General features: G+C 37.2%; 6 protein-coding genes and 1 long non-coding RNA gene across 19 annotated transcripts in view; 6 read left to right on the top strand and 1 right to left on the bottom strand.

Moving 5' to 3' along the window:
* The window catches only part of LOC122076666 (double-stranded RNA-binding protein 3-like), a 2050-nt gene extending 976 nt beyond the window's left edge, over nucleotides 1-1074 (top strand). For all 5 annotated transcript variants that reach the window (XM_042642089.1, XM_042642088.1, XM_042642090.1 and 2 more), the window contains one exon: nucleotides 82-1074. In XM_042642089.1, the coding sequence (XP_042498023.1) occupies nucleotides 82-923 (842 nt within the window). In that variant the 3' untranslated portion in view covers nucleotides 924-1074. The remainder of the gene's footprint in view (nucleotides 1-81) is intronic.
* Nucleotides 1075-14206: 13132 nt separating this feature from the next.
* On the top strand, nucleotides 14207-18260 carry LOC122077269 (glycerophosphodiester phosphodiesterase GDPD1, chloroplastic-like). Of its 2 annotated transcripts, none has more exons than XM_042643158.1 (8): nucleotides 14207-14405; nucleotides 14481-14662; nucleotides 15990-16049; nucleotides 16149-16229; nucleotides 16335-16535; nucleotides 16662-16757; nucleotides 16870-17066; nucleotides 17700-17937. In XM_042643158.1, the coding sequence occupies exons 1-8, from the start codon at nucleotides 14306-14308 to the stop codon at nucleotides 17797-17799; spliced, it is 1017 nt and encodes a 338-aa protein (XP_042499092.1). In that variant the 5' UTR covers nucleotides 14207-14305; the 3' UTR covers nucleotides 17800-17937. The 2 variants fall into 2 exon arrangements, with proteins under 2 accessions (XP_042499092.1, XP_042499091.1); XM_042643157.1 differs by having other exon boundaries at nucleotides 14209-14405; nucleotides 17689-18260.
* Nucleotides 18261-27505: 9245 nt separating this feature from the next.
* Nucleotides 27506-29315, top strand: LOC122077334 (NAC domain-containing protein 83-like). The gene is made up of 3 exons (XM_042643256.1): nucleotides 27506-28130; nucleotides 28456-28739; nucleotides 28907-29315. Exons 1-3 carry the CDS (start codon nucleotides 27950-27952, stop codon nucleotides 29228-29230), a joined length of 789 nt encoding a protein of 262 aa, XP_042499190.1. The 5' UTR covers nucleotides 27506-27949; the 3' UTR covers nucleotides 29231-29315.
* Nucleotides 27966-36593, bottom strand: LOC122077335. Of its 3 annotated transcripts, XR_006139766.1 has the most exons (6): nucleotides 36231-36593; nucleotides 35747-35890; nucleotides 32413-32697; nucleotides 32154-32267; nucleotides 29420-29584; nucleotides 27974-28101 (listed from the first exon to the last, which is right to left on the bottom strand). It is a non-coding gene; the product is annotated as an uncharacterized LOC122077335 (long non-coding RNA). The 3 variants fall into 3 exon arrangements; XR_006139767.1 differs by lacking the exon at nucleotides 29420-29584 and having other exon boundaries at nucleotides 27966-28101; nucleotides 36231-36580; XR_006139768.1 differs by lacking the exons at nucleotides 27974-28101; nucleotides 29420-29584 and adding an exon at nucleotides 31571-31794 and having other exon boundaries at nucleotides 36231-36583.
* A 3560-nt stretch (nucleotides 36594-40153) lies between these two features.
* LOC122077392 lies at nucleotides 40154-43673 on the top strand. Of its 3 annotated transcripts, none has more exons than XR_006139784.1 (3): nucleotides 40154-40988; nucleotides 42357-42839; nucleotides 43347-43474. XR_006139784.1 is itself a non-coding variant. In XM_042643334.1 (3 exons), exons 1-3 carry the CDS (start codon nucleotides 40391-40393, stop codon nucleotides 43500-43502), a joined length of 825 nt encoding a protein of 274 aa, XP_042499268.1. In that variant the 5' UTR covers nucleotides 40154-40390; the 3' UTR covers nucleotides 43503-43673. The 3 variants fall into 3 exon arrangements, 2 of the variants coding, with proteins under 2 accessions (XP_042499268.1, XP_042499269.1); XM_042643334.1 differs by having other exon boundaries at nucleotides 42357-42427; nucleotides 43347-43673; XM_042643335.1 differs by having other exon boundaries at nucleotides 42357-42479; nucleotides 43347-43564.
* Nucleotides 43674-46771: 3098 nt separating this feature from the next.
* Nucleotides 46772-58402, top strand: LOC122077149 (pyruvate dehydrogenase E1 component subunit beta-1, mitochondrial). Of its 3 annotated transcripts, none has more exons than XM_042642976.1 (15): nucleotides 46772-46940; nucleotides 47475-47552; nucleotides 47760-47834; nucleotides 49341-49421; nucleotides 50067-50093; nucleotides 50206-50268; nucleotides 50445-50531; nucleotides 51441-51566; nucleotides 54342-54475; nucleotides 55168-55240; nucleotides 55346-55411; nucleotides 56331-56369; nucleotides 56488-56612; nucleotides 56701-56815; nucleotides 57784-58402. In XM_042642976.1, exons 2-15 carry the CDS (start codon nucleotides 47502-47504, stop codon nucleotides 57850-57852), a joined length of 1131 nt encoding a protein of 376 aa, XP_042498910.1. In that variant the 5' UTR covers nucleotides 46772-46940; nucleotides 47475-47501; the 3' UTR covers nucleotides 57853-58402. The 3 variants fall into 3 exon arrangements, with proteins under 3 accessions (XP_042498910.1, XP_042498911.1, XP_042498912.1); XM_042642977.1 differs by lacking the exon at nucleotides 46772-46940 and adding an exon at nucleotides 47020-47163; XM_042642978.1 differs by lacking the exon at nucleotides 46772-46940 and adding an exon at nucleotides 47053-47157.
* Nucleotides 58403-61873: 3471 nt separating this feature from the next.
* The window catches only part of LOC122076814 (uncharacterized protein At2g33490-like), an 18676-nt gene continuing 10736 nt past the window's right edge, over nucleotides 61874-69813 (top strand). Inside the window, exons 1-10 of one of the 2 annotated variants that reach the window (XM_042642385.1) lie at nucleotides 61874-62337; nucleotides 63309-63381; nucleotides 65652-65726; nucleotides 66286-66347; nucleotides 66472-66540; nucleotides 66996-67024; nucleotides 67103-67310; nucleotides 67409-67639; nucleotides 68290-68343; nucleotides 68635-69673. In XM_042642385.1, coding sequence (XP_042498319.1) covers nucleotides 62224-62337; nucleotides 63309-63381; nucleotides 65652-65726; nucleotides 66286-66347; nucleotides 66472-66540; nucleotides 66996-67024; nucleotides 67103-67310; nucleotides 67409-67639; nucleotides 68290-68343; nucleotides 68635-69673 — 1954 coding nt within the window. In that variant the 5' untranslated portion in view covers nucleotides 61874-62223. Of the gene's footprint in view, nucleotides 62338-63308; nucleotides 63382-65651; nucleotides 65765-66285; nucleotides 66348-66471; nucleotides 66541-66995; nucleotides 67025-67102; nucleotides 67311-67408; nucleotides 67640-68289; nucleotides 68344-68634; nucleotides 69674-69813 lie in introns of those variants that run through there. The other variant, XM_042642386.1, reaches the window with a different exon arrangement.

The following is a 69813-nucleotide window of genomic DNA, read 5'->3' as shown; positions in this document are numbered from 1 at the left end:
CTTAAAAAAAAAATATTAATCTTCTCTCGTCTACTCTGCTTTGTTCTGTAGATTTTAATTTGACGTCTCTCTTCTGTCTAGTGCCAAGCTTGGGTTCTTCATCTCATACACACAAAGACAGTGAGAGCAGTGAAGAACATGAGCAGGTAGTTGTCACGAAGGTTTTATCAAATTTCAGGCCCAAGGATGAAAACAAGTCTGCGAGACACAAGGACCAAAGCCAGTTGAGAGGAAGAGTGGTCCCGTGTTACAGGGATAACAATAATGGCTCCAGCTCTTCCTACCATAACACTTTACAGTATCAACAATGGAGATCAATGGATCTACTATCTGATTTTTCCTCAATCTATTCGACGACCCAAAGGCAGAACCAGAATCAGAATTGTTACTCTTCACTTTTCTCTTCTCCCACAGCCTCAAAGATCTTACAGTCAAATTCTACCACAGAGAACAAGGCATTACCCTTCCCATCAAACAGAGCCATCCCACCTCCGCTGGAAGAACATCAAAAGGATGAAGAAGAGTGGCTCAATGGGAAATCAGAGAGCACAGAGAAACCCATTGAGAAGGGTCTCAGGCAAAGTCCCAGTTATCAGCGGCCATACCCATTGACACGTTACTGTGGGCACCGAACCCAGATGAGAACCTCCACCTTCCGCCCTGTTTCCGCTTCAATTGCAGCGGCGCCGACTAGAACTGCAACCAGGGCATTCCCAGCTCAGGGATTGGCTCCTGCAGTACACATTCGAACAGTGATCCCAGTGTGCGCAGCTCCTCCTGAGAGGCCTCCATCATCGAATCCTTCAACACCACAGAATAAAGAAGCCTCACAATCACACCAATCTTCGGCCGCAGTCTCTGCACAAACAGTAGAAAAAGAGTTTTTATCGGCGAGCTTAGAGCTGAACAGATTACAGCTATGAACATGAATGATAATATACTACTATATCTTATCGTTTATTTGCTTCCTATGGTCAATCGTAATATTCAAATCTTTGCTTGATGAATTTTAATGATTCCTTCCTTTTGAATCCATGATTCTCTTTCATGGGTTTTGGAATAGGTTTTGTTGAATTTTACCCTCAAATGTACTTTTACAAGTTTGGGGAAGGTGGGGGGGGGGGGGGGTAGGGGCATATACTAATACCAGAGTCCATTGATGATGATGAATGAGGAAACAGAAAAAAGAGGGGACATTAATGGAGATCGGAGAAGAAAGGTGAGGGAATCAAGGAATGGGTTGGGGCATTGAATGAGGGGCTCCAAACAACTACAGTGATGAACGCGAGCATTAAGTAACGGTCAGAAAATTAATGGTTCTTGTCTTCTCCATTAATGCTCCTGTAGGAAGACCAGGGAAGCGATGAGACAAGGATGATTACTGTAATCTTTAATTTGCTTCCGTACTGTTTAAAATCTTATTCTTGAGCACTTGTTCTTCACATGTCACCAACATTGCATTGGCTCGTCAAACACTCAAAACCTTTGCCCTATTCTAAGGGTAATGGACTAATGGTGGTGGAAATGGGGAAGCTATTGCTCTCATGTTACAATTTAAGCTTTGATATAATGATAAGTCTTTTCAAATTATTTTGAAAAAAACATTTTGTCTGTAATTTAAAAAAAAAATCAGAAAATAAAATAAATGACAATCGAAAATGGTATCAATTTCTAAATTGTAAATATACTTATAAAGATATCATTATTTACACAATTCCATATAATTTCTCATTAAAATGGTTAATTAAGAGGTTTTAATTTTTTTTTTCCAATGCTCTTTATCTTATAATCCACATGGCATTCCCCAGACACAATCTCCCAAATGTTATAAAGGCTTCTTCTGCTGATAATAAACCAAGAAACACATAAAAGCCACAAAAATTACCAAATATCTGAACTGATATAATTTGACAAACTGAAAAGAAAAAAAAGTGTCAACCCATGGTCTGAAAACGCTGCATGATGATGGAGTTCATGTCCATATACCGCTTTGCACAGTTGGAAAGACAGGCTGACTCACTAGAGCTAAACTTGCTACCTGGACTTCCAGTGATGCACTTGTCCCAACATACACTTGTATGCTTTGCCACGATCTGATTAAGCATAGTTTTTTGTTTTTTCAAACTATAAATACACCATTAAAGTCTCTTGTTAAATAAAGTAATAATAAAATAAAATCTATTGGCCAGCTTTAAAAGAATAATAATAATAATATATAAAGTTCAACCAGAGCAGTAAATGTAAACCCCTCGAAAAAAATTAGCCTTCAAGATAGCATGAAGCTAGGCTGAATATAAAGTTTCATTACCTTGGGTAATCCTTTATTAAGGGTTAACAATCTAACACAACAATTGCATTACGTAATTGATGAACTATGGTACCTAAAAAGTCCATGCTCACTATGAAGTCTCGAGTTTGAACATCTTTTTGTTATCTATTTTCCCTCCTTACTTATATGAAAATAATTGTTCTTTGTCCCATATCTAAAGCTAATTTTTCTCTTTTGTATAGCCATCTCCTAATAAAGCAGACATTTTTGTGTTTTTTCATCATTTTGGGTTATCCCTACAATGCAAAAGCAACACTACTGAGCTGAGTTTGTTTCAACAAAATATATTTTCAAGAACATGTTTAAAAGTAAAAGCAATTGAATTAGTCTAAAACAACAGCAAAATATTTTCTGAAACACAAGACAAAGATTTTGGAAAAATGACCTACAATTTAAATTTCTGGAGTTGCACAATGTAACCTGTTCTCTGGTGTTACATGACAACCAATTTCTCTGAACTTATAAAAAAACCCAGTTCTAAATTGTTTACTGGAGCTGAACCATTAAAAAATGTTTTTTTAAAAATTAAATTGAGGGAAGGAAAACAGGGGATTTCGACAACATTAAACACAATCAATATTTTTTATAACTGGGATATGACAACCAATTTCACAGGTTACCCATCTCTTTCCATTGCCTCGTCAACAAGCCATTGACTGACCACCCACCCAATTAAAAGCAAGCCAGTGACAATTATTCGTGAATTTTGGAGTTCAAGAACCTAGTTTTGAATTCCACAGGAGATCAATATAAAATAATGAAAGATCATCTTGAAACTGGTCAAAGTAATAGAAACTAATTCTAATAAACTAAACATAGCCCTTAAGCGTGGTTCTTTCACCTGGATTATTTAAATAATTCATGTCTCCGATGGAAAAGACACCATTATAATAAGGGTAATTTACAGCGCCACTCCCTGAAGAATGCCAGTATTATAGAAACACCCCATTTCTTTCACCAAATTAGACTTAGACCCCTTACGCTCAGTCTTTGTTAAGTGATATTATGAAATGACATTTTAGCCCTTATGAGTAAAACACCCTTATCACTCTCTCCTTTTCTCCTTCTTCATCCACCATGAATTTCTTCTATAGAACCTTCAACTTTCCCTATCGAGGATTTTAATCTCCTACTTGCTCTTCAAGCCTCCCCAAGTCGGGGTTTCATCAACTAAGATAACTGAATAGAAAGAGATTTGCTTATTTTATGTTTGCTTATTAGTTGGGCTTCATTTTAAATTCTTTAAGAATTATTTGTTCGTTTTCTGTGATTGGTTTCATGTTCAGTTCAAGTAGTGTTCTCTAAAAATCTTTTCCGTGGAAGGTTTTGGGGTTTTTGGGCCCATGGAATTCTCTTGATTCGTACTCAATCGTATTCTCTTGGAAGCTTTTATTTGGGGGAACGATTTATCTGGTCCAAAAGAATTGATTTCTCTCGTTTTCTAACTGTGATTTCTCAAATTCAATGGATATAGAAGTTCCTTTCCACTCTAATTTTCAATTATTAGATATTTAATGGGCTACTAGAGATTTTATATGCCTAATCTTCTGCTGCTGTCATTGGAAACTGCACGAACCTGCACCAGTTTCGAATCAATAACAACAAGCTCACTGTTACGTGCAAGTGGGGGGGGGGTCACATGCATGATCCATGCAAAAGGGTATGAGACCTAGTCATGTGGGCTGATACAGGGGAGAGTTGGTAGTGCATTTTGAATGTTTATTTGAATTGGTCAGCCATTTGGTTCTTTAAATGGACTAATATCGAATGAATAAGATATTAAATTATTATCCCTAAAATCTACGTTGTGTAGGGAGGTCAGGCTTCCTCTGTTAAGCCATTAGTGTTTAATTTTCTCCCATTATTCCCACGTCCCAATTGAGCACCATAGGTGGGAAGAATCGTACTACGTTGTACATACCAGCTTGGTATCAAAGCCTGGGAATGGGGTAGAGGGTGGAACAGTTAGAGAAGGAGATGAGCTCCATCAATGAAGGGCAACAACAAATTCTGAATAAACTGGGAGGCCACAAAGCATTGATGACAAGAATCAACAAGATGTTTGAGCGCATGAACTCACACCTGCCAACCTATGGAGGTGGTGAAGTTGGGGAATCCTCATGAGCTCCTACTCAAAACCTGGGACAACAAACATACCCGGTGAACAATTCTAATGGGAGATCCACATCCGTTCAACCTTCATTTCACCCAAGGTTTGTCAAACTCGATTTTCCTCGTTACAAGGGGGAGGAGGACACAACTAGCTAGACATGCCGTGTGGAGCAGTTCTTCGAGTTCCATCAAACATCGGAAGAGGAAATGGTGGCATTGGCATCATTCCACTTGGAAGGAGAAGCACAATTATGGTATCAGTTATACAAACAAAGTGGGGGCGCTTTGACCTGGATGAATTTCTGTGAAGGCTTACATGCTTGGTTCGGGCCAACACCATTCTAGGATTTCTTCGGGGAGTTGACCAAATTGCAGCAGACAGGGTCGGTTTGGGATTACCAGACAAAGTTCGAAAAGATATTGTTGAAGGTGGGGCAGCTCTCCCCCAACCGACAAATCAACTGCTTCGTGAGCGGGTTGCGTGACAATATTAAAGCTGATGTACTAGCCACCCAGCCCAACACTCTCACAGGGGCCATTGGGTTAGTTCGGCTGTATGAAGCTAAGAATTTGTCACAGAGATGGTTCTTACCACCCACGGAGCCACGGAGGGCGATCTCTACCCGTAAAGAACCGTTGACCACAGGAGCCATTTTACCCATCAAAAGAATGAAGGCCGGCGAGCCAAGGGATTCTGCTACAATTGTAATGAGTGATTCGTTCTAGGCCGTTGATGTAAGAAATTGTTCTTAATCAAGGGATGTGATGCTGAAGAAGAGGAAGAACCAAGGTTTGATGAGGAGGCCGATGCAATAGAAGAGGGTGATCGGATGCCTAAAATCTCGCTCCATGCAATTTATGGGGTAAAGACTCTAGAGACCATGAGGGTCGCAGGGAGATTGGGACACATGGCAGTCACAATTTTGGTGGACTCACGGTGTACCCATAATTTTTTAAGTTTAAAAATAGCTAAAAAAAGGGGACTCGTGCCAACTAGTGAACAACCATTTGAAGTCATGGTTGCATATGGGGAGAGACTTGCTTGTCCAGGTATGTGTACTAATGTTGAGTTAGTTGTACAAGGAGTTTCAATTGTTGCGGATTCTTCCTCTTGGTTTTGGGCAGTTATGAAGTGGTGCTTGGAACTCATTGGTTGAGAACATTGGGTCCTATTACATGGGATTTCGCCAACCTTATCATGAAGTATGAGGTAGCAGGGAAGATCGTTGAGCTCAAAGGAGTAAAAGTTGGAATGGATAAGGTTGTAAGTGATCCTACACGAGATGCTAGGCGTAGTAAGCCAGGACTCTTGCTTCAGTTGTGTCCTATCCGACCTACCACCATCCACGCAGAAGGGGGAACCACGTCTCCACACATGGAACGAATCTTACTCAAATTTAGTGATGTGTTTGTTGAACCAAAAGGACTGCCACCTAAGCGGTTACAAGATCACCTAATTCCTCTCAAAGAGGGTGCTCAGCCAATCTGTGCAAAAGCCTATCGTCACCCTTGCTTTCAAAAAAGGGAGATCGAACGGCTGGTGAATGCAACGCTATTCATTGGTATCATACGACCCAACAATAATCCTTATTCTTCTCCAGTAATATTGGTTAAGAAGCACGATAATTCATGGCGGATGTGCATGGACTATCGGGCTTTAAACAAAATTACAGTTAAGGACAAATTTTTTATTCCGATTATTGATGAATTATTAGACGAACACCATGGAGCTCGATTTTTCACAAAGCTAGACTTACGATCGAGATATCATCAGATCATAGGGGTGCTTGAAGATACTGAGAAAATAACATTTAGAACTCACCATGGCCATTATGAGTTCCTGGTCATGCCATTTGGTTTAACCAATGCACCGTCATCTTTCTAGGCACTGATGAATCATATATTCAGAGAACATCTGAGAAAATTTATTTTGGTTTTCTTTGACGACGTTCTAATTTATAGTACCACCTGGGAGGAGCACATCGAGCACCTGGAGCTAACCTTGCAACTACTAAGGGTGCATAACTTATTCGTGAAGCGGGAAAAATGCCAATTTGGGCAAGCCAGTGTTCATTATTTAGGTCACATCATCTCTGCCAATGGAGTTTCTGTTGAACCAGAGAAAATTTCAGCTATGATGGGCTGGCCGAAGCCCAAGTTGTTGAAAGCTATGCGTGGGTTCCTTGGCTTGACTGGTTATTACCAAAAATTTATCCAAAATTACAGGAAAATAGCTAGTCCACTCACGGGAATGCTTAAGAAGAACAATTTCAGTTGGACTCTAGCTGCGGAGGAGGCTTTTGCGTGGCTTAAGGTAGCAATGACACGTGCCCCAGTCTTAGCACTACCGGACTTCTCGTCAAACTTAGTTATTGAGTGCGATGCAAGTGGTTTGAGAATTGGGGCTATTCTCCTACAAAGTAGGCCGATTGCTTTCCTTAGTCATGTGTTAACAAGAAAAAACTTGTTAATGTCCATGTATGAAAAGGAAATTTTGGCATTAGTAGTTGTGGTTCAAAAGTGGCATCCTTATCTCATTGGGCAACAATTTACAGTGAGGACCGATCAAAGGAGTTTGAAATATTTATGGGAACAGAAGATAACGACTCTTGCGCAACAAAAGTGGTTATTTAAATTAATGCATTACGATTTCATTATTGAATATAAAAAAGGGAAGGAAAATATCGTGGCTGATGCACTATCTAGGAGAGAGGAAAAAGGAGAAGAAATAGGAGAGTTAGCTGCCTTATCTATGCCTCAGCCAAATTGGGTAGAGGCTATCAAGGAGGAGATGGGGTCCAACGTGGAACTACAACATCTTTTCCAAAAACTTATGGAGGGAGAGGCTATTGGACCGTGGAAAGAAAAGGATGGAGTTTTATTTTTTAAGGATCGGGATTACCTTCCTAAAACTTCTCCTTTTATTTCGACCATTGTGGACCAATTCCATAATAGCACGCACGAATGGTTTCAAAAAACTTACCACCGAATAAGGGTTGTTTTTTATTGGCAGGGAATGCGGAAGTCAATATTGGAGAAAATCACTCAATGTGACACGTGTCAGCGCCACAAAGTGGAGTTGCAGTATTCAGCTGGGTTGTTACAGCCTCTCCTAATTCCTGAACGTATTTGGGAGGATATTTCGATGGACTTTGTTGAAGGACTCCCTATTTCAGAGGGAAAATCGGTGGTATTGGTGGTAGTGGATCGACTCTCAAAATATGCCCATTTTTTGCCTCTTTCTCACCCGTACACCTCAGCAGGCGTGGCCCAATTATTTTTCGATCAAGTGTTCAGAATGAACGGAATGTCGAGATCTATAGTCTACAACTGTGATCCGATCTTTACCAATAATTTTTGGAAAGAGCTCTTCCAACTTAATAGGACTCAGTTCAACCTCAGTTCAGTCTACCATCCACAAACTGACGATCAAAGTGAAATAGTTATCGGACGATGGAGATGTATTTAAGGTGTTTCGCCAGTTCTCACCCTAAGGAGTGGGGAAAGTGGTTGTTGTGGGCTGAATACTGCTACAATACTAGCTGGCATTCAGCTATTAGAACCTCTCTATTCAAGGTGGTATATAGTCGATCACCGCCATCATTGCTCACATACATGCCTGGTACTGCTAAGGTAGAAGCGGTAGAGACGCAATTGCTGGAAAGGGATGCAAGACTCAAGAAGCTACGCCTCACTCTCTTAGAAGCGCATTACAGGATGAAGTGTACCTATGATCCTCACCATCAGGAAAGGGAGTTTAAAGTCGGAGATCTAGTATATGTCAAGTTACATCCCTATCGACAAACATCTCTGGCTTTGAGGAAGAAACAGAAGTTGGCTCCGCGATTCTTTGGTCCCTATGAAGTTCTTCAGCAAATTGGAAAGGTAGCTTATAAGTTATCTTTACCAGAACACTCACGTATTCATCCCATTTTTCATATGTCTCTTCTTAAGAGGCATTTGGGAATGCGACATCAGGTGCAAGAGGAATTACTGATGGTGCAATAAGACAATACTCTCCACCCATTTCCTTAAGTTATATTAGATTCTCGCATTCACAAGCATCGGCCTTAGGTACTGGTGCATTGGCAAGGTCTGTCTCCGTCAGAAGCAACTTGGGAAAACAAGGAAGCATTGAAGCTGCAATTCCTTGAATTTGGTCTTGAGGACAAGACCAAACCCAAGGGGGAAGGAATATGTTACGTGTAAGTAGGGGTGTCACATGCATGATCCATGCAAAAGGGTATGAGACCTAGTCGTGGGCTATTGGAGGGAATCTCTCACCTAACGACTAGAATCGGTTATCATTTTATGTGAGTAGTTGTTACATAGGTTGTTATTTTATGTGTTTTTTCATTTGGTGGGAAGTTATAATGTGGGCGGATATAGGGGAGAGTTGGTGGTGCATTTTGAATGTTTATTTGAATTGGTCAGCCATTTGGTTCTTTAAATGGACTGATACCGAATGAATAAGATATTGAATTATTATCCCTAAAATCTACCCTATGTAGGGAGGTCAAGCTTCCTCTGTTAAGCCATTAGTGTTTAATTTCTCCCATTATTCACACATCCCAATTGAGCACCATAGGTGGGAAGAATCGTATTACATTGTACGTACCACTCATTAGGGCTCCAGTGCCAAAATCTGAACCAATTCCAGGTATTTGACCGAAGAAACCATTGTCTCCGAGGTCCAACAATTGTAAATGAGTTGCAGGCTTTTCGAGAGCGTTTCCGAATGAGATAGAGATACTTCCAAGCACCTCCCCCGCCATTGTCGATCTAGTTTCCAAACCTATTCAATTGAGTCTCCTCCGCTGCTCCAACCATCTTCGCGAAAACCACAATAACACCAGTGGAGTCAACAAGCCCCATCTTAGCGAGCCAATGCAAGAGAGGAAGGAATGGATCTTCGCTCACTCGCTTGCTCTCTCTGTTGCTCAACCGCTTCCCGACTCTCGATCTATTGGTTGATGGTTGTAAGGGTATTATAGGTACTTAGTATTTAATAAGGGTATTTTGGTATTTAAAATAAAATATAGTTGTTGACATCAACATATAAGGTATATTCCTTAACAGTGACTGACGGTACGGGTCTGAGTCTAATTTTGGTGAAAGAGATGGGGTATTCCTATAATACTGACATTCTCCAAGGGGTGACATTGTAAATTACCCTTAAAACAACTGAAAATAGTTAAATAAAAAAAACTATAAACCACACTAGGGTGGAAGAGGGAAAAAGAAAGTGTTTCAGAGATCTTACATGGAGAAGCTTTTGCAACTCTTCTTTGTTTATAGATGAATGATCCATTAGATTGATTCTTGGTTCTATTCCGATATCACCAATTACCTAGAACCCTAAAACCTTTGATATACCTTGAACTGTTGCCACTAGGTAGAGCTGTTCGAATGACTTCGCCACACAGACTAGTATTCTGATTCAATTAGGGTGTCCACCAATAGAGAAGCGCTTCTTAAACCCTAATTTAAACCATCAAATTGGAATCGATCTCATCATACTTGTATGAGTGGTATCACAATTCACACACACTTGGCCTTTTTTTCTTAGGGGAAAAAAATTGATTCCACCAAAACCAATTGACTATTGTACAATTGTTTTATAAATAAATTAGGGTAAACATCACTCCCCTCCCCCTGAACTAAGGCGAAATATCAACTTGATCCACCACATTTCTAAAAATATCACTCCCCTCCCCTACATGAAAAAGATGCTCTCTAACAGCCCCAACCGCTAGATTTGGCTGTTAAGTCAAGTTAATTTTTTTTATAATCCCTAAAATACCCCCTTTCCCCCTTTCTTTGAAAAATTGTCAAGGTTTGAGTTCATGTTTCCATATTCCACCAAAGCTTATAGTCCATGCTTTTACTCAATCGTAGTTATGTTTGAAATTTCTTCTCCCAATCCCAATCTCACAAACTCAATCTCAATCTCCCCTACTTCTTCTTCTTCTTCCATGATACAATTAACAGAGAGAACCCAATAAAGCAATCAAATTTTCTATATCAGTTATCCATCATCCTTAGCTATTTCCCTTTCTTTGCAAAGAAAAGGGAAAGCCCTTTTCAGGAATTGTTCATTCTGTGATCGGTCATCATCATATTGATCATCCAAATCCAATTGCCTAGCTTCTGTCTCTGTTCCGACAGTAAGTGAATAGACAATGGAGTATGATGTTGGAAGAACAAGGGAACGACGGTGGTGTCTCCGGTGATGGACATCGGAAGACCTACCTTCGTTCCATTTCATGGTCTCCCTCTTGTTCTAACCCTAGTTCTAGTTCCAACCCGAAACAACCCAGCAAGGCTAGGTCCTGCCTCCCTCCCCTGCAACCCCTTTCCATCACTTGTCGCCCCGTGGAAGAGTGGCCCAATCCCAGCTCCAACGACCTCGGCCAATGGCCCCATCCACCTACACCTAGCGCCAACTGTGGTCGTCCGTCATCCTCGTCTGCAGCATCGTCCCCCAGACACCTTGATTGTGATTTCCTGCTATGCAAGGACAATTTTTTAGAGAAAGGGGGAAAGGGAGAAAGAAGGAAAGGGGGCATTTTAGAGATTATAAAAAAAATTAACTTGACTTAACAGCCAAATCTAACGGTTGGGGCTATTAGGTAGCATCTTTTTCTTGTAAGGGAGGGGAGTGATGTTTACCCAATAAATTAAGAAAATGAGGGGTGTGTTTGGTAGTCAAGAGAAGAAGAGAAAAGAAAAGAAAAAATATTAAAAAAAAAAAAATTACAATTTTTTTTTGGTTTAAGAAATTCTCTTTTGTGCATGATATGCCTCCAATTAAGAAAAGATTCTTTTTTTGAATTTCAAAATTTGTCTTGGGAATTGTGAAGTTTTCTTTTATTCCTAAAAGAATAATTTTGCCAAAAACACATGAGAACAAATCTTTTCTTTTCTTATCTTCTAATGGTTGTGAACATCCATACTTTTTTCTATTTTCTTCTCATTTCTTTATTTTTTCTATTCTTTTCTTCTTTTTTCTTTTCTTTTCTTCTCATCAACTTCTTGTTCATCCACCGTGAAGGAAGAATACCCTTGTTATAAATATCCATACCCTTATTGAGGAAAATTTTATAGAAATTGAAATGAGCCTCTAATGCAAAAAATAAAAAATAAATAAATAAAAAATAAATAGGAATGAAAAAAATAACTCAAAAAATTACAATGCAAAAGTATATGTTATGTTGTTTGATGAGATACTTACGTCCAAGGTGAAATAAGAATCTTTCACTAGCAATGGAGAATAAGGTTATATGTTCATTACTTCATGTTTCTCTATTTATAAAGAATTCCCACTAACTGTAATACTTTTCATTATTATTAATTTAAAGAAAAAAACAAAGAAATGCAATTTTAATTAAAATCCACATAATACAAGACTTCAACCATCAACAAGGTATTTTTATCTATGAACAATAGAGTGTGGGAGTGGGAGTTGACGATGAACCCAAATTTCAATCACAAAGTCCTGTAACTTGCCTTTAGGGTTGCATGGATATTTCAATAATGTAAAACAAATCTCACTACCTATAGATAATCTTATCAAGTCACATAAATCCTTATATTGTACAACTGTTTGTATATTATTTCCTTTTTACGTGCTTATGGATGTTCCATTCTACACCTGGTTTAGATTCCCATTTATAAAATAACAGAGAAGTAAAGCAACGGACAAAAACCCAGGATTCCGAATAAAAGCAAACCCATGCAATTGCGAACTTGGCTGTGTTTGTTTGCACGGAAAGAAAAGAAAACACATAGTGGTTCACTGGTTCATATTCATGGATTTCCATCGGATGGTTTAAGTGAGACAGGCAGCATCCAATTATTTTCTTTACTGGTATGAGAATGTGAGGTACATCATACATGCATCAGTTTATCAAAATAGAGGATTTCCATAGGTGGGTGAGCAGTGAGCACAACGTTGTGGATCCCACATTTATTTTATAGGGTATAGTAATGTAAATAATTAAATAAAAAAAACAATTAGATAGTAAAAAATATAGCACAATTCAGACATTAACTAAAGTTTAAATTTACCTTATCAGGAAAAAAAAAAGTCTAAATTTAGATAATTGAATTTGTTGGGAGTGCCTTACACGGTCATACTTCATATCCTTCTAAGCATTTGAATTAGTTATTATGGACGAGTCGTCCACTCTATATTTGATCCATGATAACATATTTTTAAGCTAAAAGCATTATTATACCATCTCTCTCTCTCTACTAAATATTTGATCCATGATAATATATTTTAAGCTAAAAGCATTATTATACCATCTCTCTAGCTGTTTTATTATTTAATTAATTATTTACCTATTGTTCTCAACCATTTTAAAACTCGAATTGAATTTTATTCGGATTTGATGATGATGGGTTGGGAAGGAAAGGTGGCCAAGAGTGCGGTCATGAAAGACAATAAAGGATATAGTGGAAAAGAAGCCCATAATGCCACTGTGTAAATACTTATTATATTTTATCATATCTCAAATTTGGATTAATTTTATGTTTATCTGGATGTATATATACCTCTCTTCACCCTTTTAATGGTAAGAAATGAGACAAATATTTTCAGGTGAACATATTTACAGAGGATCCAAACCTTTGTTAGTTTATTCGCGTTTAAAACGTGTTTAAAACGCCGTCTTGTTTTTTTTCCGTTTTAAACGCCGTTTGCCGAATTTTTCACAGAAAGTCGGTAAAAAATGGGAACGGGACTATTTGAAGTTTTAAACGCATTTTAAATGCGTATCCGTTTTTTTTATAGTAAAAAAAACGGATATTAAAAATGGATACGTGTTTAAAACGCGTTTAAAACTTCAAATGAATATTATTTATATTTGTTTTGATTGTTATCTAGGTATTTAGAGAATTATTATGCCAATTTATGTCTATATGTTGTCTTTTTTTGACACCGTATTATTTAAATATAAACGTTTAAAACACGTATTATCCGTTTTTTATTTTTTCCAGTTTTTACCGTATTTGATCGTATTTTTGACCGTCCCGTTCACGTTTTGATCCGTTTAAAACATGCCCGTACCAAACAATGTTTTTTTGCCGTTCCCATTTTAACTAACAGACATCCAAACTCCAAACCATTTCTCACAATGACACTCTCTGTCTTCCATGACTATATAAGCGATAGGCAAAAAATTCTACGATGTCAGCGTAGGAAACCTCTCAGTTCTCGCCTTCTCATAATAAGTAGTAAGTGGTAACATATCTTGTCGTCATGAGTGACTCAGGACTCAGGAGAACGATTAGGCTTCACCGCTAAATTCCAGGCGTGCTCGGTAATGGATGACGTGTAACATATATCTAGATTAGATTCTAGAGTATTACCAAAAAACATATCTAACATAACATAATATATATATATATATATATATAGGGACCAGACAGGAGCAGCAGGAGGCATGAGGTCGCGTACCCGCGTACGCCCAAACGACCAGATATAACGGACGTTGAGGGAGAGAACAATGACGGAAAATCGTGACGGCTATCCCAAGGGTCAAGTCAACCCAACGCACAATCTGCTTCCCATTCTAATTTCCTCTTCCCGTCGTCTTTCTTCCTCTTCTTCTTCCCATGGGTATGGTAACTCCACAAAAACAGCTTTCACCATAGACAGTGACGGGTCTAACATCAATTAATTATAAAAAATTGGAATATCCCGTGGCATAATCCAATGATCAGAATATTATTCCACCAATAACACCGTTTCCCTTCCGTTAATTCCCTAATGAATGCCTCCTTAAATATTACTCCTCTCTACCTTCAGAGCTCAATCAAACAAATCTTTCACTCTCTAGATCTTCTCCTATTTTTGTAATGGCTCTTCTTAAAGCAGTTAATGTCTCCGACGTGCCCTGTCTCTATCAGTTGCCGGAAAATGCCACCACTGCGCTTAATTCCGCTCGCTTCTCTAAAGGTTAGTTCACAAGCGTCATAGCTAGTTCATCTAACATTTATTTATTTTTTGTTAATTTGGGTAAACTATTTGCAGGTAATGATGGAGCACGAGCTTCGTTGAAATGGCCAAAGTTTATGGTAATAGGGCACAGAGGGAGTGGTATGAACATCTTGCAATTGCCTGACCGGAGGTTGAAAGCCATTAAAGAGAACTCAATTCTATCCTTCAATACTGCAGGAAATTTCGGAGTAGATTTCGTTGAATTCGACGTTCAGGTCAGATTTCTTTTTGGGCCTCGCCTCGATCGATCCATCTCTGTTTCTCCTTTTCAAATTCAGAAATATTCTTTATTCAATTTCCTCGATTCCGCCTTATAATATCTCTGTGTCTGTAACGAAACACTACTTCTCACCACGTGGTTTGGCCTTTGGCGAGTCTCGCCGCTAAGTTGAACTGAACCGCCGTGGTTTCTGAAGATAGTGACGACTCTTTTTATCCTCTTTCGCTTTCTTCCAGGTGTTCTGATTATTGCCAAACTTTCAATCTGAGTCGTCCATATTGTTGACCATCTTCTGGATTCCACATCTAATTCTTTACCGAAAAACATCCACATCTACCGTATAGGAATTTTGTTCCTCACGCCTTTATTTTCTCCATGGACAATGATGATTTGGCATTTAGACAACATGTCTATTAAATCTAGGCATGGACCTAGCAACCCATGGCAATTATAGTGGGTCTATAGAAATTAGGGGAGCCAGCCCGACGACCCAACCATAGCATTACAAGATCTGGATTGGACTTTCAGCCTGTGGGTTAGGGAAGGTTGAGATTTTTAAGCCCAAGGTTGACTGGGCTAAGGATAAAACTGAGGCCTCGTCTGAAGCCCAACTCCAATCTTCTTCTTCTTCTTCCGGTTTTTTTTTTTTTTCTGTTTAATTTTCAACGGCCTAGTGACCATTACATAGTAGACCCACATAGGGGTCAAGAATAGGCCCATGAAGGTGTCAATAATGACCTAAGGCCACATTTCTTGAAAATGAAGGAAATTGGTGTAAACCAAGCACCGATGTATTTGAGAGGAGTTGATCAAGTGACCAACCCTAAGGCAAGTACTTCATTGAGCATTGCAAACTGCTAAGCCAAGGCCTAGGTGTGCCGGCCAACCCTAGTCATGTTTATATAAAGATGTAGGGGAAAGGAACATTGCCTAGTCACGTGTAGCCTTCGTCCAAATACAACCTCTTTGAAATAACCCAGGGTTAGGTTAGGGTTTTAAGGAATCCAGACCCAATCCTACCCTATTGGTATTAGAATTTTGAGATGAAAAGTCCTATAAAATAAAGGAAAAAGTTTTCCTAAACCAATTGGTTAATGATGGGATGTAACCAAATGTGACCCCATCACTCCCCCCACTTAATCTCCCCCACCCCTATTAATGTACATCCCGATGCCCAATCTATTCATCCTGGGTTTAGGAAAACTTGATCCTAAAATAAAAGTATGGGAAGTGAGATTCTTCTTCCCAAAAAAAAAAAATTTTATTGAGTGGAGCAAAGAACCTTATTTGAGGCTTTTAAACAAAAATGTAATATTTTGTAGGTGACAAAAGATGACTGCCCGGTCATTTTCCACGACGACAAAATCCTCACATTAGAAAATGTAAGTTGATTGATGTACACTAAACCACTTTTCCTATGTTGTATTCTCTTACTTGCATTTTCTTCTTTGATTTAATTCATTTTGCCATTTGATTTTCAGGGTGAGATATCCGAGAGAAGAATCACAGAGCTAAGTTTGGCCGAATTCCTTTCTTATGGACCCCAAAGAGAGCCTGGAAATGTAATTGATTTTGTGTCGTTTCTTTTATTCTCCTTACTGGGTTTTCTTCAAACGAATCCGATGAACATACATTGGCCTCTAATTCTTATATTATTGCACATTCAGGATGGGAAACCTTTGTTAAGAAAGGGTTATGATGGGAAAATTTACAACTGGAAAGTTGAAGAAGATGACCCCTCATGTACACTGCAAGAGGCATTTCAGAAGGTAAACCCTTCTATTGGTTTCAATATCGAGCTTAAGTTTGATGACTTAATAGTCTATCCAGATGAAGTACTCATCCATACCCTTCAAGCAATCTTAAAGGTATTCTATTCTAACCCACTGGACTTTTCTTAGATCAATTAATCACTTACTTTTTTGCCCTTTTGAATATAATTGATCACTGGGTTCCCTTTATTTTATCTTATTTGCTCTCAATTGGGTTTTTAGGTGGTCTTTGAACACGCCAAGGAGAGACCCATTGTCTTTTCAACCTTTCAGCCAGATGCGGCACGGTTAACCAGTATGTTGCAGAGCATCTATCCAGTAAGATCGAACTGCCTTTCATTTATGTGAGAGAATGGAAATTAGGAATTCTATATATTGTAATTAAAACAGAGAGATTGAGTTATAATGGTCATTGGTAATACAAAACCAGGTGTTCTTCCTTACAAATGGAGGATCTGTAACTTACAAGGATGTGAGAAGGAATTCCTTGGACGAGGCTGTAAAGCTTTGCTTAGTATGTGGCTTGCAAGGGATTGTGTCAGAAGTTAAAGCCGTCTTCAAAAATCCAGGCGCCATAAACAAGATCAGAGAAGCAAATCTTTCACTACTAACCTATGGCCAATTGAAGTAAGCTCTCTAAAAATTCTGTGTCTATTTTGGTGCCAAGCAAAAGAAAAATAATAGAAAATTGGTAGTGAGGGGAACGAAAATTGGAAGAGAGAGAGAGTGTTGGGGTTTCACACGAAAGCAATAATCTTTCATCCGATGTGAATAACCCAAAGCGAAAGTTTATAAGAATTTGTACGCCCTCACCTTCATGTGGGATTTTCTCCATACACAACAGAGTCTACTCCCCATCTTTGATACCATCTACAGGAACTTTGGTAGACCTTGCAATTAAAAATAACTATAAAGAAGAAGGTGCCCAAGTCCTTAGAAGCCTTTATACAGGAGTACACATGGCACTAAGATCTTTATCAAGAGAATTTTTCCCTACACTAGAGTTGCCATTCCCCAACTCTAATACCCCACCTATATGGACTTGGGTAGAGGTCATCATTAAAAGCTATTCATCATGAAGAAAATGGTGTCCAAGTCCTTATAAGTATTCACATCTAATATGAAATCATTGCTCTTTGTGGAGAACTCTAAAAGCCGGGCTCTATTGATTTTGATACAAAGAGGTTCATTTCATGCATTGCGCTAACAGCTAATTTATTTATTTTTTATTTATTTATTTATTTTTTAGTATTGTGCCAGAGGCAATTTACATGCAACATCTAATGGGCGTGGATGGGGTGATCGTGGATATAGTTCAAGAGATTCCAGAAAGAGTGTCCGTTTATATCAAGCCAGTTAGTGAGGAAGATGGCCTCTCTGAAGGGGATGGGCAGATCCAAACGGCAATAAGGCCCAAGTTCTCACAGAGTGAACTCTCATTTCTACTAAAGTTGATGCCTCAGTTGATACAGGTTACATTGTAGAGAAAGAAAATGCTTGAAGATGACACAGGACTTCATAGTTCTTCATGGTTCCTTGAAAAAGCTCTTAGCAAGGAGGATAACCCTTCACCTAAGGGAAATTGTATATAGTATTATGTATAATCATAGTTGGTTATTCTGAGTCTGTAACCATATCGAATTTATCCTTCTTTGTGTAATATAAAAATTACAGACGATCTTCTTTGTCCTTTAGGAGCTAAAATGATGGTACAAAAAAATTTGTTGTATTGTATTTCACTTTTTTTTCATCTTTTGGAAAGTACAACATTGTGCCAGGCTAATTGTTCTTGTAGCAATATAAATTATTCTCTTCTTGTTATTTGTGATCCTCCCAACCAATGTGCAAACTCATTCTTCTAAAATAGAGTAACAACATTGTCTAACACAGTTGATGAGGTGTTGTGGTGCCTTGAGTCCACACTTACTAGAAGGTCGACTTTGAATTGATCACTTTTAATTAAATTGATGTAAATCACTCGTAGGGAGACTTGGGTTTGACAAGTTTTGAGTAATCGAATCAAATTCATGATCTCAGCCCCTTGCTTTTGATCTTGATTTCAGAAAGAGCCACAGTTCTGGAGCTCTCTTCTCTCCGTCCACAGTGCAATTGTGTTCACTTGAACAGCCAACTACGAGACATGGAACCTAATGTGACTAACAAATTTGGGGTTTATACATTTGATTTTTTTTTTTTTTTTCCTTTTTGAAGGAAAACCGACGGCATGTCAATGCTCAGGGCGGAGGCTACAAAGGTGTGCCATGGATGGCGGTGGAGGACGAGCTGAGGGAGTCAAGGATAGGGCAGAGATGCTCAGGTGGTCATTGGGAGAGGGGGAGGAAGAAGAAGATGAGGGGAAAAAATGACAAAAGAACCGTATATGGTGAGGGAGAGCACTGTTTTGGGTAGTTTGGTAAACCCAAACATGATTGTGTAAATTTGTTAATTGAAACATAGGTTGGGTAATTTTATAGGGAATCCCAAAAGTGATTAATCAATTAGTTTTTCTTATATATATATATTCCCCAGCGGCCCAGCCCAAGTTGCTAGGTGAGTCTGGATCAAATCCATGGGCTCAATTTGAATGAGGCCTTCTTAGGATGAGGAGCTCGCGGAGGAGAATCCCATTAATATCTAAATTTGTGTGCAAGGTTTACATCAAAACATTATAATAATTATATATATATATATATAATTAGAATTTTTAAGAATAATTACTAGAGCATATAAGAGGTACTATTGATTAAAGCATGGAAGTCCTCGAATTGCTATTAGATATATAAATTTTTTTTTTTAAATTATTAACGAGGTTCAATATATATATATATATATCTCATACAGGTTGGTTGAATTATGGAAATTTAAACACCAATTAAGTGGGTGGTCCAAGGCACTGTTAGCAAAAACGGGTTTAAAACTTCGTTTTAATCAAGTTCTCATTTTTTACCGTTTATGCTTATCAAAGATACTTAAAAAAAAATAAACGGAAAGCATTTTCGTTCTAAACATGTTTAAAACACATTTAAACACGTTTCCGTTTTTTTGTGTTTTTTATGACTTAACTTGTTGAACAGAATGTCTACTTAATTAACCATATATTTTTCTCCCGAACTCTGATCCACTTGATTCTTTAGCCGGCTTGAAGCTAACTCAATGGCATATATTTCTCATGATATCACTTTCAACTCAATATCAATGCATAGATCCCAAAATTGAGATACAAATTGATGCATTTGCTGAAAAATGTTTCTAAAGTGATGACTCCTAACTTAGATTGAACACACATTACCCCAAGAGTGTGTTGATTATGTTGACAATAATGAGCAACATCATAGCTAAGCCACATTGCTCAACAAAACTTGGACATGTATGGTGTATGAATTTAGAATTGGTAGTGGATGATATTCAATTATATATCATAAAACTTATAATGAGACATGAGATATATATGCATTAGTTTTGGATATTGTAGTTATTTTGAACATTAGATGCAAGTATTCATGTAATAATTCCTTAATTTATAAGAGTATAATACCTTTTTTTGGTCTTGTTTGTTTAAAATCTACACCGTTTAAAACTCATACCGTCTGTTTTCCATTTTTTGTCGTTCTCTGTTTTTCTGACCGTTTATTTAATCATATCATTCAAAATGTTTTATTGTTTAAAACTCGTACTATCCGTTTTTATTTTTTTGCCATTCCCGTTTTTGCCAACATGGGACTCTTAAGCCTCCAAGGTGTGGATAACGCTATATTACATAAAGAGAGGTCAAGCATTTGAATCTGACCCATGTTTACAAAATATTTGGAAGAGAGTTTAGAAGAAAATAAATGGTTAAAATTGGGTCGCCTCAAATGGTCTAGAACTCAGGCACTAGTTAGTGGGGTTGTCCAAGTTTGGTGAGAACAATTCTATTGAGTTAGTGATAGGGTTGAAGTTAACTCAAGGTTTAGACGTGGTCATGGACCATGTGAAGTGATGTGATGATTTGAAGGTAGAAGAAGACTCCAATGTGATAATATAATGGATGACGATGACAAATGGGTGGCTGGTCTTGTGTTCTAGGAGATTCAGCAAATCTTCTCCATCTATCTATCCATAAAGGAAGAGTAAGGTCAATTTGGCTTCTTCAATTAATTGAAGTGAATGAACAGTGAACTCCATCTCTATTATTTAAGATAATTAGTCAATTCACTACCCAATACCCATAGAACCACTTGGTAGCATTGGGGTCGTGATTCCAACATCAGGAGATGGGCTTGTAAGTAAGATGAGGAAACCAATTAAAGATCATATTAATCCACACTAAAATCTCTTATGAAACATCGATGTGGGATCAGTCTCTCATATGATTGATATGAAATCGTAATAGGTCATTACGTTTTTTAACCGACATTTATAGTAGTCCACTCCAGATCAAGTAGGCCTTTCTAAATGGCTATACAATGCTCCAGGGTCCCGACTTGGCAACAGGTTACTCCTTTCATGCGAAAGTGGGGACCAAAGATTAGAAACCACTAAACAAACCTTAAAATTTAGTCAAGGAACCCAAGCCATATCAATCCACACCAAATTCCTTAGAAAACACCGATGTGGTATCAATCCCCACATGACTGATATGGAACCGTAACAGCTTATAACTCAAGGATTCGAGAATCAGAATTGATCAAGCTCGATCCCAAATTCCTAATTCTGGCTGATCAAGAGTGTAGGACCATACTGGGTTTCTAGGGTTTGGACTGACTCCTACTGTATCTGAATAGGATGCTAAACCCAATCTAGATTCCGTTTCCTAATGAAAGATAAAGTTAGCCATTATGATGAAATCCATTTTACATCCGTTTGATGGGAAGGGAACACATATGAACCCTATTTGGAGAATTTTACTCAAAGGTGTTAGTTGACAGAGACTACTACTTTAGAAAGAATGCTTTCGCAGTAGTCTTAAGTTTGATATATATATCCATCCCAATGGATATGGTGCCCATTTTTGAAGAAAATCTCATACTGCTATTGCTGTCGTGTTTCACACATCCTTAATTTGGTCAATTTTCCCAACTTCAATTCCTTTTCACCCGTAATGATGAAATCATGAAATTATTTTCGTGTCAACCCTCATCCTTGAATCTTTGTATCTCCTTCATCGCGTGGTGGAAGTGTACTTTACCTTCTTCTGATTTAAAAAAAAAAAAAAAAGGAGAAGATGTAACAAAAATTGAATATTTGACAGATGATTTGATTAGATCATGTGTCAAAATTCAGACGCAATTTCAATCTTATACTCACCCCAGTCAATGTTTACTGATATCAATGCCAATATTGAGATATCGATATCTCGGCCGATATCAATACAAATCCAACTATGCTTATCAGATTGGAAACCCTACAACTTCTTCTTTTTTTTTGGGGGGGGGGGAGGTTTTGAAGGTTACTTTTGTGAGATTCTTCTCGAATCCAAATCTCCAAATCAACCGTATAAAATGAAATTCAACCTTTTAAAACCACTAACACACATATATGATGTGGGCATGGAGTATGGACCATATTTGTCACCTCATCACCGCCTTCCCTCACAATTCAAAATCAAATGGCTTGTAAGAAAAGGAAATCCTCTAAGAAAATAGTAAATAATGCAAACAGAGAAAAAAATGAAAGCAATACGCATTAAACTCTCTAGGAAATTCTAAATAGAGAGTGAGACAACTTAATTGATGAAGGGTAGAAAGAGTTTTGACTTTGCTTCCGTCCTTCCTTCATTTCCATCTTATTATTCTCTATCACTTATGTTGGATTCACCAAGCAAACAAGCAACGGCCTTAGTTGGTTACTTTATTTATTGGTTGTAAGAGAATGTTGCATGAAAGGTATCCCATGGAATCTGCATTCTAGAGGATCCAAACTAAGGTTTGAAATTTCGGATTTTATCTATTTAACTAATTCAGATCGAATTAATCGTCAGAGTCCAATACTAATTATCTGGGTCAGGGATGAAATTCTAAAACATACCTTAACCCTAGTGTCTATACAAAGATCAATTGACTAAAATTTAAACAAGTTTTTACGTATTTAAATTCTCTGCTGTGAGAAACTGTTGGGTCTTCACTACCTTCTCGCAGAAGATTTTGTGTAGCTCCGTGTATTCTAATTGTGATTTAAATCAATCAATGCTATCCATCTCCTTTTTTTAAACTCTAGACCTGGGTTAATTGTTTTTTAAATCATTAATTAAGAAAAAAAAAGGAAAGATAAACAAAAAACAATCCAAATTGTGAGACAAAAAACAAATCAGAAAAAAAATATTTAATTATGTTGTTAATTATTATATGTAAAAGGACAAGCAGATTATAGAAAGAAATGTGAGGAGTGAGAAGCATATTTTACACTTCAAAACGCAATAATTGCAGTCTTTGACGTTTCTCTTTCTACTCCTTCAACAGTTCAACACCCACACGCAAACTACTTTGACTCCTCAACCCAACACCAACAAAAAACAGAAAAAGAACAGGAAGACTAGACTCTAGAGCGTGAGAGATTATCAAAAGCAGCCGTTATTTGGCGCCGACTTTTCTTTTCCATACTATCAAGTGGCCTAGAGAGAGAAAGACCAAATCTCTCCTTCTTCTTCTCTCTTCTCTTTTTAACATTTTTTCTTTCACTTTAATAGTTTGTCGAGAGAGAGAAAGACCGGAATCTCTCAATCCTTCCCTTCTCCATACGGAATCAGAGCTTTTTCTTTCAATTTGTCATTTGTCATTTGTCATTTGTCATTTGTCAAACGGTGGAATGCAGGCACCCCTAGTTTAACCAAACCCTCCAACCGTCCCACGTTACCGTATTCTCGTCTCTTCCCTTCCTATCTTTCCTCTCTTACCCTTTTAAATCTCATTAATTACAGAATTACTAATCATCCTCCACTGTCTTATATTAATGGAAGTGTTTGAATAAATAGTTTGATTTTAGATTTTAAAATGAAATTAATTATTAAATGATTTGATTCAATTTTGAATTGTTAAAGAGATAGTTTCAAATACTGTAAAAACCATTAAACCAAATATCAACCCATTCGTTTAATGAATTATTTTTACTTCGGACCAGTTGTTCCTATGGATGTAGTTCACGATATCAACAATGGTATCAACCATCAATGATATAGATATCAATATAACGATTCTCTGATACACCCGATCTGATCCAATATCAATACCAAAAACCATGGTTCCGTTAGTGAGATATTGATCCGTTTCATAATACAATTCACAAACTATTTAGGAATTGAGACCTCCTAAGTTTTGAAGTGGAGGTCCTATTGAGATGCAAGAATTTGTAAGGAACCTGATACGGCAAGAAACCAATCATTGTCACACCAATATTTATGTGAATCCAAGACACGTGCCTACTTGGATTCTGGGTTCTCATCATCCAAACTGAACCTTCCTTCATGTATCGATGATGCATTTGACATGGTTGACCTATCATTGGTTGGGAAAGCCGGCTTATGACAAACTATGGCACGCAATGCCAATAACCTCTCAAAGGGTTAGGGATTCAAAGAACCGAATCAGGATTTGAATCCAAGCTAGAATGGATAGGAATCGGTCTAGATAGGTCTCGAAATCATATAATCTTGCCATTTAGAGGTTTGACCCTTTTTATATATATTAAGATTGAATGAATCGTTCTTGAATAGTGATGTAAATCCCTTTGCACGGAAGTCCCTATTTAATGTGTCTGAAGATTTGTCACATTTCATTTCTTGGCTTCTCAAGCTTTGCGAGTTTGAAACTAATGACCGTACACATGTTTATCATCATTAATAAATTTATTTATTACTTAAATAAATAAATAAGAAACAAATCATTCCCGATACTTGAAACCATGCAAGGGGTTCAAAAACACTTGGAGAAATGTAAAGGAATATACAAAAGGTAGTATTTGAGTGTGGTTCATAAATTCTAGAAGGGGTTATTTATTAGAAGTTTATGGAACTCTATATCAAGTGTGGGACCATGATAATATTTTTGCTAGATGAAAACCAGGGTCATCAATCAAGTCTGACTATGATATTTAAAAACCATAAAAGAGGTGAAATTCGAATTTCCAATGTAAATGAAAATGATATGTGGTCCATCTTGCATGTCTACTTGACTATTGATAAGAGTATTTGTGGATGATCTTTCCTCCTAAGGCATCATGTAATCTAAGACTAAGTTTTCCTTCATATTTTTACATAAAAAACATTTTGGTTTATATGTGGAGAAGAATTCTGTTTCCATTTGTGATGTACCCCATGATTCTATGATTGGAGTGTGTCACCATTACACTTTCTCTAATTTATAAATCAAAATTATTCCTTCCTATTGCAATGCAAAAATAGTGGTCGCCATGGTGAAGAAAATAAAATTTTTCCTTTATCATGGGGAGACAAGTGCAGAAAAAAAAAATTTTGATAAATGTTTTATACCATATGAGAGAGCTAACAAAGAGGAAAAAAAATTGTACATGTCAATAGAGGACATTTATATGAAAAAAAAATTATACATTAATATTTTGTTTGGTAAATAATTAGATTAATATTAATTAGGACAGGGGATCAACACACCAACGCATTGAATGAGGATATCATATGGTTCGTATATAGGAGGGCCCAAATGTTAGGAAGCAGAGAGTGTAGAGGACTACTGTTTTGGAAATGAGACCATTTCATTGAATTGGGCATTTGGTTCCATGTTGCACCAGGTTTCAAAACAAGTCCTCTTTCGTTTGAAGAAGAAAGCTGAAGAAGTATGATCATTCTTTTTCCGAATGAAATTAAGTTTCTTTCAATGTGGAGAAGGTAATAGAAATACTTTGTTATTGTACATAATCAAAAATACATTTTTTTATACTGATCAAAAGATCAAACATATATGGTGAGGAGATTCTTTCTTCACCATAATAAGTGAAGAGAATATGAATCAAAATATATTATTTAAGGCAAAAGTTCTCCCAAACTAGTATTCGAGAAGGAATTTTACAAGCATATATTTATATGTTCATACATACTTATCGTTACTTGACAAACTCTACTTAAATTGAAATTTGATACGTAAGTTAGGTTACCTCGGAATTTATATTACCACAAAATTTCAACTCTCATTTGACGTGCCACATAAAAAATCTAAGTGCCCATCAAAAATATTATTTTTCTTTTTTTTGGTAAAAAAATATTATTTTTCACCATCTAGGAATTTACCTATTCACAAAAGTTCAGTCCCCATCTAACGTGCGAAATGCCATATCTAGATGCCCATCAAAGAGATTCTTTCTTCCACATCTGAATGGGAAAATGGGAACCTGTTTATAATAGAAGATTGAGGAAATCTTTGAAAGGGCATCGTATGAGGGTGGCATTTTTGTCACTAAACCAAGATCCAACGTGGTGTCTGTCATTTTGGGTGCATGTGGGACCATCCCATTTATTCCCACCAAAGGTTCTAACCCACCCACAATATCATTTGAAATGACACAATAGTACAATACCCCTTCCCTATTCTTTTTTTTTTCGGTAGTCCCCTTCCCTATTCTAAAGAACCTAAAAATGGTAGAGGCTGAGAAAGAAAGGACAGTAAACTAAGCCCTCGTGTGGCACTTATTCCCAACTTTATTGATCCTAAAGCACATTTGTCAATTTGGAAGACCCCACGTCAACAATAGGGCGGCATCTACCTCAAACGACCATAGGAAACAAACGAAGTGGTTTAAAAAGGTGTATGAGAGGCTATGCATCTCTCTCCCATATATCTTTTCAATCATATGACAACATGATAAGAATGTAGTATCAAACCCTAGTTTTATTTATTCTTTTCATTTTTTTATTTTTCTTCTATAGCCTATCGATATAAAAAGTGAATTTTCATAGTCTTACCTTCAAACTTTCGATCAACATACTACAATAGTGCAATTTAACCGTTGTGCCACATGTTCATCCACTATTAAATCCAAATCTTACTTATAAATAGATTTTCAGCTGTCCAAATCATATGCCAAGTTTCCATTCAAATAAGTTTAGTTAGAAGAAAAAAAATATTCTACTAACAACAATATTTTGAAAAGAAATGGTCAAAACAATAATACATAAAAGAAATATATGATTGAATTTGCCACTATAAATCATCAAATGAGTAGTCTAGATTTTTTTTTTTTTTTGTAAACAATTAGCAATCTAAATCACTCCCTATGTATCCTATAGTTAGCTAGCGGTATACCATATCATCCTTACATGTGGCAATATAAGAATGACTACACAAGAAAACCTTCCTATATGAGAGGTACCTTATGTTCAGTTTTTTATTTTTTTTTAATGAAGATAAATCGACCATTTTACATAAGAACTTCATTAAACGTTGAATCATATGATTTTCAATTTAACCCTTTTTTATTTTTACCTTAAATAACTTTTAAAAATAAAAAAAAGGACAGAAAAGTAAGATTATAAATCTATTGACAACTTATGGTATCAATAAAAAAAATTCCACTTAAAAAATAGCATAAAAATTATTTTAAAAAAGCACTTGGCATACGTGCCCAGCACCACCTGGGAAGAGATTGTATTAAATACACAAAAGAGGCTGGGGAGGGAGGAGAAGATAGAGGGGTAATTACGTACTTTTAAAGATAAAATAAAAGATTGCAGGAAACTCCCATCTGTAAGCATGACAGATAGTGACCTCATCCGCGGCTGGGGCAAACTTTTTTTTTTTTTTGGGGGGGTTCACGGAAGACAGAAATACCCCTTTCTCTGTCAAAATATTTCGTTCTTACCTTTCTTAGAGTCAAAGCCCGACCCCCAAGTGCCCAAATTGCAAACCTCGACAAGGATGGCTCAGTAAATTCTTAGGATCACTTTGGAAGAAATCTTAAAAATGGATTAAGAAAGTTTTAAGGCGCAGCAAAACAAACAGTAGCAGAAAAAGCCTTTAGTAGTAGTGCCGGTTGTGTTTTTCTTTCTTTATAAAAAGACAAACGAAAGAAGAGGAAGAAGAAGAAGAGAAGGATACGTCGAGAGAACACACATGGACTAAGCTGCTTCAGTTGCGTTTTAAGCTTATAAAAATGGTGTTTTAACCTACCTTTTTTTAATCTCTCTCTCTCTCCATCGAAAACGTTTGTTGTTAAGATGCGTCAAAAGGAAGGTTTTGAGTCTCGTTTACGCCAAATAGGTCGTCGTCGTCCTATTCCATTCTCCACCCCTCCAACGCCATTACTATAAAGAACCAACCCTTTTCCTTCTAAACCCAACCCACCCTCTCTCCTTCTCTTTACCCATCTCCCCATCTTCTTGTTCTTATCGTTTTTCTTCTCTCTCTGTTTCTCTCTGTCTCTACCTCTGTGTTTCTCTGATTTTGATGATGGAAAGATTGTAAGAACTCGACTGACTCCACCGCCCAAAGCTTTTTTGAGAGGTCCAGTTCTACAGGGTGGTTGAGTGAGTCTGCAATCTTTATATAGGATATTTTGCTTAATTTGTCGACATGGAGAAGCTAAATTTTGTTAAGAAAGGAATAGTAAAACTACCTCCAGGCTTCAGATTCCATCCTACGGACGAAGAGCTCGTCCTTCAGTATTTGAAGCGCAAGGTGTTTTCTTTTCCATTGCCCGCTTCAATCATCCCTGAGGCCGATGTCTGCAAGAACGATCCATGGGATTTACCAGGTTAGTTCCTTTCACACAAAAAAAAAAAGGGAGGGGAGGGGGGGGGGGGTGGGGTGAGGGGAAGAAAGATCTGTAATCCAAGCCCCACAATTTCAAATAATAACGAAACAGAGCTTCAACAATGCCATACCAATTTGGCTCTAAACTACTACAAACTTTTTATGCTAACTGGATAAAAAAAAAAGACCCTGCAACTGGCTTGAGTTTTTACATTCCGGAATGTACTCTCTCTAATGGGCTTCGCTGGGAATTGTTCTACGAGTTCTTGTTTTGGTGAATTTCTTTTCCCTAAATATGGCGGTTTCTTCCTTTTCTTCATGGTCAGGTGATTTGGAGCAAGAGAGGTACTTTTTCAGCACCAAAGAAGCCAAGTATCCCAATGGAAACAGATGCAACAGAGCAACAGGTTCTGGTTACTGGAAGGCAACTGGAATTGACAGGAAAATCGTAACTTCGACAACCAACCAAGTGGTGGGGATGAAGAAAACTCTGGTTTTTTACAGAGGAAAGCCACCACATGGTTCTAGAACGGATTGGGTCATGCATGAATACAGACTTGCTTCTTCTGTGGCTGCGCCTTCGGTTCTCCCAGAAAAGAACGCAACCCAAGTGAGTTATTCATTTCTGTGCAACCAGATAACGGAACAGTCCCATACTCCTTTTGTTTCCATCCCTAATATAATTTAATTGGAAGAGAACCCATTTGCGGGGTTACTCTTGATTCTATAATTAATTCCAATTCTCTTTTGAAGTTTTTTGAAATTTAAATGATGCAGAATTCTACTGTGGACATGGAAAATTGGGTTCTCTGTCGCATATTTTTGAAGAAAAGGAGTACTAAAAACGATGAAGAGAACTTCTCCCAACCCTGGAAGGAGAACAGAGTCGGAAATCTCAGGATGGGTCGGCCTAGTTTCATTGATTTCATGAGGGTCAAAAACAAGAATGAACCAGTTCCAGCTCCTGTTCCCTCTTCATCTTCTTCCTCGTGTTCAGGTTCAAGTGGCATCACAGAAATCTGTTCCAGTGGATCAGATCATGAAGAGAGCAACAGCTGTTGCAACAGTTTTTCTTCATCATATTGTAGTAGAGATTCATGAAAGCTCTTTTTGGTTGATCCTGTAACACAAATTGAGGTTTTACCATTCCACCCCGCAATGAAAATAACGAAGTAAATTATCTCCAGATGTTACTTCGATCAATCCTCCCAATCTGCTTCTCTTGACGATCATACTCAAATTTATCAAGGAGCTACTTACATAATTGACAAATGAAAGGACAAAATTAACCTGCAAGAGTGGTGGAGCAATTGCCAGTTCCAATGAAGAGCTATATTAAAATTGGTTAATATCTGGGGCTCTCCACAGTCTACCAACGTTTTCCCCTCGTTTTATTTTTATAATCTAAGAAGGGCTTTGCAGAGGATCTTCTGAACTCCATTTGATTCTATGCTTCTGCAATCAAACCCAGAGACTAAGCCTGTTAATCTGAAATATCCAAATGTCTCTTACTTCTGAAGGCCAGAATCAAAGAGCTTTTCTTATGTAAAGGCAAACCATTTTTTTTGGAAAAGAGTTTTTATCCAAAGTAGGGAAAAAAGAAAGAGACAGAAGAAAAGCGGAATAGGAGGAAAGAGAAAGTAGGGAAAGCGTAAGGAAACAGGGGGAAAGCGGGGGCATATACATATCCAAAGCTCCCAACTTTGTCAAAAACAGAGATCTTTTTTTATGGAATCAAGAATCTCTACACATGGGGTTTCCCTCTCCCATCTTTCACATTTGGGAAAAAAAGTGAAATTCCTCATAAGAACAGAATCACAGAATAATGATCTTTATCAAGATCGGATTTCCAAAAAAACAAACAACCCCTTCCCCCTTTTCTTCCCAACCAAAAGGTCCCATTTCTGCACAAAATTCTTTTACAGACTAGGTCCTTGCATTGATGACCAAAACAATATTCCTTCTTAATTTCGTCTAATCAGCAAATTCCATACTAAACTTGATTTTATAAATTTAGAAAAATTCCAACCATTAATAAGAAACGAACATTGACAGATTAGTTTAGAAGACTACTTGGTACTACGGATTTGAAAGAGCAGAAGCCTTTTTTTTTATTTTTTGGTAATGAAGTAGCAGAAGTCTGAGTGTTAGGTTTATAAATGTTTCCCTGTCCCAAATGTCTCATTGGTTAGAAGACTACTTGGTACTACGGATTTCAAAGTAAGAGAAGTCCGAATGTTAGGTTTATGCATGTTTCATGCAACAGGTTGAGAAGAAAGCCACCATTCCGTCTGTCACATACACCTACCATCACAAGGGTCTACGGGGTTGTGTGTGTGTTGTCCTCACTCCTCAACTTGTCTAAGACATTGTTTCAAGCATCTAGAAGACGAGTACCAAATTAACCCTAATTAGTGGCTATAATCAGATGATCTTCATCACGGGTTTTGGAACTACCACTCAAAAGAGATTATTTGGGGTGGTGGGTCTTCATTCTTATAATCTGACCTGCAACATGTTCACTGCATATGCCTCTTAGGTAGGTTCAGAAACCTGGAATCAGGATCCATATTGGTTCTGACCGATTAAAATCAGAATCAAGTCGGGATCAGTGAGAATCGACTAGAATCAACCAAAACATACCCTAATCCTAGAATCCGTACAAGGATCAGCCAGGCTGGATCAACCCAATTCTTGAAACCCTGCAGTTAGGAGGAAAAAGATACATGTTTCTCTTGGAACAGTTAAGCTACAAAAGCAGATATGATTCTTTCATAATACAAATGATTTACCCCATAATTAATCATGCCATCTCTCTACTAAGACGTTTTTATCTGTATATTATTGATTTTTTTATTTTTATTATATATATATATATATATATATATGCTTCAAACCTGGGAGGATGACATGAAATGGGTCATGACCCACACTAGCCCTTGGCTTTCTTGACTTATCTCCTTGTGAACACATCCCAAGAACCATAAACCAACCTAGTTTCCATATCCTTCTTTTATGAAAAAGAAATATCCAAATTATAACCTATAAACAATCATATGAACACTAACCTCCCATTGGATCCTTCTGGAGCCTTGGAGGGTCAGTTTGAAAAAAACATTTAACAATTTATCAGATCGTCACAATCATCTGACTTCCTGATGACCCAATTAAATGAGGAATCACAATACAAAACCCCTTATATGGTTGCCAAGTGTATGACAAAACAGGGGTGGACGGCATTACACATAAATTATCAAGCTTTACGTTTTCAAGTCATCAATCCCTATGACCTCTGTATGGTATTTAAATACTTAACCTTAAAATATATATATAATAGTAATAATAACAAGAAACAAATAAAAAAGAAGAAGAAGAGGAAAATTATTGCCGACCAATGTTTCTTGTAATGATGGATTAAGAATCATGTAAGGCTGTTGGAGTTCTTCACGTCACCCTTTTTAATTACATTTCACTTTCTTGTTCAGAGACGAGGGGCGATGTGAGAGGGGGAGAGAGAGAGAGAGAGAGAATGAAAGTGATGGAGATTACATTTTTTTAATGAATTGGGTTATGGACCTAAGGTTTGCCTTTGTCAATCACGTGGGTTAGCCGTCGTGGTAGACCATACTTAACACTCATGATTGGACCTTTTTTTGTAGCTTCACCTGAGCAGGTCAATCACATAAAGAAATCCCAACTAAGTTGCTTACACAGGGAAGAAGAAGATTAAAAAAAAAAAAAAAAAAGGAACAGAATGGTCAGTTTAATGATCATGTGGGGGCAATATTGGAATTTCAAAAACATTAGCTTCCCAGTCAGGGAATGTGTGTTGACCAGTTCCAGAACCAACCAATACTTTGAAAGGAAATAGGAAATAGGAAATAGGAAATAGGAAATGAAATAAAATTAACAAGGAAAGAAGAAAGAAGAGTTTGAACCACCCAGAAAAAGAGATTGAAAACTAGGTAACAAGGACATCTCAATTCTTTAACAAAATGTAACTGAACTGATATGGTTTACTTACTCATGCCTGCCTTTCTAATGAAATATGGCATGGGGAGGGTCTTCAATGGTCACAGATGATGGATACTCTAAGCCTCCCCAAGCACCAACCACCGTATCCAGAATCATCAGGATCCTACAAAGAGTATATTTTCAAATCAGTCTCAGCTAAAATGTTTTAGTCAAATGGTGAACTAAGCAGGTAAGCTAAGGATCGAAACGATTACTTCAGAAGTAGGATGTTCTACATCAACCAATCAAGCCTGATGTAAGATACTTACCATCAGCCAATCAAGCCCGAGCTCAGTGGCTTTAGATATGCCCGTTGACTGTCGTTTGTGAGAAATGAGTTGCTTGAATTGTTAACTGGTCAACAGCAATTGGGCTCCTGCTCATTCTAGATGCCGCTCCATCTCATGCCTATATTGATGAGCTCATTAACAGAAGAAGTAGAAAGGCTAGAAATTATCCATCGCACGCTTCCAGCAGTCTCAGATTCTCATTCTATATTTCCTTGTCTACGACTAGAAGTTACCCTCTTGCAGAAGCTCATATTTTAACAGTTCCTATACATGATTATAAAACCAGTATTGATGTCTCAATAGAACCACAGCAACATTGTCAAAAAAAGAACAAGTCAAGCTCTAATCAATATAACCCACGTTGATGCAATTTTTTAAATTAAAATATATTTGTACCTTCATTGTGCTCTCAGAAATCTCATGTAATTAAAAAATTATGACAACTGATGCAATAGATTGAATTAGAGGTCAGCATATACAATACAAACTTCACAAACAGAAACAATATAGTTTGATACGAGATAATGAACAGAGACATTTGTTGTACTCTTGAATCTTGACTTGTATTTACAGAACAGATGAAGCATATACAAGGCCTCTTTTCTTTGACTTCTTCCTCTAGTATGTCCATCTTCTGGTTTCAGATGAGGCTTGCAACCTGTAGGCCTTTTCTATAGTTTTTATGACTCAGCTTTTTACATTTCAATTTTCCATCCAAAAATGGCCTAACATCACAAATTTCAGTATTAATTTTCTTTGACTGAATATGGAAGTAGCAAAGATCCCCAACAATGAAAGATGAAGCTCTTAGCTATCCCCACTGGACAGGAATATTGCCCAAGTGATATAATAGACATACCTGAACATAATCCATGGTACACAAAATGATTGAGTTCCTGCCCAAAACTGTAGCCTATTCAAAGAATGCCAAGTCTATAGTTTTCCAGGAGTCCTGCCAAACCCATTTTCCACAAATCTATGTTCAGGGTCAGGCTTGAGGGGCGTATTTGGCAGTTCATGAAAGGATCTCCAGAGGACCTCACACTCTAGGGGTTAGTCTTTTCATCTCGCATCAATTCTCTGGACGCCGACAGCATGGATCTCTTACTTGAAAATTTATTGAATGAATGGAAGGGGGAATCTCAGTTTTTCAAACTAGTCTGAATGGTCAAATTCAACATTCTGATACTAAATCTCTAGTTCTATGCCTTCCAAATCCAGCAAGCAGACCCTTTGAGGTTTTGCACATTCTTTTTATCAGTACCTACTCTATAGAAGAGGGGGGTGGGGATGGTAACAGTCAGGATACTCAAACTCGAGACCTCGTGGTGAGCGTGGGCTTAGCACACCACAGCTTCACAGGAAACACAGGCATGGTCTTTCTTATAGACGATAAGGTAACTCTGTACCCCACCCCCCTCTCAACGATAAGCAGAGAGAGAGAGAGAGAGAGAGAGAAGGCAAAGAAGTAAAACAAAAAACCAAAAAGAAGTGAAATTGAAAAAAAATCCAACAAATTCACCTAGAGCTTGGAAATTTGATTAATGCTCAACCAGATCACAAATATCGATCAGACACAAATAAACAACTAGAAAGAAATTTCTCTGTTGATAAACAAAAGGCTAAATTTTTATTGAAGAATTTCTAAAACATTACAAGGTTAAGATAGGGATACTTCTGGTGACTGAAATGTTCATTCGACATGAAACAATGACAGCATATTAGTAACCTAAGAGTTTAAATCGTTGTCATGTGTAAGCAGATTTCAACTTCAAGTAATCCAGGGGTACCAAGAATCTCACTATAACCAAATAATCTGCTGCCAGTATCTCTGTCTTGTTTGCAACATTGAGTCATTGAGAAAACACAACCTTAAGAAGTTGATCCATACACCAAATGCCCCCAAATGGAGTACATGTTCCACGAACCAACAGCATTCTAACAGCTTCATGAAAATGTCCCAATTTTTCATGGTGACTTCCAAAGAGTTGTGCCATAGCAGATTCTCATGGAGGACTCTTTGATTCATTCAACAAGCCATTCCATAAGCTTGAAGTTTGTCTGCAAAAAGCCAAGGTGACTTCCTTGTTTGTTTAGCTAGCTGCAATGAACAAATAATAACACTTCCGATTTCACAGTCCACATATCAAACTTGCAATTGAACACACAAGAACAGTTCCAACTTCACAGTCCACAACTGAACTCAGCTTTCAACTTCAACTCTGCAATTTATTACCACATATTTTCCCAACCCCCATTACACCACACTCACAACTGAACTCAGGAGGCCTAACTTATACTGCCTTACCTAATCAAAAACGACTCAGAATATATATATATATATATATATAATCTTCAGATCAATTTTTAAACCAATTGAGCTATTTTCAAAATATATCTTACATGTGACTGCCATTCTTGGAAATAAATTATTTGATCAATCAGAAATTGCTGAGGAACACAAATTTTTTTCACCAGAAGAGAAAGGAAAAAAGTTACAAGAAAGTCATATGACATTTCACAAAGTGATTATTTTAGGTATCCGGTCTCAATCATAAATAAATAAAGAGAAATAGAGGATTGTGTTACACAAAAAATTCAAATATAATGGATGAAGTGGAGAGGTGTGTACGGAGTGTTTGGTGATTGACTTATTCCTTTAAACCTTAAGGGGAAAAATTATAGGACTACAACTGGGTATGATGTATGGTGTGGAATGTTGGGCAGTTTAAAAACATCATATGGACAAACTCAATGTAATTGAAATGAAAATGCTAAGATGGATGTGTAGTAAACCTGTGAAGGATAAAGTAAGGAATGAACAAATCAGAGCTGATTTTGAGTAGCTCCGACACATGATAAGCTACAAGAAATTCATTTGAGGTGGCATTACCATGTACAACGGAGGACTTTAGATACTCCAGTATGGAAGAGTGATTTGATTCAGATTAAAGGAGCAAAAAGAGATAGGGGCAGACTTAAAATGACTATGGGAGATCAAGTATAACTTTGAATAGAGCTGATTTGAGGGTTTGGATCCATGTAGCGGACCCCATTTAGTTGTAAAAAGGCTGAGTTGAGTTGAGAGAAAGGAAAAATGTAAAATACAATTCGATTAATCAACGTACTCTGATAGGGACACAATTAGCTTCATTGTGGCATTTTCTGTTTGTTTGAGACATTCAAATAATGCATCAAAAGGAAAACAAAACAAAAAAAATAATAATAATAACAAGATCATAAACAGTTTTTGCAGTAATAGTCCAGAGAAACATGATAGAATGGTTTTTCAGAGGAAGATGGCATGCCACACCTTGATAAGCCATTTCTTGGCGTCAGCATTTCTGGTGGAGTTAAGCTTACTCGTCTTCCACACCAGTCCTCCCGAGTCGTGGACTCATTATTCTTCACTATTTCCAGCACTCTGGTCCTAATCCCCACCTGGCTTCTGTATTCCCTGAAATTTGCTTGGATTAGTATCCTGTGTATAACACCACCCACAATAAGCCGGGACCAATTTTTTATCCATCCCACATTGCGAAAAAAAAAAAAAAAAAGATAGAGGTACGGGCATGACATCAATAATGGGTTATACAGAAAGCAAGAAAAGCCATCGGCAGCAATTGTTTTCTTCAACATCACATACACAGACTTCTTGTTGGACCTATAAAATGAATAACCAACTAACAAAACAGCATGAAAATCCCACAGCTTCCGGTGGATAACAAGACTAATGGTTGTGCTTTTCTTAGAGAACAGTAAAAAGTGAGGGGGGGAAATCCATATAAGAAGCTCACCTGTTTGTAAGCCAATTGCAGAAACACGGTAAGAGAGAGAGAGAGAGAAAGAGAGAGAGAGAGAGAGAGAGAGAGAAAGAACATTGAAAAATAAAAATGTCGCCGAAGAAACACAATCCCAGCGATCTACTCAGGTGACGACCGATCGCACACACTCTCCTGGGCCCAAACTGAGGGCAGGATTTTAAAACCCATAATCAATATCGGAATCGGCCCAAATAAACCCTAACCCTAGTTTTTGGAATGGGTCGCCCGAGCCGGATCTGCTATAATTGGAATCGACCTCGGCCAATACTTATCCCAATTTTTTTTTAACCCTGGATGAGGGTCTATACTCGGAGGCCATGTGAGGGGTACAGTAGACATTCTGCAAACATCGATAAACATAGCAAAGAGGATTGAACACCATATTCAATAGGGGTGAAAGTTTGGCGTTGTGAACCTAAGTCTGCCCAAGCCCACCCTGAGCCTTAGCCGGGCATAGGGTGAGTAGGCTCTTCAGCCTAAATAGGGAGAACCTTAAGGTAGGAATTTTAGGCCCAAGGTTGGGCTGAAGTCTCGAATCAAGTCCAGCCCAGTTCAATCCTGAATTATATATATATATATATATACTAGTAAAAATACACGTACAAATGTAATCTCCTAATTAAACATTTTTTTAAGACAAGATTATTGGGTCAACCATTTGAAGTAAGTTCTGAAAAGCTTGGTGAGTTGATTTTTCAAAGTTTGTATTTTCTAAAACAAAATTAAACCTAATTATTCTGAATACGAGAGAGAAAATCCACGGACTAAATAGTGCAATTCCCATAATAGAAATGAGATGGGAACATGAAACATAAAAAACATATGTCTCATCTTCCTCTACGGAAGTCTTGAGAATGGCATCAATTTCACAAATAATTCTCTCATAGCATATAACAATAATACTAATAAACCATAATATTACAAACCATGGAGAGTGATTAAAAAAAAACTAATCTCTGATAAAGTCAAAGCGATGTACGTGAAAACATGCTTGCTTTCCCCATCCTCCGAAGATTTTTCCATAATATAGTGCAATAACTTCTCCACTTGAACTCTATTTTGCATATTAAATGAATTATACTATCTTGTGGATGTGGAGTATCTGAAATTGAGAAATGCAGTGCCAGTGATCCGAGAGAAAAGGAAACTGAAGTTGAGAACTTTTGTGTTACTGTAATATAAAAAGAAATAGGAATTTGAAATATTCTGAACTATTGTTGTAAGAGACAGGAAATTGAGAAATCGTGGGATATTGTTGTTGATTTTTTGTCATCTCTGTGGTATATATAAAGAAGGATTCTATTGCAGAAAAACTTGTAAAGTCGATGAAAGTTGATTGAAAGATACCGTTTTTATGCAATAAATCTATCCATAATTATGTGACTATAATTTTGTGGCTATTTTTTTATCCCTTTAATACGTAATAATTTTAATTAATGATTACTCAACCCATTTTTCCTCCACGCTCAGAGAGATTAGTGAGAGAAAGATAATTATAGAGAGAAAATACCCCTTCCTCCACGTTTAGATTTTGTAAGGGATGAAATGAGAGATTTTAGAAGCCTTTTTTTTTTTTTTTTTGGCATATTTTTAACATATTACCATTTACATACTCCATAATTATTATCTCCCTCCTTATTCTCCATAATTCTCTGGAAAATCCCCCCTATTGTGCTCAATGTTTTTTCAAAAAAGGATGAGTGAGAGAGAGAGAGAGATTTAAGGAGGAATAATAGTGAATTTGTTTGGTTTATAATTATAATAGTGCAATAAATCTCTCCATAATTCTCCATACTGTAATTTTGTGGTTATTTTTTTTTATCTCTTTAATATGTAATAATTATAATTAATGATTACTCCACCCCTCTCTTCTCCACGTTTAGAGAGATGAGTGAGAGAAAGAGAATTATAGAGAGAATATACCCCTTCATCCACGTTTAGATTTTGTAAGGAATGGAATGAAAGATTTTAAGAGCCATTCTTTTTTTTTTTTTATATCTCTCTCCATACTTACCTTTTTAATATCTCCATAATTATTTATTGTCTCTATGAAGAATCTACCCCCATTGTGCTCCATGTTTTTTCAAAGACGATGAGTGAGAGAGAGAGAGAGAGAGAGATTTAAGGAGGAATAATAGTGCATTTGTTTAGTTTATAATTATATGACTTTTTAATAATTAATAATTATAATTATATGCCTTTTTAATACTCCACTCTCCCCCTTTCTCCTCCACGTTGAGAGAGAGAGAGGAATATTATATATATATTTTTTATCTTTTTACTATTTAATTAATTAATAATTATAATTAATTATTGCTCTCTCATTTCTCGAGAGAGAAAGAGAGAAAAATAGAGAATTATGGAGAGTTTATTATTATTAACTTATTTTTTTGTTGGTATATCTCTCTCCATAATTGTTCATTCTATTTCCATTCACCATAGTTCTCTTTATTTCTCTCTCCACTCTCCCCCTTTCTCCTCCACGTTTAGAGAGGGAGAGAGTGAGAATTATAGAGTTTATTATTACTATTTGATTTATCTTCCATTTAAAGGGGTGAGAAGATGAGTGGGTTTAGGGTTTGTAATTATATACTTTTTTAATACTCCACTCTCCCCCTTTCTCCTCTATGTTTAAAGCGAGAGAGAAATAATTATAGAGAGTTTATTATGATATTTGTTTCATATTCAATTTTGAGGGGATTTTTTTCGGGTGTTTTTTGGTCATTTGAGAATTTTTTTGGTAGATGTAAATGGTTTTTTAGTCATTTTGAAAAAGTATATCAAAGACAGGGAGTACGTATATAGCAGTTAAGGAAAAGGTTGGACACGCTTTTGGGGTGCAGGACCCTCTCATTGATTGAGCCACTAACTCTAAGAAAGCTAGCGACGTGCCCCCTCTCCCTATTAATTATTACATCTAATGTTTTCAGCCTTTAGGATTATTTATGAATGGTTGATGTTGATGATTTTTTTTTAAGTGAACATAAGGGCATAAATGGTTAAAGAAAGAAAAAATTTCAGCTCAATCCTATAAAAAATCAGGGGTCAATTAGAGTCAAATCGAGTTGACTCAAGATGACCAGGATTAATCAAGGCCAAGTTAGATTAAGCTGGACCCGATAAAGTTGGGCCTAGGGTTAAATATCTCAGCCTGAGCTCAAGGCTAGGTTGGACTTAGGTTTAGCTACGGGGACTTAAGGTTGCATTGGTCTATTCTAGTGAATATATTGTAATTTCATATACAAAGAAAAAGACTGCAGTACCATGTACCCAAAAAAAGCAAGAAAGGTAGGGCGATTTTAATTCATTATGGCATTTGACATCCAACAACACATTTGTTTGTCATGTACTTTGAAATTTCGTTAGCCTTAGATATATTTTATTTGTTATTCGACTCATTTAAATGCTTCTATTTCTGTTATTGAACATGGGTAGATTATTAGTTTCTATGGCGGTTGGCCACTAGGGCTCATTCTATAAAAAAATTAAAGGAACAATATCAATAGTTGGCGGAGCCCCGTGCACTAAGTTGTTGTTCATTTTTTTAAATAAGAAAAAAGGAATTAGAATCTGAATCCAGTCCATATTTCATTCCAATTTTCTCAAAATCAGATGAATGAATTAGATTCTACCTGACCCCTAGAAACCCATATTAGTTTATCCACTCCGAAACCATAGGAATCCAGATTGGGCTCGTCCGATTCCGATTCGAATTGACGAATTCGCCAGATCCAACTCCTATTTTAAAATTCTTGTTTTAGCTTCTTAGCAAAGAAAAATAAAAAAACGCAGAGACAGGGTGTCCAGGCCCCAGGCTATAACAACCCTAACCATCCAATTGCTAATTAGGAAAACAAATTTTGGATAGTTTCCCACGCGCTACCCGCCAATGAAAACCAACCTGACTCTTCCCAAAACCCTAAAAATAACAGCTTTTTAACTGTAAACCCAAATTACTAAGAAGCCACCATGGAATCGATCTTACATTCGTTGTCATTTCAATCCTTACTCATGATGATCCTCGTCCCCACGTCGTTTTAAACCCTAAACGAAACTCTCAATTTCTTCACTTCCTAGTCCTATCCTCCTCCTATTACTACTCCATCTCTCCATTTTCCTTCTAGTTGGCCTCCATGGGTTGTGGGGGTTCGAAGCTCGAAAATGACGACAATGTTGCTCCCCTAGGGCTTCGACCCTTCCGCCGCAGGATCGAAGAGATCAGGCAGCGTAGGAATGGTCGCGCCATAAACGATGGCACTTATACTAAAGGGCTTCTAAACGATGAAGAAGAAGATAGCCCTAACGCCCACTACAGCGAAAACAGCCAGAGCGTGTCTTTGCCGTCTGAGAACGAGGGTGTAGGGTCGGGAAAGGGGCAATCCGCCCCTATAAAGGACGCAACAGCAGCGAAAGTTCATCATCATGAGGAGTCCACACCCGGAAAAGATGGCAAAATCAATAAGATTTTTCCGGAATCCGATAAAAACTCGAAGACGGAGGTGGAGGAAACGGAGAGAGGAGTGGAGATGGATAACTGTGTGGGAAAGGAAGATAGTGGTAGTAATCGTGGTGATGACAATGATGACGACGGAGGCGGAGGAGGAGATGGAGGCTATTTTGATTGGGATGGTGCCATGATCGCCCCTGGATCCCCCAGTTTCAGAGACTATTTCCTCTCTGCAGCAATTAATGTGGCCGATAGAGATTCGAGTAATGCCGGCCACGGAGAAGGTGAGTAGAACCGGATTCCTCCATCTTTCTTCCTTTACCGCGGCTTTGACGATTTCAAATTTGAATTCTTTTTCAATGTAGCGCCAGCGGTGATGGGCCCTACGCACTGAGGGACTGATGGGCCGGAGTCATATACTGGGGTCCAAAAAATGTCCAATGAATAATAATGCATGTATGCATGCCCAAACAGTCATAGGTCTGCTACCAGTTCAATCTGGTTCAGTTGCATACAAGTATTAAAAAAAGTTCTAGAACATTTTTGTTTACTAGTTCGGTCGATCCAACCAGTATAGATTGGATTTTGACACTCCTATGATCAAGTCTGCAAGAAGGATTCTAATCCTCTCCAACTGCGTTGGGCATTCAGTCACATCCAACAATTGGAAGCATTCTGGGCATGCACCCCAAGGGGCTCTCAGTGCGACTAGAGAGGATCTGAATTCATGCAGGACTGAACAATTTGTGATTGATTAGCTGATCCCTTCTTTTGTCGCTGATCAAAAGCTTGCCATGACAAGTGGATCACAAGCTGGTAATTAATTAGGCCATCCAATAAGAGAGCGGATCAAGTTCTCGTACGAGAATCATTCTTGTACGATCCTGATCCATGCATGGAATCCACAGTAGGAAAAGCCCTATGGTAGATTTCATGTGTGGATCAGATCGTACGAGAACTTGATCTACACTTGTCTAATAATTATGTTGACCTCGTTTTGTGACCCCATTTGATGTATTAGTAACCCCAAGAAATAATTTTCAAGTCCCCCACAAGCAATGCTTTCATAGGGTGACCATGTTTCATACCAGAACCATAGTTGGAAGTCCAAGTTTTGACTTGGATGAGTTGCCCTAGATGTGTCTAACAAACATGAAATCGGGTAAAGAGTTGTGAAGACTTGCCCAGGTTTAGGAAATGACCAAACCAGGTGTAAAGTTAGTCTGAGTTTTCATTTACTCGATGCTTTTGTCTGAATCATGTGAAATTTATAGAGCCTGATTTTTTATTGAGTCATATACCATTCATACACTATAAATTTTGGTTTACAAATAAACAAAACGTCAGAAAAAATTTTTTTTTTCCTTCTTTTTCTTTTCACTTGTAAAATAATTATAGCCTCACTCCCTCCTCACTCTGAGAATGAGAATGAAAGAAGATACTAATAAAGGGCAAGTCTAAGTCGAAAAACCTAGTTTCCAACTATATGCTTTGAACCACTCTGCATTGGTGCATGACAATCAACTTTCCTAGGATTGATTTCCTTTTTATTTACATTGCCTTCTTTGTCATTCTCTCTCGCACATGCCTTTCTGGCTCTCAATCTCTGAATTAGAAATCAATGGAATATTTGGCATCATGATTGTTTGCAGATACGAGTGTTGAAGTGAAGACACAGGATAAACCATCGCGAAGGAAGGGGAATCGTTCAAGTTCAAGCGAGGTTCATTGTTCTTTTCGCCTCATTACAATTCCTTTCACTGTTTTGGCCAAATGTAATCTACGCCTTGCTTTGTTCTTAATATTTATGCTTGCTAAGAATCTTGTTTGGCTTAGGTTGAGTTTATTTTGTCATTGCTACAGCAACAATAGGGATAGGGTTCCTTGAGTGGGCAGACTGGCTTTCACCTCTCACTTATGGAAAGAATTAATAAATAAAATCAGAGCAGCCATAGGCTATACCACTTGTTCAGAGAGACTTTTCCCATAAACTTTAGGAGAGGGTTCTCTAAGCAAGTAGGTTACTACTATATGCCCTCTCACATTAATGGAAAAGAGTTTTTTGGCATAATGTGTGGCAATAGAAGTGCATATGGAAGCATTAATGGGGATAGGTTTTTTCACATTTCATGGTGGTAAGGCAGTAATTTTGCTCCATCCTGTGTGATTGTGTCTAGGTGCAGGCCCTACACTCTTTGAGAGAGTTTTTTCCCCATTGTTGTGTTTGGTAGCCAAGAAAATAAAATAAAAGAAATGAAAAAACTAAAAAATTGTATTATTTCTTGGTCTAATTAATTCTCATTGTGCCTGGCATATCCTGAACCAAGAGAAGATTCTTTTTTGAATTTCAAAATTCACCTTGCGATTGGTAAAGTTTTCTTTTGTTGCAAAATTTAAAAAAAAAAAAATCTTGCTAAAATACAAGAAAATGCAAATTTTTTTTTTCTTATAATGGCTACCAAATATTCGTACTTTTTTTTTCTTACTATTTCATGTCTTTTCTATTCTTTTCTTTTATTTTTTTCTCTTCTCTAGATTCTTTTTCCTTTTCATTTCTTTTCCTTTCTTCTCTTGGTTACCAAACACAGCGTAAATTATTTTTCATTGAAATGTCTTTTTTCATTTTTATTTCTTTTTGTCAGGAATCAATTGAGAAATTAGTTAAAAAAGAAGGCAAAGGAAGGAGAATCATAAATGTTTTACCAAAGGGTAAGCAAGTTGGTGTAAAGAATTTGTTGAATGTTCGATCATGCTACCACCACGCCAAACCCTGTGCTCATGAAGCAGTCAAAGCATGAATCTTGATTATTGGATCACTTTGTAGGAATTTACGGAAACAACATTTCCACCTTTGTTTCTATTTCTTGTTTATATTTTTACCCCCTTTTACCTCACTTCCTCTCTTCGCCGTCTTGCTTGGCAAGCTGCCTTAAGATGAGAAATTGATTTGTTCTTTGTTCATAGTTAAAGATGAAAATTAGTTTAACTTCCGTCTACTTTTATCTTTTTCAAGGGAAATATTGTTTGATGTATTGTTCGCAATACACTATGTCATTGATTAACAAAAAAAAAATATGCTAAATAAAATTTGGTAAAAAAGAAGCCTAAAAAATAGCCCCTACACCCAAACACAGTGGGAGACACAGTGGGGGCCGAAATGACAATCTCATACCCCATGAAAAGTGGAAATTTGGCACATATAGATGCTTCTATTAGCGTTTCCATTAGCCCCTGTGTTGGTGTAAGGCTCATGCTGTCTTTTTGGGAATCCTCTCTCTTAAATTACTCATAGTTAGAGATGATAAAGTTCGGAACTCCAATCACCCACTTTAATTGGTCCTATCAAATTTGCTTTTTTTTTCTTTTCTTTTCTTTTCATTCTTTTATTAAGAGAAAAGGTGCTCCATAGTAGTGATCATAACCCCTAGGTTGAAACCCCTATGTGGTAAGCAACGCTTTCGCAGTACCAACGAATGTCGACCCAAACCCACAACTAGCTAATGATGGGACAAAGGTTTTTTCTACTAGGCTACCAACCTTATTGGTAGTTTACCTCGGCTTAATAAACGAAATTCAATAGTCAATGAGACACATCTTTTTATTTCATTATCCATTCCTTTCATTCAAAAAATAGCAACCAAATTCATATCGAAATTAACTCTTTAAAATAAATACACTAAACTGCTTAGGTGATAAGTTACATGATAGTCATTTACAATTTTTATTTTTTTTTTAATTTTTTTATAGGGTAAAAATTTACAGGCGTGTATCAATTAAATCACAAATAATTAGACAAGTCAATAAGTCTCGTCTATCCTCCAGAATATGGATGGCTATGCCAATGGGGTGAATTTGATCATATTAATCTCTGATCTATAGGATTTTGAAACTTTTCCTATGCAATTTAGGTGGAGAGTGAAGAAGACCCCCTTACAAGTTTAAATGCAACTCACCTACATGAAATCAAGAATTGATACAAAAAGAAAAGTAAATAATTAATCAAAGATTTAAGAATCGCACTCCCCCAAAAAATATTTCCCCATGAATCATTGACAAACCACAGTGTACGAAGTCGTTGACCATTTTGAGCAGAGTATTCAATGTCAATGGTTTGGTGAGGATGTGGGATGGTTAACGCATGCAAGATAGCGCCACCCTTTCTACCACAAAACAAAAAAAAAAAAAGGAAAGATAGTACACACCCTTGGATTGGATAGGTTATGGGTCGGTGGGCATGCACTCTCTCCCAACTCACACCATCTTTTATATTCATTTTTATTTTTATTTCTTTTGAGTGTAGTTTAGACTTTCAACACTAACTTTTTGTTTTAAAAAATGACTATTTTTTTTTTTAATTAATAAGATATCAAAATAGATTCATCTGACGCATATAGTATGATTATCATAGTGTTAATTGATTTGAAGACTAAAAAAAAAAAAAAAAAACTGATTATAAGACGCAACGTCACTCAAAGTAATTCATTGATTAAGGGCCAAGTCTAATGTAAGTGCCCCAAATAAAGTATAATTTAGAAGAAACAAGGAAAGTTGAATATGTGAAAAACAAGTCTTATTATTATTATATTTTTTATTCTACTTTAATTTATTATTATCCAGGAGGGACAAGCCACGCCTTTATTAGTTGTTGTTGTCTCCCGCTTATACTTAGTAGATGGTGATAAGAATGGACAATTTTAAAACACATCCCTTGCACTCACCCCCAACAAAAATAAATACATAAATAAATTGAAATAATATATTCAAATTTTGATCGGTAAAATTTCTTTCATGGCCAAGGAAATAATTTTATGGAATAAGATTCTCTGAGCAAGTGGCATAGAGAGTCACATCAATGAGTTGCAATAAAACGATATCGTATATTGGAGGGCAGTGAGATCATTTTATATGAAAAGAAGAGACAGATATAGAAGTGCTACTATATCCTATCCTATTATTCTGACCATTTTCCCTAAACCTTAAATATACAAGTTTGGCATGCACTTTCACAATTAACATCATCAAACTAATTCTTAGATTGGCCACATGGTAGATTATTGTATCTTTCCCCTATTGCCCATGTAATAAGGACATGTCTAGTATGCACTCTCTCAAAAAGATTATGGGTTTATAACATATTAATAATATATATATATATATTTTTTTTCATAATGCATTATAGACTCAAATTATATTCCTACTATGCATAACAAACACAAACTAAGTTTCAATAGAAACAGGATCTACCAGGTGACAAAATAAGATTTGCAAAAAAGTTAAAATAGATGAGTGAGTTTACGATATATACACATATAGACATAATAAGATGCATGTCCAAACACTTTTTTCGATAGAAAATGTATGTCAAAACACTGGAAGGTATATAATTGAATTTGACTCTAAAATTTGTTATATGGTATATCCATGCTTTGACACATAAGGGTGTTAATTGGATTGATTCCATTTTAGTTCAAAATTTTGAAAGGTAGAAATCAAAACTAAATCATTTATTAAAAAGTTTTAATATCTCAAATTAAAATCAATTAATAAATGATTTTCTGATTGAAAATGTGAAACATAGAAATCAATTCCGAATCATATGTTAAACGATTCCAATATCCTAAATTGAACCCAATTAATAACATTTTTTAATTAAAGAATGATTTTAATTGATTTCCATTTTGTTATCGATTTGCCCTAATAGTTTTGAACCTAATTGGAAACCATCCTAATTTTGAAACTCAATAGAGAAATTTGGCAATAAGGCTTAAATTGTGACTTAAGAAATAAAACAACTATAATTTACATGGCATAAATCACTACAAAACACTAAGACTAGAGAGTATATAGAATGCTACACCACCGTCCACGCTAACAGCTCAGTGCAATGGCGGGTGGCATGGAAGGGGCAGGGTTGTCCTTTTAAGTGGGGTGGGAGAGAGAGGCAGAACCTGGCGGCGTGCTTAGACTTTTCTAAATAATTAAGTCGCATATTTGAATGGGCATCTAAAAGAAAAGGAATTCTAGGTTAAGCTAGTCCGAGGGAAGGAATATATGCTGGGGACTGGGGAGTGGGGCGTGGGGGAAAGCTCGCGTGGAAAGTTGTCCGGATCCAGTTTCAGTTACCGGACCGCTCCCATTTGATATTTCATCCCCCACAGCCATCGTACTAATACCTCTCCTCCATTTCTCTGTAAATTTTTCTGAGGTTTAGAGATTTCGATCTGTTATTCCGAAAGGTTCGAACTCCCTACCTAACCCTTTTTAGCGTTCGCAATTCATTTAATGTTTTTTTTTTATTCATTTAATTTTACGTGGTTGATTGGAATTTCTTCATCATTTCATTTTATTTCATCTCCAATCTCCATTTCCCTCCGGATCTCGTTTTCTTTTTTTGATCATCGTCATCTTCATCTTCTGCTTATCGTGTTTCAGATCTCTGTTTTGGAGCAGCTAGTGTGTGTTAGTCTATTAGATATTACTTACGCGGCTTACTGATCTGTTGCTTTTATTTTCTTTCGTGTTTTTTTTTTTTTTTTGTTGGTAAACCTACTGTTCGTGATATGAATCATTGGCTTTGGTCGTAGAAAATAAAAACTGCGCTCTAAGTAGTGGATTTGTAAATTGAATCTTATTGAATCATTGAAATCATCGAAGCCACAGATCGTGGTTTTTTGGATTTAAATTCAATTTGTTTTTCTGTTCATTGTATAAACCTGATGCCATTGAATTGATTAGAGGAACTTCTTATTCATTTGATATTCACCGATCAGGTCTATTTTGAGTGAAAATCAAGAAAGATGTTCGGAGTTGTAAGGCGAAGAATCGGTTTCGGAGGCTCTCATGCTTCGGTACGACATAACGTTTCTGTGAGATGGATTTTCTTTTATGTTCTCCTGAATCCCGATTCTTAATTAGTCCACTAATTGAATTTTGAGGACTCTGACTTTATTTTATCGAATATCTTGGTCCACTCTGACCCTAAGTAGTTGGACCGAGGTTTTGTTGAGCTGAGGTTTCATTTGATCTAATTCAGTTGTTCAATTTGTCTTTCTCAGATTCTGGAGCAATGTTTGCATAGGATGCAACCTGCCCTATCGGCCTCAAGATGTTTTTCATCGGCAGCAAAAGAGGTATTCACCACTCCTATTTATTGCTTGCCGTGTCTTCGGGCAATGGGTAACAGAACTCATTCGTTTTAATCTGTGTAGAATGTGACTGGATGAGTAGTTCGGGTTGTATCGTGTTGCTTTTACGTTCATTGGTTCACATCCTGTACCTTTTTCCATATACTAAATTTGCTTGGGCAATGCCAAGCACTGTTGACATAATTCATCTTTCAATCGACCAATTGGGTAATTGGTTATGAGACTGAAGGACTGTTACTGGTTACAACTAGAGGTTCTAAAGAGAATGGTGATGATTCCACAAGCCAGGGGTTTTGAAAAATTGCTTTTATGTACTCCAGCTTTTAGGTCTTTAAAGACATCAACAGGGAAGACCTCTTCTATTGGATGGGAAAGTGAACCAATCATTAGGTGAAGAGTTTGGTGCATTGTGATGGTATAAATCCTCAACAGTCATGAAAAGCCCGAACTCAAAATGTGTGGGAGTTCTGTTGTTCTATTAGTTTATACATGCCATCAAAATTTAAAGATGTGGTTGCATTCCTACTCAGCTACAATTTGGTGTTGATTGCTTAGAAATGAACATACGGTCCTGTAGAAATCCAAAGATCTGTAACCAGTAACTTGAGAGAAGAGAGATGAGGAAGAGGAAGAGGAAGAGAGACGGCAAGGGAGAGGAGCAGCCGATGTATCTATTGGCAGTCTCCCGCCATCATATAATTATAATAAGTAGATCCAAGTACAATCATAGGTGGAATGGGAAAGACATATTCCAATAGGTCCAGATGCACTAGCACTGAAACTTTGATAATCTGCTGGACAGAGGACATATTTGAAGAATTTTCCCCCTCCCTTGGGCGGGTATCATTTTAGAGGAAGACCTTAGAGCTTAGTTGTAAAATTTGTTTCCTGGAGCCAAAAAGGGCAATTTTTTTTATTGCGATTGGTAAACCAAGGCTGCTACGTCATTGGAATTCTTGGGTTTAAAATTTTGGAATATCTGGTCTGTTTCTGCCATTTTCAGTTGTTTTAATCAAATTCACTTATTTTGTCATGCCCATTTTAAAAGTTATTTATAGAGTTCTGTTTCCCCATCAAAGCAGATTCTGAAAAAAACAAAAAAAGATAAAAGGAAATCAATCAAATTAAAGTAACAAGTCCATTTAAAAAATAAAAAAAAGAGGAAGAAGTAGAGGTGTTCCAGGCCTCTCAAGAGGTGGAATCAGAAAACTTGAAACCCAGTAGCTCTACGTGCAGACCAGGCACCAGACATGCATAATTTATTTTAAGTATGATTCATTGTACACCGATTAAAATGTTCACACTTATCTGTATTTGTTATGATTAAAAAAAATATTGGCATCAAGAAAGTACTGAAAATGATAATTTGGGAGAAAGGTGAAACAAAGGTTACAAGTAAACTTTTTAGAGATTCCGATTTGCACATTCTTAGTTGATTCTGCCGTGTCATGATCCTATTTCTTTGTCTTTTTTCTCTTTAACATTAAATAGATGACAGTTCGAGACGCTCTAAACTCTGCACTGGACGAGGAAATGTCTGCTGATCCTAAAGTCTTTCTTATGGGTGAAGAGGTATGTAGTAGTAGTAGTAGTAGTAGTATGTAAAGTTTCTTATGGATAGCCCACCCATGGAAGTCTCATGGACTGACCATCTAATGTGCCACGTGGAAGGATGATTTGGCAAATCCAACCATTTAATAGGAAGGGTATGGTCTTGAATGATTGCATTAATTTTCATAGTAAAAGTCAGTGATTCACCCCCATGTGTTGGCATCTATCCTTTGTATCTGCCATGTGGCAGTTCAGGTGTGGCCAAATTATATGGACAGTTTAGACCCCAAGCCCTCTGCTCCCATGTAAAGTTTCAGTCTAATCGGAATTTTCCAAGTGGTAAAATAGAGCTCTAAAAAATTCATCATGATGGAAAAGTGCACAGTAGTGGTTGGAGTAACCATTGGTGTGCATGGACATACATGGGAATGCATGCCAATGCATGGCTGGGTAATCGATTGAATTAGGTTATATTATTTGACACATGCCCAATCCACACCATTCTATAGATATTAAACAGTCAGAACTGCCATATCACTCTTGTGGCAAAATGAATCTTCCTCTTGGAGATTCCTTTCCAAGCAGTCTGCTTAGGTGAACTTTTCCCTTATTTTTATTATTATTATTTCTTGCAATTACATTCTCTCTCCAATTTCTTTGTTGCAGGTTGGTGAATATCAAGGTGCATACAAGGTCAGACATGCCTCAAAAATGATACTATAAGCTAATTTCCTTATAAATTTCTACATATTTTTGTTCGTTATGCTCCTCTAAATGCTTGGGCTTTTAACCTGTGACTTCTCAGATTTCCAAAGGTCTCTTGGAGAAGTATGGTCCTGAGAGAGTTCTTGACACCCCAATTACAGAGGTTGGTCTTGATACTTGAATTATTGATATGGTTTACTGTTTCCTTGTAGAATAATCCTTAATTACTTCTCTTGTTCTTAAACATCACCTTGATATGCTTAAAATGCAATTATTTTTGTTGTTTTCTCTTTTGGTGCTGACTATCATCTCACAGTAGTTTTGTCACGCTTTCTGTAGGCTGGTTTTGCAGGCATTGGAGTTGGTGCTGCATACTATGGTCTTCGGCCAGTTGTAGAGTTTATGACATTTAACTTCTCTATGCAGGTAACAGTTCCTTTTTTGTTGTGATATCCTACTACCATTGCAATCAACGTGGTATCTTGAAATTACATTCAAAATCTTCTCATTGGTAACTTTTTGGCAGTCCTGTGTCAGAACTGTGTATTAAAAGCATCATGGTATTGGATCTATTAATTCAGCAAAGGGCGTACCCAGTGCATGAGGCTCCGGCCACTGCGGATTCTTGGGAGGGTCATAATGTACGCAGCCTTACCCTGCTTCACAGAGAGGCTGCTTCCTGACTCGAACCTGCAACCACTAGGTCGTTATGGAGCAACCTTACTGTTGTGCCAAGGTCCGCCCTCGGATCTGCTATTTCAGAAATTACCATAAAGTGCCATTGTGATAAGGAATCCATTGCCCTTCACTATTTTGTGAACTGTTGGATATCACACTTTCTGGTCATTGCAAGAGAGCAAAACCTACTCACCTCAACAAAACTTAAGTGCAATTTACCCTTTATAAAGAGTTATCCCTATTACTTGGGGTTTTAAATGTTATTATTTTCTTCATTACTTCAACTGAAGTGCATAGTGGCCGTACTCGTACTGTATCACTTATCTTTTGCTGTTCTTATTCCTCTTTTTTGCACTCAACTATTTATATCTTGTGATTCTTGTCACCTTGTGGTGCTACCCCTAAGCAAAATTGCATTTAGTTCTGTTGGGAAAAAATAAATGCCATTGCTATTGTTTCAAAATGTAAATGAATACCCCAACATTTATAAAGTAACATTGTTCCCTTCACAATACAAGAGTTATTGTCAATTTCCTTCCTTGTTACCTATGGTTTTTTACCTATGATTTTTTTTGTGTGTGAACATGCCCAGTTGTATAGTGATGTACTATGTTACTGGTTACTTAAATATGTAACCCTGTTTCGGGATTTTTGTAGGCCATTGACCATGTCATTAATTCTGCTGCAAAGTCAAACTATATGTCTGCTGGTCAGATCTCTGTACCAATTGTTTTCAGAGGACCAAATGGTGCTGCTGCTGGAGTTGGTGCCCAACACTCCCAGGTATGGATGGTTTCCTGTGGTTGAGAAGTTTTCTGGTGACAGCCCACAAACTGTAACCCTAAATTAAAAAAATTGGGCCAAAATTGATTAGAGCTAGTGGAGGACCGGTTTAGGAGATTTCTGGTATCTAATCAACCAGAGTCAGACAGTGCCGAATTTTGGGTCGAATAGCCCTCTTGAAGGGCTCTAATAGTTCCCAAAGTATGGCTGTTACTATCCCCCATTTCATGGGTACGATAGGGGGTTTTGTTAACCTTGGACAGAATAAGGGAGGCTACTGGAGTACTGGCTGGGTATGGAATTGGAACTGACTCTAGGGCGATATGGTAGGGTTTGGAAGGGAAAGGTATGCAGGGATGATGGGAAAAAATTGGTAGCAAATATGGCTTGTCTGAGGAAGGAATGAGAAGTTAAAAGGTGGCTGAACAAGGGCACAGAAACAGGTATCACAGATCTCTAGTAAAGGTGTCAAACTGGACTTGTGGTTTGAGAAACAAAACTAGAACATAGAAGAATCGGTTACCAGAATTAGGTGCATAGCAAACAGCAAACGAAAGCTTAATCTACCAGGCTGTGACCTTGGGAATTACCACACAAAAAACACCAATCAAAATTGCTATCCTGCAACTCTCTTAGTTCTCGTTCATTCATTCAAAATTTCATCACATTATATAGACTATGTGCACCATTGTTTATAGATTGAACTCCTTCCTATCTTGCGAAATTGACTCAACTCCAAATTTAGAAGCATCCCAAATTCAAAGACTTGAAGAAAAAGAAAACAGAAAATAGAAACTCGTAAAAATTACTCAGACTTAATAGAAACTAACCTAGCACTTCTAGATATGCTTTTAGGTCTTGGTTTTACCCAGGCTCAAGACCGAGATCTGGCGAGATCTAGGCAAAACTTGGTATTTTTAGACAGGAAAACTCGGAATGGGTTCCGGTGGCCATATGGCCAAGTTAGGTCCTGAAACTTGTCATCCAACCTATTTTTGACCTTCTAAACACAGTGCAAACATTATATTTTAAAAAATAAACCAAAAATAGTACTTTGACTTCTTACACAATCTTTAGTACTACTAGAACACATATAATTCAAGTAAAACAACTTAAACAAGCATTAGGTTTTAAAAGACATCAAATTATAAACCATTTAATAAAATAGGCATCATACATGGTTGAATCACACATATTAGATTTACCAAGAGTCACATAGATTAGAGTAAACAAAAATACAATATAAGTGGATTACTCACCTTATGCCCATTGTAGAGTCCTAGACTCCTAGTATTGAAAAATTTGGCGGGCCTGATCATAACCATTATATTGTTGCTGATGGTGAATCAAGTTTTTATTCGATTGAATCATAAAAGCTGGGTAAGATTTTGTTGTTATTGAGCAACAAATCCTCTTGTACCAAGCTTCTTTGGGTAAGATTTGGCTGAAAAAGGGTGCAAATAGGAGATTGGGGGGGGGGGTTTAGTTTTCTTCACAAACAGGCCAAAACTAGTCGAGATATCCGAGAAGATTTCACCGAGATACTGAAATCTTAATCAAGATAATGTATTATTTGCATCTTGTATGTTGTTTCTTCCCGAGATCTCTTGAAACCGAGATATTTTCCAGATTTCAGTAAGATCTTGTACTATGCTTCTAAAGACTTAGCAAATAGAACACTAAAATCTCGTCTAACACTGACTACCCCATCATGTGGGCTTCTAGAACTGACCCATTATGACAGAAAGCCCAGTAATAGGCAGCCCTTGACCGATATAACATGTTCATGACTTAAATTATAAGTCTAATTAAGCCCAACAGATCAGATTTGTAGCCTTTGCCGATATCAATTTCATGAGCTCTTAAACATCTCTGCATCTCTTTTAATTTTTCTAACATGCAATATGAACCTCTCTGGAATGATATGACCAAGATGCTTCACTGCTGCTTGGCCAGTTAGCCTTTTAAGGGGTGGTAAATATGCAGATTCTCCTCGAGATGATGAAATAAGAGCAAAATGCCTTTGTGCCAATACATCAAATTCTTTATTTAATCCTGCTCCCCTATCCCCCCCCCCCACCCCACAAAAAAAGAAAGAATAATAATAAATAAATAAATTTGTAATCATCAGTTTTACCTTTTCAATATTGAAGGTCGGAGGAAGACAAAATTTGACATATTCTTTGATTTCCTTCTCTTGTCATTGTTATGCAAAAAGGCAGAAGTACAAGCACATTGGAAGTGCCAAATGACAAGTTTCTCTACAAAGAGTGAATATGTGCAAACATGAGAAAGATGGCAACTATTATATTGATATTGATAATAGTGAATTCATGACATCCAGATCTGGTGACATGCTATTACCCTTCCTTATTTCCTGGCCAAGAGGATAAAAGAAGGGAAGTGAATTCATGACATTCAGATCTTGCCCTTAGTTTTTCAAACCTATATGGGTTAAGGTGCTTATATATCCTCTAATTGCGATTCAGGTTGTGAAGTACTTAATCTATAGGTGAGGACATGAGGTACCATCCTCTTTTTTCCACAAAAAATAACAAGAACACTAAGAAAAAGAGTTAGAGATCTCACTGATTTCTGCAATGGAAAAAATTGGACGTTGAGGAGGTCAAGAACTATTCTGAAACTAAATATGCAGAAATAATGATTTTTTCTTCTTCTCTTTGTCATTAATTATGAATAAAATTAAACCCAACAGTAGCTGAATAGCAGCATGTTGAAGATTATGGATTGAAAAAAATATTGGTTTATATGCAGGATTATGCAGCTTGGTTTGCTTCTTGCCCTGGGTTAAAAGTGTTGACTCCGTACTCATCAGAAGATGCACGTGGCCTACTAAAAGCTGCTATAAGGGACCCTGATCCTGTTGTTTTCCTTGAAAATGAGTTGCTGTGAGTAGTTCAATCTTTTATGATTTTGTAGATGGGGGTGTCAAATCAGTGTGGTTCTAGTCAATTGGTTCAGTTCCTTGTTGGTTCCACCATTTTAAGGCCAGGACTGGATCCGGACTAGTTAACTAAACAGTCCTATACCTTGGAACCAGGACCAATTACTTTTGTTGCGGTTGGTTATGGTTCTTAATCTGTCTTGGTTCTTAGTCGGTTCGAAATCCAAAATGCCAGTCAATTAAGCACAAAGACAAATTTTTAGCCCATATAGGGCCCATACACAGTCTTATAAAATTAGACAGAAATCTATGAAATATAAAGCTCATGAACTCGATGGCCCAATTTAACATGAATATGCTTGGCCCAAGAGAGAGAACAGTGAGTGGAAATTTAAACAACCATATCTAACCCCCCATAATTGGTTCCTGATCGGATTTAACCGGTTAATTCAGTTCGATCCAGTTCCCGTTCTAAAATACAAGTAACTATAATACCTAGATCAGAACCGACTATTTAATTGGGATAAGGCTGAGGAGTTGTTGTATCAAAAGATTCAGGACCGACCAATTAATAATTGTTCCAGTTATTGTCGGTCGGTTTCGGTTCAAGGTCGACACCCCCCCCCCTATTGTGAGATTTGCAATTGGACTGATTAATGTAAACTCTGGTCTTCTCACGTTGGTGTTTTACTGCAGATACGGTGAATCTTTCCCAGTTTCAGCAGAAGCTCTTGATTCAAGTTTCTGCCTGCCAATAGGGAAAGCAAAGGTATGTTTTCTTGTATGTCTTCTGTTATGTTGTTATGACTGTAAATATTACTGCTGTTGTTCTTGTTGTTATATGGTAATTTATGATTTTTTTATTGATCTGCAGATTGAACGAGAAGGAAAGGATGTGACTATTACTGCTTTCTCAAGGATGGTTGGTTTTGCACTCCAGGTTTGTTGCGTTCTTTCATCTAGCTATATCAGATGTGCTGTTTGACTGACCTGGTTGCGACATCTCATGTATTTTAGTTGCAATTATAAGTTGTTGTGACCTGCATCCTCTTTTGTCGAGTGCAAAGTTAAATCTTATTGGATTTGGTTACTTTTAGAGAATCCGGGTATGGCTTTATTGATCTCTGTGAATTTTCAGTCGCCTATGGTCTTAATCTTTGGATGGCTTTCTTGTCTATTTCCATGATTACCTGTGTTTCTATCTTTTGTACTTCCTTGGAGCTGTTCTGTTTGGTTATAGCGATTTTCGCACCCCTCTTTCATTATTTTCTTATGGATGATTCAAAAGATGTTTAAAATTTTTTGCGCCATATTCTGTGTTTTCTCTTTTTCCCCCAATACAACGTGGCTTTATTAAGGCTCTGGCCGATTGTACTTGATAATTTTTCTTTCACCTGGTTTTTACATGGAACCAAGTGGAATGTAAAGAGAGAAAAGAACATGTAACAAGAAGGAGATGCAAGGAGAAGAAAGAAGACCAAAGGGATCGCAAGAGGGAAAACGACCTGGCTTCCCAGCTCATGAACTAGGATAGGCCCCAAAGTAGACTGAAACAATTTGTTTTGCCAGCTAGAGCTGGTTTGCTGTTTTTGTCAATCTCTATTCCTGTAGAAGCTGTATGCATTTCAATCCACCTCAGCATTAAAGAAACTGAATCATCGATTCGGGTGAATGTGCACTATACATGCCATATTGTGAACCATGCTTAAATTTAGTTTTCCATAGTTGGGTCTTATTTTCTTGGGATGTTTGTTTTTAGTGAAGGGGTTCTTATTTGCTCTAACCAATGGATTGTGCTTCATTGGCTTCCTTTCTCTTGAATTTAATTGTGACAATAGAATTGGTTTCACTTGTAACAGGCTGCTGAAATTCTTGCAAAGGAAGGAATTAGTGCCGAGGTAAATTCCTACTCAAAAGAGACAATTTCATTTTGTGCATACCAAAACTGGAAATCTCCCCCCCCCCTTTCTTAAAATCGAGAGCCTGAAGATGGCCATGATTGATCTATGGATACAGGTTATAAATCTGCGCTCTATTCGACCACTGGATAGATCCACAATCAATTCTTCTGTCCGGAAAACCAACAGACTGGTAACAGTCGAAGAAGGGTTCCCTCAGCATGGCGTTGGTGCCGAGATCTGGTATTCTTTCTTCCAGTGACGTATATGGGCATGCTGATTTTTATTAAGTCTTTTCGTATTTGCTTATGAGGTGTGCTTCGTCTGACAGTACATCTGTTGTTACGGAGAGCTTTGGCTATCTTGATGCACCAGTGGAAAGGATTGCTGGGGCTGATGTTCCCATGCCTTACGCTGCAAATCTTGAGAGAATGGCTGTTCCACAGGTTGATTCTTCTTTTGTTCATTTTGGGTTTGAATCTAGTTATGATGTTCATTCCTACTAGGGATGTGTGGTAAAAACATGGGAATCCTTGATGATTTCCATGGAGAATGAACTGTGGTTCATAAAAGGGAAGTATAAATGTTGCTTTTTTGCTGAGGTCTCTGATCCATTAAATGGGCTTGAGTGTGGAAGTTCTTGATCCACTGCTTCATTCTGTTGGTAATAATGACAAAAGTTTGATAGTGGTTTATGATTTGGATGGTATTAGCATCTGATTGGGTTGAAGTCCTGCTGGGGAAGTCTGGATGTGTCGAGATATGGTCATTGCAACCCCATATGGCCCTTTTATGGAGTAGCAGTTTGAAACACCCAAACCTTGCTCCCTATGAATCTTTTCTGAGGTGAATTATGTGGCTGTCCAGAGGCTTGTAGTTTTGTGTGGTATCAATGGGATTGGCAGCACCCATTACCTTGAAAGATCACATGCTGCCTAGACTTTGACATGGATAAGTATGCAAGCCTGTTTGCTTCAGGCTTGTGTTACTGCTTTTTGTTTGAAGGGAGAATTTTTTATAGACTGGTACTGGATGCCTTTATTGCATCATTTCTCCTCTCTCTGTGATGCCAAGAGTGAGATGGCCTAATCCCATAGTGTTTCAGTTTTCCCGGTCAATGGCATCTTTATTGGCCATATTGTGTTGATGCCAGCTGCTACATTTTCAGTCTTTTGCATGCCCCTTAAGGGAGGGAGGTTGATATGATCAATTTGTGGAGCCCTTTTGTGTAACCTTCTAAGTGCCTCAACCTCTTGTATGGGTACTTGGTTACTTGGTCCGCCACATGACTTGTTTGGGAAACCCAGCCCTTTTTTTTTTTTTTTTACTTTTCTAATTAGACAGCATACCACAGGAAGCCTAACTAGCTATGTTTCTTATTGGCTTTCCTTTGTTTTGGTGATGGCTTATACAGGTTGAGGATATTGTTCGTGCAGCAAAAAGGGCATGCTACAGATCAATTCCCATGGCTGCTGCTGCTTAGACCTAGCAGGCAGAGTTGATCATTCTCCTAATTTAATATACTCTCTTTTGGAGATTGTTAACACTACCATGTTTTTTCTGAAGTCCTTTCATCAGTGGAGAGTTGAGACAACTCTGCTGGTTTGTTTAGCTCATCCAATGATGCTGGGGCACATTAAGTTCAGGCGCCCTTTGAGGAAAGGGTTTGTAAATTTTTTTTGTCATAATTGAGATGAAGAACCTGTCATTGAGGTCTTTGTGATCTTATTTCATACGGATGCCCAGCCCCACTGGTTCTAGTGGAATTTATAAATTGGGTGGAATATTTTTTGGCATGGTGAGTTGTAGACTTGCACTTGTTTTTGGGTCATACCTAGCATGAGATGGTTCTACCCTAAACAGATCTCCTACCCTTCCAAAAAAGGTGCTAAATGTGAATTTCCTCTGGAAGGTTTGGGAAGAGTTGTCATCGGCCAGAGGGTTTGTGCATTCATGAACATACATTGCTGAAGCAGGTCTTTTCCCAAATTTATGAACATATAATGCTTCAAGTTATTGGATTTTGCAGATCATGATCTGATCGTGTTGTTTAGTTCTAACAATCGAATGCTTTGGCTCAGAATGACCTAATTTTTCTTTTCATTTCAATAAATCAGGGTTCCAGACTTCGAGGCAATCGTTTGGGTTTAGGGAACCTAATTTGGATTTTTCGTATCACCCTAAATTCTTTACTCGTATGGTCTGATGATTTGGCAGTTTAAGCATGGTTCATTAGTTTGTTTTCTTGAAAGTTTTTCCAGGTGGCTTGTCCACTGTGGAATCTATGGAGTACGGACTGTACCCCTCCTCTACTATCCAAGTAATGGTCTTATATTTGGAAGAAAGATTATAGGAAATGGACTAGATTGAGTCGTATCCCCTCCCATGTAATGGGTTGTACTATTTTGGTAGTCTACTCACGGTTTCAGATATTGGCATTGGATCAGCTGATAGCCGATACTGTATTGGGGTAATTGTTCGTGGTAAGGCCGAAATTGTCCCAAAAATAATTTTTAACGAAAATCGAGGGAAAATTGACTGATAGGTGCTGATCTATATGGGCTTTAGTATTGGTATTGATATTGGGTCTATCTGTTAAGATCAATATCGACATATATGTATCGATATTTAAAATCAAGTTGCTTACTAATTTATTTATTTATAATGAAATTTTAGAGTTAAGTTCACTTGATAACTTCCCATTATATTCATTGGCATCTTGGTGTATGTCTACAATCATGGAGGATGCAGACAAAATTAAATAACGGATTGTATTAGGGTTTAGGCAACTTTGACACGACTTAAAATTGGCAATTGTCACTTTTAATGCAAAAATATCCTCTACGGTGAGTGCGGCGGTGCAGTGAGCATCGGATGGCCGAGAGGATCTCGGGGCACAAGTCTGAATGCTCTAAACCATCTGATGCTCACCGCACTCACTGTAGAGAATAATCACTCACTTTTAACCAAAAAGGTAATTGAACTTTGCTTTGAAATTTGAGGGTTGCTAATCCACATGCCAACATTAATGGTAAAAAAATATTTAAATCAATCCTACATTTGATTTGGTCAAAATATTTTAATCAATCCATAACTATTATATTTCCAAATCTCATAAGGCATCCATTATATGAAGTGGGAAAATATTGTGTACATTTTGACCGTCTGATAGATGGAACATAGTCTATGTTTGCCATGTGTGAAAAATCAAAGTCTATTTTGATCAAGTATCTCCTTGCATTTGCATGTATCTTGTGTATTTTCGTGCATGTGTACCAGTACTTTAGATATTATTGTGCATTCTCTCAATTTTTTAATATGAACAATTGCTTCAAATTGAATTTGCCAATTTGGATCAAAATGACTATGTCCAATCTCGATTCTAGATAATTTGGAGAGGCTGATTATAATAATACTAATACTAATAATAATAAGACTGCTCAATTTTTTTCTTGCGAATTCTAGTATTATCAATAACAAAAAGAAAAAGGCTTCATTTTATAGTTTCTAGTTTTCAGATGCCAACAACTTTCTATATAGGCTAGCGATATGAACCAATTATATGGCTAGACATAAGAGGGATGGGGGCCTCTTCCAAAGGGGGAGGGGGAGGGGGAGGGGGGAGAGGACGACACATGCTCACGGCATCCCCAATCTTTTTTCATGTATATTTAGTAAAAATAAAGCCCATTAACACATTTTTTATCGTGAGAGACCTTTATTGGTCATGTGCAAAAAGCGTTAGACTAGCAAATCAATGGAAGGAAGCGCAAGAGAATAATCAACACACACAGATGGGGGGCTTATTGATCTTTCCACACCTCATATAGCATTCCCTGCCCCTAGACTTGCAGGTTTTTTTTTCCTTTAAATATTTTATTCCCCTATTACTTGTGTGCAAAGAAATTTATGTCCATGTACGTATTTCAATTACCAATATTCTAGATATTATCATCCACTTTCAAATATTGGGTAAGAATCAATATTTCAAATCGTATTGACCAATTCAAATCAGAATAGATCATGACCAATCCTGATTATAGACGTTATGGAGAGGCGGATTCCAGGGCTTTTGTGAAACAGTTAATACCAATTTAAATAAAAGAAAATGGACGGCTCAAAACTTTCAAAAATTTTCTTGCGACTCACCAATAAGTACAAAAGGAAATGCTCCAGTTTCCACTTTCCGGTCTATTGGACGACACATGCTCACGGCATCCCCAGTCTTTTTTCATGTATATTTAGTGAAAAGAAAGCCCATTAACATATTTTTTTTCGTGAGAGACCTTTATTGGTCATGTGCAAAAAGCGTTAGACTAGCAAACCAATGGAAGGAAGTGCAAGAGAATAATCAACACACACAGATGGGGGGCTTATTGATCTTTCCACACCTCATATAGCATTCCTTGCCCCTAGACTTGCAGGTTTCTTTTTCCTTTAAATATTTTATTCCCCTATTACTTGTGTGCAAAGAAATTTATGTCCATGTACGTATTTCAATTACCAATATTCTAGATATTATTATCCACTTTCAAATATTGGGTAAGAATCAATATTTCAAATCGTATTGACCAATTCAAATCAGAATAGATCGTGACCAATCCTGATTATAGACGTTATAGAGAGGCGGATTCTAGGGCTTTTGTGAAACTGTTAATTCCAATTTAAATAAAGAAAATGGACGGCTCAAAACTTTCAAAAATTTTCTTGCGACTCACCAATAACTACAAAAGAAAATGCTCCAGTTTCCACTTTCCGGTCTATTGGACGACACATGCTCACGGCATCCCCAGTCTTTTTTCATGTATATTTAGTGAAAAGAAAGCCCATTAACACATTTTTTTTCGTGAGAGACCTTTATCGGTCATGTGCAAAAAGCGTTAGACTAGCAAACCAATGGAAGGAAGTGCAAGAGAATAATCAACACACACAGATGGGGGGCTTATTGATATTTCCACACCTCATGTAACATTCCCTACCCCTAGACTCGTAGGTTTCTTTTTCCTTTAAATATTTTATTCCCCTCTTACTTGTGTGCAAAGAAATTTATGTCCATGTACGTATTTCAATTACCAATATTCTAGATATTATTATCCACTTTCAAATATTGGGTAAGAATCAATATTTCAAATCGTATTGACCAATTCAAATCAGAATAGATCGTGACCAATCCTGATTATAGACGTTATGGAGAGGCGGATTCTAGGGCTTTTGTGAAACAGATAATTCCAATTTAAATAAAAGAAAATGGACGGCTCAAAACTTTCAAAAATTTTCTTGCGACTCACCAATAAGTACAAAAGAAAATGCTCCAGTTTCCACTTTCCGGCCTATTCGACATATTTTTTCAATATTCTACAAAAAAAAAAAAAAGAAGACACATTTTTCCAATATTTTATTCTCTTTTTTTCTTGGGTAGAAAGATTCAATATTTTATTCTCATGTTACTGGTATTCCGTAGAAATGTACATAGCACTTATAAATCGTGACAATGGAGGAAAAAACGAAAATAGTTTATTCTAATTTTCCCATAGACTCAGAAAATTGGAAATCAAAGAAAGAACTATGAAGAGAGATAAATAAACAATCTCCGTTTTAATGCCCATTTTCTACGAAGTTTTCCCCACTTTCTGTTTTGTTTCCTCCTTTTCAATCGTTTTCTCTCCAGTCTCTTTCTTTGTTTTGACCTAAATGCCAGAGAAAGCGTTTTTTTTTTTCCTTTCACCATTGATGTTATTGCGTAGATCGACTCAGTTTCATGTTGTCGTTCTATGATTTTGATTTCTTTCTAAAAGAGTGACCGGCTTCTTGTTTGTGTATTTTGGATTTTGTTTTTTGGGATTGCTGGGAAGCAATGAAATATTCTTTAAAGAAACTAAAAGGATTCGCACTTCACAAGAACGATGCGAAAGAGAAAAGAGATCTTCAACCTTCAGCGCAGTTGGATGAGCTCGGGCTGGCTGCACAGGTAACTTACCTTAAGTTTCTTTAAGATTTTTCCCATTCAATCTGGAGCTATCTTCTTTTCGTTTGCCTAGGATTGGATAGATGAAGCGCTTTCATAATTTAGGGCTTAACGGAGTAGTGTTTGATTTCGATTGTCACGAATACGAACTTGCATTTTGGAAATAATTATTGGAAGATCTCTATAACTTGAGACAATAGGAGTTTGAAGATCGTATGTTTTTGGTTGCTGCGCATTTGATGGTCTAGTACTCTAGTTGCAACTCTTGACCTTCCCTTTTCAGTTTTCACTGGGCTTGTGAAGACTTTTCATCACGTGGGCTGTGATATTGGAAACATTATCCACTGTCATTTCTTGTTGATTGCTTTGAAAAAAAAAAGGCTTAAAGCCTGGTAAATCTCTATAGTAGTGAGATCGCGCTTCTGTTTGTGGTTACCCACTCGAAATGAAGTTCCAGGAAAGCATTTCTCTGTAAGGTATTGAGTCTGCTTAGTGGTGGTGTTGGGGGAAGGGGAATGATTTGGGTTTCAAGGTTCTGAGTTACATTCCGTTTTATCTTAGCACAGTTAGTCGTGTAGTTTGAATAGGACAAAAAATCTACCTCCACCCTTAATTGCAAACATTTCCATAATGAATTGACCAATTTCAAATTTGCCAACAGAGAGGAGTTCTGGTGCTCTTTGGTCTTGTGATTGGTGCAATTATGTTCCTGGTCATTGAGAACAAAATTAGACAGTATGCACATGGGAGTAATTGTTTTGGCTCCTGCTTTGAGGCGAACAGTTGACTCAAATTTCCCAGTCCAAGCATTTCAGATCATAGTTTCATGTCCAACAAACATATCACTTTGTTGGCGTCTGAATGCTTGCCATATGTCTTTTTCTTCTTTCAAGCATAATCATTCTATGTATTTAGCCCTTGTGCTCTATTCTCTTTATGTTTGTGTCTGCGTGTGATTCAGTCTGTGTTTACAGGGTATGCAGGATATGAGAAACTGCTATGATAGCTTGCTTTCTGCAGCTGCTGCCACAGCAAATAGTGCTTATGGTACGCAACTTCTCTTATAGATTTTTCATTTAAATGAAGTTCCCCCCTCTTGGCTAATATATTGTGTAGCTCATGGTCAAAATTGAGAAACTTAAAAAACTAGGTCAATTGAGATATTGAATCACCTGAGGTCCTGAAATTTAAATCATTTTCCCAAGAGGACTTTCCAGACCATGAAGTAAATAAGAAAGAGATTTCTCTCTAATTTTAGAGTCCTTTGGTTTGAATGTCGAGTCTGGGAAGAATTCACAGATATGCAACAGAAGAGATTAAAGATGGATCAAAACAGAGAATTAAATGAAGAATTCTATATAAATTGGTAAAGAAGTGAAAAGCTTAGTAAAAAGAAAATGGAATTATGAACTGAAATAAAATCTAAACACAAAATCAGACCCAGTGATGGGACAAATGAAAAAGGCCTGCAAGCACAGGTTTAACAGAACAGGTATGAAACAAGCACAAGTTGAACGAGAAGAGGAAGAAAGCAGTATTAGTAAAGCAGAAAGAAAGTTGTAGCATAAAAATGCCAGACATCTGCGCTGTGACCCTTGATCTCGGATTTCCACCAATAAAGCCTCCCGCAGTTTTACCCTAGTAACCATTGCTCAATCCATTATCCAAAACCACTTAAGTAATGTGTTTGCAGCCCTATATATTGACCCAGGTCTTCTAGTCCAGCCAATGGTTCCACTTCCACACCCTATATTTTTCTCAAGATAGATCTCCTTAACCAACTTAACGACTCAGCAGCCAACTCTTAGATAAACTCTCTAAAGTAGAGCATAAGTAAAAGAGAATTGTTTCTCTCTAAAGTAGAGCATAAGTAAAAGAGAAATCTAAACAACAAATTTTCTTAGTGATATGACTCATTGGACCCCACAATTAATTGAAATAGATGGTCTAATAACCCGCCCATAGTTTGAATGAAATAAACAGTGGGTTATTTTTTTAGAACGGCAAAACTTTATTAATGGAAAAAGAAGAAGGTACAAAGGCTGATGTCAAACTAATTATCAAGGTAATCAGTCCTAGTAGGATCCATCATGAACTCCAACTCACAAATCAAGTTCAGATTTAACAGGAACTCAGATCTGGAAAATAGACACAGATTCAGGCTGAAACTTGCATAAATTGTATCTCACCTAATAGAGCTCCGTTGGGGGCTGAAATTTGGATGGAAGGAGGTCCTATATGGGGGAACAAACCATAAAAAAATTGAACAAATTTTGCCGGCTGGATTGAGACCTATGTTTGTTGCAAGAAAAAGAAAATTTTTGGTGATTCTTCGAGAACTTGAGTTGGAAGCGTTGGATGATCCTCAAATTTGGATTGATTGGTCCTCCTAAGGTCCCCAACAAATCCTCAAAATATTACAGCAATTAGAGATCTGGTCTGGAATATGCACTTGAAACTTTTTCCCAGGATAACCCTGTAACTAGATTCGGTAGCCTGGATGTGTGCTCTTCTGATCAGAAATCTTACAGGGCTTAATCTCACTTTAAACAATAGACAAACATAAAAATAAAAAAAGAAAAAAAAGGAAGAGGGTGAAAATTGATTGAAGAAGAAAGGAGGTAGGGGAATGGCTATCTCAGCATGGGTCTCTCACCCTTAACTCTCTCAGTTGATGAACAAACTTATATCAGGTCCAAGGAGTAAGCATAGCTCATAAATAATTTCTTTAAGCAATCCGTTACTTTGTGTTATAGTAATGCCTCTTTGTATAGTAGAGATTAGGGACTCAATACATGGTAAGAAACTGACAAAAGGAAACGACCTAAAATTAGAAACTTATCGACTTAAGACACAAACTTCCTAACAAATAATCTTGCTTGCTAAGAAAGAAATAAAAGACATAACGAGACTTCTAGAATACTCAAAATATAGAAATATAATTTTCTTAATTACTAAGAAACATAAAATTTTAATCCCAATATTTGGGCTTTTAGAATTGACCTATTACAAAAGTAAACCAAAAAATATAAAGCTGGTTCCCATTTAGTCCGATGGTGCATGATGTTGGTCTTTGGACCACATTTTTAGGATGGGCTTGCATCATACTCCCCTTGTTTAAAAGAATCAACCCAAAATGGTTTGGCTGCCGTCGGGATCAAATGAAATAATGATGAATTTACCTTGTAGCTGACAATCAAGACTGGAAATGAGTGCATGAAGGGGTACTTTTCTGGTAGAAATGAATATACTACACTTCATTTCTTTATGGATCATTGCTTTGAAGAAATTTCCTCACCTAATTGTGCCTTTTTCAGAGTTCTCAGAGTCATTGCGGGAAATGGGGGCCTGTTTGCTAGAAAAAACTGCGTTGAATGATGATGAAGACAGCGGTAAATGATTAGATGACTTTACCTTGCAACTTATACTGGTGATTGTTTCCTCCGTTATTTCTAATTTTTGACTTGGGACCCATAAAAGAATTGACTTGGGAGAAAAGAGCTCTTTGATTTCCAGCATGCCATATCATAATTTAGCAACAACGCAATATTTACCTCACAAATATCTTCATGGAGTTGGTACACTTTTACTTTCAGCATCTTCTAGAGAAAGAAATTTCCTAGTTTTTCTTGAATTCTCTTATATTTTTATTTTCCAGAAGAAATTTTGTTAGACTTTCAAAAGGGATATTTGGCTGAACCAGTCATTCTTTCCTTAAGAATTAAGAAATGAAAGAAAGAAAGGCAGTGATTTGGTTGGTCTACTCACCAACATTTATGATATTGGAAACAAAGTAATTATCCTCAAATTAATTGTTTGGAAAGTGGGATATTAATATTGGAAGCTGGGCTTTCCTCTTTTTTTTTCCTTCCCTCAAAAATTAGCATTTCATAGTGATGCTCTAGTTCTGACAAGGTAAGCTACAATTGTGTTTGTTTTAATTTTATGCAGGTAGGGTTTTGATAATGCTAGGGAAAGTGCAGTTTGAACTTCAGAAACTTGTTGATAACTATGTGAGTCTTGATTTTGTGCTATAAACTCTGCCACATTCCTGTGTAATTACCAATTTTTGGCAAAAGCACTCATTTTATAATTCTGATGACTTATGCCTTTCTTTTTCTTTGAAATTTTTTTCAGCGCTCCCATATTTTCCAGACAATTACAACACCGTCAGAATCTCTTCTTAATGAACTTCGAACAGTGGAGGTTTGTTTTAATGCATTCTTTTATCTCTTAAAATATGTGAAAAGTGTAATTGATTTCTGATCTTATGGCCGGGTGCCTCTATTTCCTGGCTGTTTATTTTCTTTCCTTAACAAAATGGTACTTTTTTACTTTTAGTTTGAATAGTGGTACTATGTTTATTAAGACAATGTGAAGGCTCTTTTGGCAGTTGGAAGATAAACAGAGCTTGAGTCAATTTATTTATGTCCAAAATCTTATAGTGGAACATTTGAGGCAAGCTTTAAGTCTTGATTTTGGCATCAATTGGGTTATTGTAGTAATTAAAATTTAAAACACAATTCTAGATGTTTGAATTTTGTTATGAGCTTGGTGGGGCCCAAACAAGCACATAACCAATTTCTTCAAGATAAAACAGAAAAGAAATGTGGTAGCTATTGAGACTTATAATTAATGACACTTATTATTCACTGGTGCAGGAGATGAAAAGACAATGTGATGAAAAAAGGTAAGCATACTTTGTCATCTTCTTCTTTTTCTTCTCCTTAGAATGATGTTCTTCTTACTGTGGGTAAATATTCTTTAGAAAAGTATACGAGTACATGATGGAGGCACAAAGAGAAAAAGGAAGGTTAAAAGGTGCAAAAGGTGAAAGCTTTTCTCCCCAGCAGTTACGAACAGCTCATGATGAATATGATGAGGAGGCAACTTTATTTGTTTTTCGTTTGAAATCATTGAGGCAAGGGCAGTCTCGAAGTCTTCTAACACAGGCAGCACGACACCATGCAGCTCAGGTTCACTTGATTCATAATTTTCGGATATCAAGAATCTTATATTCTTCGTTGTTGATCATTTATGTGTGATCTTTCCTTTGCTTCTTGCTTGAAAGCAGTTGAGATTCTTTAGGAAGGGACTTCAGTCTCTTGAGGCAGTTGAGCCACACGTAAAAGTGCTTACGGAACAGCAACATATTGATTACCAATTCAGTGGTCTTGAAGATGATTATGGGGATGATGGTGAAGATGATGATGGTTATGATGCCAATGATGATGGTGAATTGAGTTTCGACTATGGCCAAAATGACCATGGGCAAGATATTTCCACATCGAGGAATTCAATGGAGGTCTGAATTATCTCTTAATGTGATGAAATTTGTTTCAAAAGTGTAAATAGCTACTTTCATTTGGTTATTTTATGTTCAAATTTTTTGATGATTCTCTCTTATGTATATTAAAAAGGTATAATGATTAAGGGCTTTGCTTTAAGCTGAGACAATATCTGTGCGGCTTTCCTTATTATTTTGTAAATTGATTGACCCTGGTGGCAACTGGCAAGTGACACTATGCATTGCTTTGACAGTGGCATCAAATGATCTAGATATGCAAAATTTAGTTCCCCGAAGAAGAAAGCTGAATGGATTTGATTTATCTTCAGAATTTTGGGAAATGGTTCCTTATGTTTTGGCCTTGATTCCATATTCATCAAGGTTCTGTTTCCAAAATGCAGAACTTGGTATTGCTTCATTTAGAAGTTTCCAAAACCCTTTATTTGTCACAGATATGACTTTCTTGTTTCGGGTCAAGGGACAAATTTACTGGAGCTCTTTGTTCACTTGTGGTTTCAGTTGTTCAGCATAATGTATCATCTTGTGATTTAAAGTTTTTCTGGTGTGAAGAGTTTTCACTTGATTATGTAATTTCAGCTGTTCAACATACTCTTCTTTTTGTGTCTTTCTTTAAACCCAATGATCTGATATGTGGACTCACCATGCAGCTGGATCAAGAAGATTTATCGTTTCCCCAAGCGTCCACAATGGAAGTTGCACAGGTAAACATCCTGCCAGGTCTATTGAAAAATAAATTTGGAGCTACAAGAGCATTTTTATATATTTGTCTACAGAAAATCCTTATCAATACCAAACAATGCCTTGACACTGAACATTTTTCATTAGTTTTCAGCCTCTCGAGCAAAAGTTTACTTGTAAATACTTTCAAACAGCTAAAAAAGCTTAGGCACCATAAGCATTTTTGGTCTGACTTCTTGGATCCGATTAGTGAACACTTTTAGCTCTCAAGTTTTCTTTTTTTTTTTTCAATCTCTCTTTTGTTTTATATGCAGGAGAATTTAGAAAAAGGCCAAGGAGATCTCCACTCCTTTAGTAGAGAACCTAGGGGGGGCAGCCAATCTGCCCCAATCTATGCTGAGAAGACATTTGATGTGGCTGAAAGAATAAGACAAATGAGACCATTATCAACACGGAAGTTTCACACCTACGTACTACCCACACCAGTTGATGCAAAGACTTCAGTAATGACAAGATCAAGTAATACAATTCCCCATACAAGGCAAACAAGTTTGGGTGGACGTACTCACAATTTGTGGCATTCATCCCCCTTGGAACCAAAGAAGCATGAGAAAGATTCCAGAGATGATACATTGTCAGGCATCTCTGTTGTAAAAGCACAGTCAGTACTTAAAGAGAGCAACATTAATAGTGCCTCCATCAAATTACCACCTCCTCTAGCAGAAGGGTTCTTCCTACCACAGTGTGATCCACACACTGCTTCTGATACTAAGAAAGTCAAAAGACAAGCTTTCTCTGGTCCATTAACTGGTAGAACTTGGTCAACCAAACCTGGTTTATCTGCTAGTGGTTCTATCAGCCAAAGCGAACACCCCCAATCAGTTTCTGGAATGGTTTCACGTGCCCCAATACTTCAGCCATCCTCATCTCCAAAAGTATCACCAAGTGCGTCTCCCCCCCTTATTTCTCCTCCCCGAATAAGTGAACTTCATGAGCTTCCTAGGCCACCAATCAGTTCTGCCACTAAGTCCACAAGACCTTCGGGTTTAGTTGGTCACTCCACTCCGTTGGTTGCCAGAAGTCAGGAGCATTCAACCACAAGTAAAACACCTACCTTGACCTCAAATTCTGCATCGCCACTGCCAATGCCTCCTTTGACTGTTTCTAGGAGTTTCTCTATACCTTCAAGCAGCCAGAGAGCAGTGGCACTGCATGTGACGAGGCTGTTGGAGGCTCAAAATCAAGAGAAGGCTGAAGAAGTTGCATCACCTCCGTTGACACCTATTACGTTAACAAATGTCCAACTGTCATCAACTGCTTCCGAGGTTGTCAATCAGGCTGGGCAAATGAAAGGTAACTGATAAAACCTTTGAATTACTTTTTTCCCTTGACAAAATTTACATCATCTGGTATGGTTTACCCTTGTGATTGACTGGTGTTTCACTATTGGGTCACAAGTCTAAATGGTAGGTCTCTAGTAGTTAGTATTTTAT

Source organism: Macadamia integrifolia, chromosome 4, assembly GCF_013358625.1.
Source record: "Macadamia integrifolia cultivar HAES 741 chromosome 4, SCU_Mint_v3, whole genome shotgun sequence".
NCBI lineage: Eukaryota > Viridiplantae > Streptophyta > Magnoliopsida > Proteales > Proteaceae > Macadamia > Macadamia integrifolia.
This window is presented reverse-complemented; position numbering and strand designations above follow the sequence as displayed.

Coding starts and splice junctions, on each gene's coding strand:
- LOC122077149 (XM_042642976.1), top strand. CDS start 47,502: ATGTTCGGAGTTGTAAGGCGAAGAATCGGTTTCGGAGGCTCTCATGCT. Junction 55,241..55,345: donor TGCCAATAGGGAAAGCAAAG/GTATGTTTTCTT, acceptor ATTGATCTGCAG/ATTGAACGAGAAGGAAAGGA. Junction 55,412..56,330: donor TGGTTGGTTTTGCACTCCAG/GTTTGTTGCGTT, acceptor CACTTGTAACAG/GCTGCTGAAATTCTTGCAAA.
- LOC122077392 (XM_042643334.1), top strand. CDS start 40,391: ATGGGTTGTGGGGGTTCGAAGCTCGAAAATGACGACAATGTTGCTCCC. Junction 40,989..42,356: donor TAATGCCGGCCACGGAGAAG/GTGAGTAGAACC, acceptor GATTGTTTGCAG/ATACGAGTGTTGAAGTGAAG. Junction 42,428..43,346: donor ATCGTTCAAGTTCAAGCGAG/GTTCATTGTTCT, acceptor TCTTTTTGTCAG/GAATCAATTGAGAAATTAGT.
- LOC122077334 (XM_042643256.1), top strand. CDS start 27,950: ATGGAGAAGCTAAATTTTGTTAAGAAAGGAATAGTAAAACTACCTCCA. Junction 28,131..28,455: donor CGATCCATGGGATTTACCAG/GTTAGTTCCTTT, acceptor CTTCATGGTCAG/GTGATTTGGAGCAAGAGAGG. Junction 28,740..28,906: donor CAGAAAAGAACGCAACCCAA/GTGAGTTATTCA, acceptor TAAATGATGCAG/AATTCTACTGTGGACATGGA.
- LOC122077269 (XM_042643157.1), top strand. CDS start 14,306: ATGGCTCTTCTTAAAGCAGTTAATGTCTCCGACGTGCCCTGTCTCTAT. Junction 14,406..14,480: donor TTCCGCTCGCTTCTCTAAAG/GTTAGTTCACAA, acceptor AACTATTTGCAG/GTAATGATGGAGCACGAGCT. Junction 16,050..16,148: donor AAATCCTCACATTAGAAAAT/GTAAGTTGATTG, acceptor TTTGATTTTCAG/GGTGAGATATCCGAGAGAAG.